At 35.5% G+C, this 54,660-nt stretch overlaps 1 protein-coding gene across 1 annotated transcript; it reads left to right on the top strand.

The window, feature by feature from the left end:
* Window positions 1-8,081: 8,081 nt before the first annotated feature.
* On the top strand, window positions 8,082-47,760 carry LOC135197545 (uncharacterized). The gene is made up of 5 exons (XM_064224605.1): window positions 8,082-8,210; window positions 21,000-21,857; window positions 23,465-23,641; window positions 28,338-28,453; window positions 47,406-47,760. Exons 1-5 carry the CDS (start codon window positions 8,082-8,084, stop codon window positions 47,758-47,760), a joined length of 1,635 nt encoding a protein of 544 aa, XP_064080675.1.
* The last annotated feature ends 6,900 nt before the right edge of the window (window positions 47,761-54,660 follow it).

Below are 54,660 nucleotides of genomic sequence, written 5' to 3'. Positions count from 1 at the left end.
AGGTCTGCACTTAATCCTCATTGCAAATATCCCAGGTATTTAATTTGGTGGATGAAAGCCCACAACTTAATTCGCAAACTAATCCAGACGCTATTTGATGCATTTCTGCACTTCATCCATAAAATGAACTCCAGTTTGCCATTCTGGCTGGAGATTTTGGCATTTTAATCCAAAAAAATATTCCCAGTTGGCAATTGTTGGTGGAGATCTTGCAGCATAGAAAAAATAAAATTATAGTTACCATTTGGTGGAGGTCTGCACTTGATCCATAAACTAACCCAGGTTTGTTATTTAGTGAAACAGGACTTTGCTTATCCATTGATTGTTACGGAACCCTTAATTTTACCGGCCGTAATTTCAAAAGGGTTCTTATCTTTGTACAAAAATAAATAATAATTTTCTAATAATTGAAAAATATTCCCAATAAGCCAAGCCTTTGAATATTAAAAGAAGCTAAATTGGATTAGCGGGGGGGGGGGGGGGGGGGGGGGGGGGGGGGGGGGGGGGGGGGGCCCGGCCTTGGTGACCTGGAAGATTAGGTTTTTATGCCCAAACAGACTTCGGTGACCACGTCCTTACCACAAGGGGTTTAAATCCCATTGGACCATTCAGCTCAAGGATCGTTCAAGAACGACAAAGGGAAGAGGGAATAAGCAAAACTCTCAAGGAAACCAGAACAGCCATCGACATAAATGACAGCCTTCAAAACGAGAAAAGAAGTTCCAAAATACTGCTTGGCCTTGACCCCCACCAGGCTGACAACCTACACATTCTCTTTGAAAATGGGCCACAGTATAGGGCCTGAAACGTAGTAACTCGATTTTATGGAGTAAAATTAAACATGTAAATACTTAGAAGTAAAATCCACGTTACTAAGTGATTTTGTGGGTTTCTTTTTCATTCTTCAGAAGAAAACACTGAAAGAATTTTTGTTTTTGTTTGGTTCACCAATGTTAATATTATTTTCATGTTAAGGCATGATTTTTCCTAACTAAAACCGATTATTTAAAATAAAAAGAAACTTTTCCACTTGGAAGGAAATTTTTTAGCTCCCATAAAAGAAGAGCCCGAAATCTGAAAACCTTCTTGTCCAGATTCCATTGCCAAGGACCAACTGGCGGAAAGGTAACTTGACCTTCAGGGATTGGAATGCACTGCTGCTGTTAGTACAACCTTTAATAATCCACAGCTCGTTAAGTACAACTTCAAGAAAGAATAGCGGCTAGCTACAGCTCTAAGTAAAAAGCTAGATGTTTGTGTTGTACTCCCCTGCCAACGCCATTGCCTTGAGGGAGTTCCAGCCTTCAAAGATAATGATGCACTGACCGGAATGTGGGTGAACCAACCATTGTGGAAGCCCACTTTGCTGTATTTATAGGATTTAACATTGGATTTAATTTGTTCCAGGTACTACGTCAAAGAAAATGGAGCGCGAGTCCGGATCCCACTAACTACCCGCCCGCTGATAAAGCTGGCGAGGCCTGAAATTTTGTCAATGTGCCTCTATCGGCCTCTGTTTGGGTGGACCTAAAGCAAAATTCCAATATGTTTTGTTTTTTTATACTAGTTGGGTTTGGCCGATAGTTGTTAAAAAAAGGCCCCTGAATGAAATCTTTCTTTCTATGAATGGAACTAGTGATTAAGTTCAAAAAGTCAAACGAGTTAAAAAGTGCCTTTCTATTTTACTTGGAGCTTTGCGCTTACTTAATTATAAAAATGAAACCCATTTTATAAATTAACCAATTTTTTTAAATTTGAAGGTGTAAATCGGTAATATTTTATTTTCCTTCTTAAACGGGTAAACGTTTGCCTTTTTCGCTGAATGCGAAGTGCGTCCTTGGAAAGAAGATAGGAACCGTACTTATCGAGCATGACTAAAAAGTAGTGCAGTGCCAATTTTTGTTTAGATAAATATTAAAAAAGCGATTTTTTGTCTTTCTTCCCATTCACACCTATTCCACAGTTGAATTGAGCTAATATTATATTTTTTGAGGAATATAGTTATTCAGTGAAATCTTAACTCAGGATTTGTGATCAGTGAAAATGTAACATCAACTTAGGAACAAAAGAACAAACACCTCCAAAAAAGTTATAATATGTATACAAGAAAAAGGTAATGGTTGGTAAATATAGTAGTCTGAATTAATATATAAATCAAGGGAAAACCAACTTTGATCTTTAAAAGATCACCTACAGCTAAACTAAATGCTAAACCAAGTAATAGGAAATTTTAAATATTATGACTTCGGGTAGGTACCTTCCAATATCACTAGCCAGATAAAACTAACCTAAAAAACTAATAAAGAAGGAATCAAGAGAAAATAAAAGGAGAAACTTAATAATACTCCTATCTAACACATACAAACTAAATTACACTCAAAATTTAATTTAGTAACCAAGATATATGATATTAACAATAATTTTGATTTAGAAACTTTCAGTTAATAAACAATAAAAAAAAATCGAATTGATAATCTTGGAAATTCAAAATATGGAATATCCACGAGAGGCTTGCCAGAACATCTCGTGCAAATCTACAGATATACAGTGATACACGATCGTCTAAATCAGGGGTGTGCAACCTTTTTTCCCAAAGGTCCACTAGTCCCGATTCTGTCGGTATCGAGGGCCACATAACCTTTCTATTTCATGTTATTTACTACGATCGAAGGCATATTATGTGAGATTATACTAATAAAGATAGATAATTAGTGTTACTGATTTTATTTAAATTGGGATCACAAAAATAAGAATTGTCTGATACAAAAGTATTTTCCTTACTATATATGAGCAAATGAAAAACTACCGTACCTTATTATTATAATTTACAAACATAAATAATTACTTATTATTGGTTAACTGGGATCAGTAACATAAGAATGATCACACAGACATTTTCCTAACCATTCATGAGCAAATGAAAGGCTACCCTAGTGAGATGATTGATGTTGCATTTGGGACACCAACTCATCAATATCAGGCTGTATGGAGGATGTGGCTACATGCAGGGTACATTCCTAATGTTCATCAGTAAGTACAGACCTATGCTTGTTTTTAACCAGATTCATTTTTGAAAAGAGCTCCTCATAAACATATGTGCTACCAAACACTGCCATCATTTTTCTTGCATGAGCAGAGTTTTGGATACACTGTTACTGATACATGCTTCTTATAAAATTGGTATACTGAACTATCATCAAACTTCTTTCTTAGTTCATCATTGCATTGTAGTTCAATTATTTCCATCTGTATGTCCTCAGGAATTGCTGTCACATCCACAGAAAAAGGAGAAGCAAAGACTTCAATGGCTTGTGAATGTTTCTTGAGGTCACCAAATCTTTCTGAAAATTCCTCTTGTAAAAGACTGCCAACGTTGTCACCATAATATTCCCCGTTACTGAGGGTTTGCTAAATGTCAGGGTTTTTCAGCGTAGGAAATGTGGGGCTGGGTTTTTGGTTTCCCTGATTTGTGACTCCCACAGACGCAATTTTATCTGGAACCCTTTGATCAGTGAGAACATCTCATTTATTAGTTGATCTTTTCCTTGAAGTTTAACATTCAGTGCACTAAGATGATCAACTATATCTAACAAAAATGCTAAATCACATCTCCATTCCTTATCTCTCAATTCAGGGATAGCATTACCTCTCATATCTAAGAACAGCTCAATTTCTTCCAAAAGGTCATATGCTCTCTTCAACATTCCTGTTTTGCTTAGCCACCTTACCTCACAAAAATACTTCATATCACTGTACTCTGCATCAATGTCTGCCATTAACTTCTGAAACTCGCTGTGATTTAAACCTCTTGACCTAATGAAATTGACAGCTTTCACGAGAATAATAATCACAGGATGAAAGATTATTGTCTTTGCAAATAAAGCTTCCTGGTGTATGACACGATGCAGGACAATAAGAGAACTGAAGTCAATATTTTGAGACCACATTCTAGTCTTCAGTAATCCAACAACCCCATTTCTCTGACCAGACCTCACAGGCGCACCATCTGTTGTAATGGAAACTAAATTAGTGTAGTCCAGTCCAAACCTTGCCAATACTTTTTTCCAAATTTATCAAAAATAGATTGTCCTGTTGTGGTTCCCTTCATGCTTTGCAGTGAAGCCATTTCCTCTGTAATATTATAGTCATTGTCAACTCCCCTAAAATACACAGCCAGCTGTGCAGTGTCTGCGGTGTCACAACTCTCATCAGGAGCAATAGAGTATTAAGAAAAAGCACTAACTCGCTTGGCAATTGTACTTTCAATATTCCCTGAAAGACTGCCTATTCTTCTAGCAACAGTATATCTTGAAGGGCTTATGTTTTCAACTATTTTCTTTTTGTCGGGAAACATATTGTCTGAGGTTACACACAAACATTCTTTAACTACCTCACCATCAGAATAGGGCTTGAGTCTTTTTGCAAGGTTTTGACTAATCAAAAAACTTGTTTTGAGAGATGCATCATATTCCTTAAGTTTTTTTGTAAACACTGACTGTTGTCCTTTCAGAGATTTCTGCAGAAATGATAATTTTTCTTTGCGTGCTTCATCTGTCATATTTTCATATTCTTTGTGCTTTGTGATGTAGTGTCTTTTGATGTTATATTATTTTAAAACTTCACATACCTGTAGATAGTCGCCCTACTTGTCTCCACGAGTTCCAAGAACTCACTGACACTGATGAATGGGTCAACCTGGTCAAGTTGAAATTCTTGTAAGTGACCCAACGTACCACAGGAACCCCAAGGGTGGTAGCCTCCAAGAATCCGGGACGTCGACGGATCTCGCATGCCACAAACTGCACCATTCTATGTAGATACTGGCCAACTAGTTCGGAATCCTTTCGAGAGAACGGGTGTGGCTCCCAAACGCTGTGAGTGACTAAACATCAGCGACCACACATAGAGCAGTGAAGGATTAGATAAGCCGTGATCCACATCTCCTTACAAAAAACTGCAGAAGTGACCTTAAATTCTGTGGTAAAGCATCAGGCTTTACCACAGGAACTCGAACTAACTATAACTTATCAACACCCTTACGAGAAAGATTTCCACTTGAGTCAACGCAGCTCATAAGAGAAAAAAAATGATCATTAATAAGGCACTTCAGTATTTCACTAATACCGAGGGATAAGGTGGTAAACAAAAATACCTAAGAAAAACAAAGCAAAACTGCAAAGTCATAACGAAACTAACAAAGACAGCTTAAATATACGAGAAATGATACTAGCTTAAACTAAAATAAGATCAAAAGGTTGGACAGAACTATTAACAAATTATAACGAAATTACTTTGATCTAACAGCCATAAAATATCCCAGTTCATTTTTGGTATGTTTTCTTATTTTCTTCACTTACTTACCATCTTAATAGAAAACTTTCAGTTTTAAAATTAAACCTGTTGTAGTTTACGCGACGGTGCAAAATTAAGCTAGAATTGCTCAGTTAATGATAAAAGCATGAAATTTGGCACAGTTAAACTTAAATCCATCCTGAATATTTTCCAAGGTTAAGCCATTTGGATGCAGCATGCTTCTTAGCAAGGGTTGATAAGCATCTTATCGACCCCAGCAATGACCCATTTAAGCATATTTAATCTATTACAAAAGGATGATGCTGTGTGTTTTAGCATCACAACTATATGAAGACATCTTTTTAAACCACTATAAGGGACAGAAGAAGAAAACTGCATTTGCTTGTTTCTAGGCAATGGATAAGCCATTCCAATTGCCGATTTATATCTTAATTGCCTATTTGTAACATATGTTTCTGCATAACGCTGCATAAAAGCTTGCAGAGGAGAAATGTTTGGGTATGTTATAATCTCTATAAAGATTATCATAACTAATATTTGACAATAACAAGTAAGTTTAGTTTCCTTAGTAACTATTTAGCACAGCAAAGGCTCATGGAACCATGGAAAATAATCTCTGCACATGGCATGGATATATTAAAATCAAACACTTTTCTTATCAATAGCAGCCAAAGTATTAGTGAATATATCCTAAAGAAAAAATGTTACTCGGCAATACATTCATGAAAGCAATCAGCCATTTTTGGTCACATGGATTGTCTCAACAGTATACATTCTCACCATGAACAGTTTCAAGTCCTTCACATTTTTTCAGGAATTTGTTATAGTCTCCTGCTCATGTGCATTTTAGGTGGGCTCTCAAGCATTTGCAGTTTCTACACCTGCTCCTACATTGACACTTCAGCAGCTCTGGGCAGGATGTGTTTGCTTCCAGTAAGTTTGTCCACAGGGGTCTCCACTGTTCCAGACAAGTCTATCCCTACTCAGAAGGGGAGGGCAAGTGGCAATATGGCATTGTAGTACGTCCCCAATAGTGCCCACCTTGCAATGCTGCCCTCCTGATATGTTGCAATGTCATCAGATATTTGTTCTGCAGCACAGGGCAGTTTTTTTCCCAATTTGGGCAAACTGGGACACAGTGTTACAGCCCATGAAGGCTTAGTGAAAGTTTTTGCCACTTCCAAATGCAATCCAGAGGTCAATGCTTCCTAGCTGCTGTACTGTCGCTACTGCTAGTACAACCACATCGGTATCTACTGTGCAAACAAGGATCTTGTGAAAGCCCTGTCAGAATGCATCAGCAACATGTACCATGGTCCTGGAATCTGCTTCTTCATGGTTGCAGGGAGTAATGCTGGATGTCTCGTGCAGGCATACAGAGCACATTTGCACCATTGGTGACAACAAGAGGTTTTTCTGCTGAAGCACTTGACATCAATTCGTCATTTAGAAGTTTGAACAATTCTATCTTGTTGGCATTCAAGCAAAGAAACTCCTGCCAGTTCTTTGGTATGGGGTTGACACCTCAACACACCTACACTTTTCTCTAGTCTGTGCCTTTAGACTGTTGTCAAAATAATGATCCCTGACAATATCTACTCGTTGAGCATTGTTTTGCTCTCTTTTGATGTGTGGGACACGTTTGTAATGTAGTCACCAAATGTCTTGCATCCACCAGGTTTAAGAATGCTCACGAGAACAGCGCCGTCCATGATGGTCACATCCGTCTCTAGCCCATAATCACGTGCGGACTTCACATGTTGTTCAAGACAGTCCACAAGATCCAACTTTTTTCCCAGACGTAATTGTCCATAGCAAGAAAGGGATGGTGGAAATTAATGATCTTCATGGCTAAAGAAATTGTCCAAATCTCCATCTCTTGTCTGGCATGCAACATACAGCCTAGCAAAGAGAGAGGATTCTCTTTTGAGAACGCTGACCTGTGTCTGTTCATTATTTGACTTGCGTGCTTGTTCGTTGAACAGTATGACTTTGTTCCTGGTGATGGTTGCTGTTACTGGGTTCATGTTGGACCGGAGGCACTCATCCACAAATGTTCCATACTGCTCTTGGCCCTTTGATTGTTTTGTGGTGAGATACTCCACTGATTGCTTGTCCATGGTGCCCTTTGAATGTAGTCGCAGAAGATTTTGGCTGTCTTCCTCAAACAGACTCCCATGCCCTCAATTACTCTGACCAGAGTGACCACCTGTGAAGTAAACTGCTTCTGGTTAGCATCTGTATACTCATGGTGGTTTCTTTGACTGGCACTCTCATTTTTGCCCACCACAGATGACTCAAATTCAGATATGACATGGACAATTTCTGGCCCTGCAACTCCCCATCGTACAAGAGCTTCGGCCTCCTCTGCCAGTCCAATGACTCCCACTACATTTTTCATCACACCATTATTTTGCTTGTGGCCATGATCAATAGCAATGAGGGAGAATTTTCTCTGGGACTTTGTCCAAGCTACACATGTCTCTCACGCGTACTGACATCTAGCGGGCGTAATGGGTGTGGTTGAGACTGGAGTACCAAGGTGTCCATTTATCTTTGTACAAATCTAAGTCACCAGTACGCAATGAGCTCACAAATGTCAAGGCAAACAGTTCCAATTCAAGAGTTGTGTATAGGAATAGTGGATTTTCAGTCTTCCGACACATGCAACATATGTTGAAACTCTCTGCAGGACCTTCTACATTGGTGTCCACATACACATCATATGCATCCTTCATGATAATATATAGTGCTCTTACCGATACTTGATGGGCATGCCAGGTCCATGTGACATGGGATGCCCTGAGGAAGGACTCTGCAATTCCAGGAGTGGCAATTTCTGCCTCTTTAAGAGCGTCAATTCATCCACTCTCTTACAGCCAATGGCTCAGGACTTTGTAGGAAGCCATCTCTGCTGGAGTCTACCAAGAAGGCTTGCAAACTTGTTCTCTCCATATTGAATGTCCTTGTACGATTGCAGTTGTTTCAGTTTTGCGAACAGAGGTTGGTCGAAATAAGTCACTGGAATCTGACCAAGGTTGACATGTTGTATGGCTGCCCGAATGACATCAAAACAGTGACGTAGCATAGAAAGGGAACTAGCCTCCTCGGTAAACAGAGACGATATGGCATTGATCGACGGTAAAAGGTTTGATTCCACCATTCGACTGGCATGATATGCTTCCCAAGATACGTTAGCCGCACAAGATATTCTATATATGATTTGCATTGGCTCCACCTCTGAAAATGTTTAGAATGATGTGACACACACGTGTGCAAAGTTTCATGTTTTTATCATCATCTGAGCAGTTTTTGCATCGATCACCTACATTATTGCTAACTCCCCTTTTCCATTCGGTTTTATCCACGAGTGTCAAACCGCAACACATTTTTTTGAAATTAGGTATTCTCTGGTATCGTCATCGTCCCGTGCTAAATCTAAAAGAATACTTTCAGAAATTTAAGCCAAAGTCTGGTTACTCAAGGGGAAAAATTTTCTAGAATAGAGAATTATAGATAAAATACTTACTTTGTCAATTATATATCCCTGTAATGGATTTTATCTGTATCTATGAAGTGGAAAAGGACATGCCAGATGGAAATAAAAAAATTAAGAAGAAGGTAAATCTAACAAGATTAAGTACACTCTCTGATCGTCATAAAACTCAGTAAGGTTTACAAAAATATAATGCTAGTTTTTGTCTAATGCCATGTTATGTATTGCTTCATTTCCTTGAGTTTATTTTCATTTTTTCTTTCTCTTACCCCCACTTTCCTACCCCTTGTGTCACTTGATGCCAATTAACTGCCTCCTTAGGTGATTTTAATTCATGCGCAACCGTGACTGTCAATTTGCATCGTGTATTTTCATTCTTATTTACCCTGAACATTCAGCTATGGTAATTCAGCATTTTTTCTATCTTTAACGTTTTCTTTTGGTTATCTATGATCAGCTTTTGTAACATACCCAATATCTTCATCTCATGTTTCCAGATCAAGTCATTTTTTATTATTGTTATTTTCGTGAATATTATGAGTTTAGAGTGTTGTGCTTTCAATGATCGTATTTAGCCTTTTGAACCTGACTACTCTAAACACCAAAGATCCTAGGGTAAATAGATGCATTTATGTATACATAAATATATTGTATACATATATTTTATGTATCATATATACATATATATATATGTGTTTGTGTGTGTATGTATATATGTATACATAAAATACATCTATTTACCCTAGGATCTTCGGTGTTTAGAGTAGTCAGGTTCAGAAGGCTAAATACGATCATTGAAAGCAGCAAACACTGTAAACTCATAATATTCACGAAAATAACAATAATAAAAAATGACTTAATCTGGAAACATGAGATGAAGATATTGGGTATTGGGCACAATTTTCAGTGTCGAAAATGATAACAATGATTGCAGGTCCACAATAATATCGCATGTGAAAGTATATAAAAAAAGTTTTTAATAATAAGAGCTTTCTAACCCTGCCACCATGTTTCATCCTCACATGCGATATTATTGTGGACCTGCAATCATCGATATTGGGTATGTTACAAAAGCTGACCATAGATATATTATGATATATATATATATATATATATATATATATATATATATATATATATATATATATATATATTTGTGTGTGTGTGAATATGTTTGTATGCGCGCACGCCTCTGTTTGTTTGAGTGCATGTGTATCAAATGGCTTCAGCACTCTTAAAAATTAGGAAATACAAGCAAAAATTATATAAACATCTACACCACGACAACAAGTAGGAAAAAGAATGATAAAACAAAACGACACGGTTATTTACTCGCCCTATTTCAATCTGACGCAACTTTTAAAATGAAAAATAAACCTTGTATGTCCAGCCATCTGTTTATTGGCGTTGAATCCGTTCACATCACCACTGAACGATCGGCTTTGAGAATATTTCAAACGAAAATGATCTGTGGGGTGAGGTAAAACCAGCCAGCCTTTGAAATACAGTCCATCAGTGTCTATTCTTCCCCTATGTCAGCCAAGTTGTAGCTAATAAATATGAACTGGCTAGTGGGAAAACTGAACTGAGGCAACATACATCAAAATATATACTAACGCTAAAATATAAAACAGACAATAAGAAAAATAAATAAATAAAAGCTAAAGGAATCCGGCTGACCAGCCAATCAAAAATTCATTAACTGTTATTTTTTTTTAATTAAATCGTTTGAGATGAACATAATGAAAATAGCTTTAGTAGACTATATGAGTGGGAGAATAACCTGGACCCTTGGACCAAACCTGTTCATTTTGAATGTACTAGTTGTAAGAGAAGGACTGAATAGCTCCTACTACACTACTAATCTTTTCAGCTTGACTGGTGGGTGTTTTCATCCTATACGTAATTTACTCGGGTAAAATATCTATTAGAGTTTAAATATGAATAAGACTTACTTAAATCCTACTGATAAACCAGGATATTTGGTTACCAATCCATTTCAAATGAAAATTGACTTTCGTGATCCAGAAAAAACAGATAGCCAATGCTGATGGATGTGCAATAGAACAATTTGATCATTTATATAAAATTGGCTATGGCTACTTATCTTTATATAAAAAATTGGCTATGGCTACTTATCATTGCAAAATGATGGCCAAAGAAAGAAGAATAATGAACAGATTTCAAGAAAACTGTGCTGATAGAAAAAGGTTAAATTTCTCTGACTGTTCATAAGGAATTTGTGAAGGTAAATACAGTTATGCAAGATGTGAAACCAAATAAAAAAAATTCCATATACATCAAAAGAGGAAAAATGGATGCCCACCAGATTATGACCACCTTCGTTACAGAGACCCCGAACGAATGCCTGACTCCAAGAAAACTCGCCGACAAATCCAACAAGACGAGAAAAAACAGATTCCACGAAATTGCATTTGTAATGCGTTATTGACCGAATGGTAATGTTTTATCGGATGACGTCACGATACCATGCATGGTATATATATATATATATATATATATATATATATATATATATATATATATATATATATATATATATATATATATATATATATACTAGTATATCTATATATATATATATATATATATATATATATATATTTATGTATATATATATATACAATATATATATATATATATTATATATATATATATATATATATATATATATATATATATCTATTATTTGATATGCTATGGAAATACTAGATAATGAGAGTTCAAAGCCACAAAAGACATTTTACAAGAAGATAGCTCTATCGTTTGACTTTCCTAAGTACATCATAAACTCAGTGGAATCTAGTCTAGACATACTATACTGAATCTATGAAATATCCCAAGTTGCAATTCGGTTGTTCTTTCATATTGCTATGGCTTGACATCTCCATAGAAAGCTTTCAATTTTCTAAAATGTCCTTCACAAACTCCCCATTTCTATTCTGTTGTATCAGCCTTGGATATATTTTTATGATCTTAAGAAGTTAGGGGACGCTTTTGTGAAATTAGATGTTCACTGTTATCAATATTGTTTCTTGCTGCAGTTGTAGGTGCATTCCATATCTTTTAATCTACCTTTCATACTATGTTTTCTAAGATTTAAGGAATGCGTGATTATTTTAGAAGGACCATTTCTGCAGAATAGGACTTATGTGGTTGAATAATAGTTTTTTGGTCTAACACAATCATCAAATCTATATATGCCTTTCGCAGGCTAAGAGAGTTTCTCCTACATACACGAAATGTTTAAAAGTGAACTGTATTAAAAAAGTTGAGCTATACTTTGGCCAAGTATATTTATAACTACATTTGAGGTCAAGAGGGACTCAATCGATCTTTATATTCAAAGAAAGACCCAATTGTTATGGGATTTTTTGGTATTAGTTTAATATTGACTGTACAATAATGTTTTTCCATAATCTGGGTAAAACATTTTCTGAAGGAGTCATCATGTACAAATGGAAATTTTGCATAAATGACTAGCTTTGGTACCCTGATAAATGTTTTCGTATTATTAAAAAACTGCTTATTAAGAAAATTTCCGAAGCCTCTTATAAAATAGCTTTGATGGAAGCAATTATTTTTAAAATATTCCAATAGGTAATTTTATTTCCTATTGAAGGAATGCCAGTTTGATGTAATAATAATGCCCTGTGAATATATATATATATATATATATATCTATATATATATATATATATATATATATATATATATATATATATATATATATATATATATATATATATATATATAGTGTGTGTGTGTGTGTGTGTATATATATATATATATATATACTATATGATATATATATATATATATATAATATATACTATATAGATATATATATATATATATATATATATATATATATATTATATATATATATATATATATATATATATATATATAGCTATCTATATATAAGCTGTTTTTGTATGAGCTATGGAAATGTTGACACAAACTTCTTTGGGTGGCGCGATGTCGAAGGTTGCTGCCTAAGCAGAATAGACCATGTCCTGTTCCCATGTGCGAGCGGAAGCAGATATGCTTTCTGAATCTGGTTTGGGGCAGATTCTTGGGAGTGAACAATGATCTGTTATTACGTCATGAACTTGTGACGAATTAGTGATGACACTTATCTTATGAGTGAATTCGCGCTTGCATACATGCGAGTTATTTCCCCTATATAATGAGAGAGTAAGTTAGCAAAAAGGGAGAATGATACAAAGTTGACAAAGGGCCAAGATGGCTCCTTTGATTGTATTTTTAGTTAAGTGTGTATAATTTGTGTTGAATGGGTAAGCATACTTATTTTTTTAGCCAAAAGTGTGGCTTGACTGTATTTTGAATATTTATTTCAAAGATGTCCTATTCACTTTAACCTTTTGATTTATGACATTTTGATTTATGATCTTTTGCTTATGGATGTATTCTCCTGTCTCCTTATAGGCAGATCTGGACCAAAGGGGAACTGATCTGGGAACTTGACTGATATTCCGTGATGTTATTAGACTGTGCTATGACTTTTCCTGGTTTTATGACTAAATTAATGTTAGTTATTGTAGAGAAAGGGTTAGACAGATTTAGTTCGATCCCCAGGGCTATCTGGGTTATTTGAACTTTTTAATCTAACATTTCAGTGATTCATTTTGGCTAAAGAACCTGATTTATTTAGTTAATGCTATGCTCTTAAATAAATGTAGTTTTGTTGTTCACAAGTCTGATTTAGTTGCCTTGGGTAATTGTGTAAGATTGGTTAAGAGAAGAGCAGAAAAGAGAGTGAGAGAAGGAGTAGAAAAAAGAGAGAGAGAGAGAGAGAGAGAGACAAAACGGTTGTCACCTTCAGTGCCTTGCGGCTACACGGTCATTGCTACCAACATATTTTCCCTTTTAAACTGTACCGAGGTTCCAACCTCGGTAATATATATATATATATACATATATATATATATATATATATATATATATATAATATATATATATATATATATACATATATATATATATATTTATAAATGAGTGTGTGTGTGTGAGTGTGTGTGTGTGTGTAGCACAGTAAAGATTCATAAAGAAGGCAATTCAATCAGACCAATTATAATTATGAGTTCGATAGGCTCAGCTTCTTACCATTCGTCTAAATGTTTAGGCTTTCTGTTAAATCAAAGCACCTATTAAAAATACGGAAGACCTTATAACAAAGGTTGAAAGTTAAAGATACAAATTACAGGTTAATTATAGATAGATAGATTATTTCTTGATATAGTATTCATAATACCCAAAGAAATCGTCACTGCGATTATTAGAAAAATATAGATATTTAGTAAGTTTTTCTGTCATATTAGAGAGAGTGAGAGAGAGAGAGAGAGAGAGAGAGAGAGAGAGAGAGTCTTGATAAGGAAATCTTGTTTCTACCGAAAATTTAACTTTTTTTTTATCTACAGTGTTTTCTAGAATCTTTGCATATTATTTTCTTCGACATCAATTGGAAAAAAGTCAATATATAGAAAAGATCGTACGTTAATGATCAACTTGTTCCCAAGACACCATATAGTACAGACAAAGATGCTCAACTCGAATTTTTCCTTATAAGAGCTTGCGTGCCACAAAAGCCACCTAGCGTTACAATCTATTGCCGTCATCAAGGACGAGGCAGTGACGTCACGAATGTAAAAGCCATCCATTTAATATTTTCTCTTTATACCGGGAGTATAAGATTTTCTCTTTATACCGGGAGTATAAGATTTTCTCTTTATATCATGTATTCAGAATTTTCAATTTTACACCAAGCATTCTGGGCTTGATCTTGATATCTTGCATGCAGGATTTCCTCTTAATGCTATGCATCCAAGATGTTCTCTTTACACTATGAATGCTGGGCCGCACTACAAACACAATGCAGTATATTGCTTATAAATTGCAACTATAATATTAATCTTTTTAACAGGTATGTTTTAGTAAATTCAAAATGCCATCAGCAGAAATAAAAGTTTGGGTACCTAAGCGCAGCTAAATATACCTACCGTGCGCAACTATGTAAACAAATGACGCTATTCGTCAATCATTTTGGAAATCGTGTTCCCATTGGTAGGGATTTATGACGTCACAAATCTTAATTTTCGTTACAACCGCCAGTTGTCTCCACTGACGCCGTGGTACCTATGTCTCATATGGCTGACTCGAGTATCTTTGTCCACTCCATAGTATGTTTGCTTGTTCTTTTAATGAACGCTTGTATATACATAAGTTTTATTATCTGCTAAATGATTCACGAAAATTCATTTTTATTTGAAATGGATATAAAACGAATCATCCTAGACCATCAGTAAGTGGTAAATAAGTCTTATTCTTATCTAAATTCTAATTACGTTAGTGATACATTTTACCATAGTGTATAACGTATGGGACAAAAACACCCACTACGCAAACTGGAAAGTCAAGTAGTGAACTAACTGTAGTAGTAGCAGCTATTCAGTCCAGTTTAATTTAGAAAAACAGGTTATATTCCGGTTCATAGAATCTACGAAAGCTCATTTCAATATTATCATTACAACGCTTTGCTTTATAAAAGAAAGTAACAGCACCCAGTCAGTGAATTTTTGATTGGCTGGTCAGTCATGTTCATTTATCTTTATTTATTTTTTTTAATACCTGTTTTATTTTTAAGGGCTAGTAGGTATATATATTACCATTTTTAACCTCCGTTCAGTTTTACAAGCACCATGATTCTTATTTATTAGCTACAGCTAAGCTGTCATACGGGAAGGCTAGACACTGATGGACTGTATTACAAAAGCTGGCTGGTTTTACATCCCTCTGTTCCACAGATCTTTTTCGTTTAAAATATTCGCAAAGCCGATCATTAAGTGTTGATGTGAACGGATTAAACCCCAATAAACAGAGGGCTGGGTATACAGGGATTATTTTACATGTTAACGTGTGCATCAGATTAAAATAGGACAGATAAATAACCGAATCGTTATATTTTATCATGTTTTTCCTTTCTACCAGTTGTCATGATACGCTCGTAGTAGATGTCTATGTCAGTATTGCTTATTTTTCCTTATTGTTAGGAGTGCTGGTGGCATTTGATAAACATACATTCAAATACACAGTCGCATTCACATACTGATACACGCTCACGTTCACATACACACAGACACACACAGATACACGCACACACACAATATATATATATATATATATATATATATATATACAATACACACATATATATATATATATATATATATATATATATATATATATATATATATATATATATATATATATATATATATATATATATATATATATATATATATATAAGCAACGCAAATAAATCCATGAGCTGGGAGATTAACTGCTTTATCAGTTTTCTTTCAATCTGTCCTTTGGCGGTTTTTAATTTTTTCTCCTGTAATAGCTAATAAATAATTAGTGAGCGACAGTTGAAAGGTTTGTGTCAAAGTGTTCACGTTGAACGACGCGATGCCAATTTCTGACGACAATAGTTGATATCAGTGTTGATGCTACTCTCTTTTGGTGTAACCTTTTTGTTGCAACATGTAAGAAAGACTAGTTACGCTGTAGAATGGCTATTCACGACCCAGTCATTTTAGCACTCGGGCCTCTAATCATCATTCTTCACGTGAACATGGCATTTCATCTCATTATGATCTACTCTCCACGAATTAGGTCATAATTATTTACTATAATGATTTCAGTTTTATGCAAATCGACGTATTTTTATATCACCAGCAGTTAAATCTTATGAAACAAATACCTCCATGTTATTTTCTTTTGGGGGATTCGGTTTTACTTATATTCAGAATTTGATATCCTAACTGTCTGAGATACGGATAATTTCAGACTTTTCGTCATTTTATTTGACAATCTGATAAAGCGCCTCAGAGATGTGTATTTCTGGTGACAGAAGTTCACTCTCGACGTGGTTCGGAAGTCACGTAAAGCCGTTGGTCGCGTTGCTGAATAACCACTGGTTCCATGCAACGTAAAAACACCATACAAACAAACAAATAAACACACAAAACAATCAAAATAAAAGGACAGGGTCTTGAGAATCAGGACACAGAATTAATACCATAGAAATCTAGTACTCTCTAATTAGGAATTTTTTTTTTTTTCATTATTCTACGAAATTGACAAACAAAGTAAATATATCCATACCTTTGTGTTTCATTACACGATGCCTTGTTCCACGCGGGTCTATTTCTTCAAGAGAAGGCAAGAAGTCTGTTCATATCTTCAACTTCCCGGGACAATGTAAAGAAAAAAAAGTAATGTAAAGTAATGTTGTTGCCGACTGACCAGTTGGGAGCGAGTAGCCGGCCTCGTTTCTATCTTGACAAGAGAGTCTAATATGGCCGTTGGTAGCTGGATTCCCTTCATACAAAAAAATGCTATTACATTTCCGCTTTGTAGCTCCGAAAAGCTCGCCCGCAAAAATAAACAGGCTACGTTTAAACAACCAAGTTGGGAAGTTGAGTATGTTAACTATTTGCTACATATCCACAAAATTTATATATATATATATATATTATATATATATATATATATATATATATATATATATATATATATATATATATATATATATATATATATAATAACATTTCTGTGTTTCCTATATTCATTGTTAGTCCAGCTTCTATAAACAAACATTTAAGCATATCAGTGGTCCTTCTAATTCCTTTTTGGTTATATGTTCAAAAAGCAATATCATCTGCAAAAAGCATAATGTCTCCACTGATGTTATTTCTTCTTTAATTCTTCGTCAATGTGAGTAATGGACATCAGCTGTTACACTAAACCATTTATCATATCTGTATCCGGTCCTTAAATTATTTACACCAGATTCTTATGTGCTATTTATTGCAACCGCTGTTGAAATTGAAAATAACAATGTTATCCCTTTCCTGGATGTATTAATGCATAGAGAAGCTTTCCAATGTAAAGTACGTATTACAGGGAACGCACAAATAATTTAACATATGTACATTTTTATTCTGGCCACCATCTTCATATTAAAATTTCAATTTTTTCTTCTATGTTCTTACGTGCTTTGCGTATCTTGAGTCCACAATATCTTCAGCAAGAAATAGAATACATAAAAAAGATAGGAAACGATCGCTGCTACACACCTCATTTAATTGATTTATGTTATCAAAAAGCACACAAAAAGTTTTTATAGTGTTGCTGTAATGAAAACCCCCTAAAAATATACTTAGCTTGTCTTACTTTCGTGGATTTGAAAACATAAAATCAATACTTAAATCGTTTAATGTTAATGTTGTGTTCTTTTATAACTACACAATTAAAGATATGCTAATTAAGAATAGGCCCGTAACAAATAACAACATCATTTACAAAATTCCTTGTAAGGATTGCCCATCGTTTTACGCTGGTCAGTTAATTAAACATTTATGTGTACGTATTAAGCAGCATATGTATTCAGTTAAAACAGCCCAAACTTCAAATGCACTATTTATCCATCTGAGCGAAATATCTCATTGTATAAATTGGGGCGATACCTCTGTAATTGCTAGATCTAATGATTATGTTTCAAGAAATTTACTGGAATCAGCAACTGCACATATCACAAATAAAAACAACCTAAATCTTATTCTGGGATTGTACCGTTTGGACCCATATGTTTGTATAATGTTTATGAAGGACCTTAAAATAAATGAATTACTAATCATTTAGTCCCACATGTATATAGTTATTATCTCTCTCTCTCTCTCTCTCTCTCTCTCTCTCTCTCTCTCTCTCTCGCTATATTTATATCCTATTTTCGTCTTCCTCACACTCATTTTTTTGGAACATTTTTGTAAATTTTACGTTAACTAATACAAAATGTATTGTTTCCGATTAAAATTTGCCTTGATAGGGCACAGTGCCTCAATCCTTAATCTATTTTTTCAGGATTTGACCAAGTCGTATATGCCTCCTTGTTTTTCAAAATGTTTTGTTTTCTGACTGAATCATCTGTTGACTACGGGTGTGCTCCTCCAAGGTGTGGCTGCCTTAAATCTCTAATCTTGGCCTCGGGCGTTTTTTCGTTTCTGTAGAGTGAATTGGACCTTGTGCTAATCTTGTAATGTCAGTTTGGATACTAAGCCTACTTGTACTTTGTTTTAGCTCTGTTATGATCAGTTGTGCCTATAAGGTAAAGGGTCGTGTTAGACCGAAAGTTCTTGGCCTTCTCGCCTTTCCATTTTCCCCCGTGGCATCACCTGTGATAAAGTAGATTGAGAAGGACAGGAGAGATGACTGGGACATCTAATGAGAGTGGTAATATTGAGATAGAGAGAGAGAGAGAGAGAGAGAGAGTAGAGAGAGAGAGAGAGACCAGAGAGAGAGATTTCTGAGGACAGTATTCCACCGGTAATTAACGATGTTGATGTTGGCTGAAAAATTGCTGAATCGAAGTCATTATTTTAGTCTAAGTTTCAACAGTAAGAGTGTTCTTTTTATTTTGTGATATTCATTTATTCGTAATTCTAAGAGATAAACAGGAAGCAGAGCCATCGACATGAAACAGCTTTATTAAATGCAATGTCAAAAATTGCCATTTATTCCCCTTGAATAAAAATCCCCAGTTTCTATGAAAATACGTTGATATATGATTATTTTGCTCCACAGAAGTAGTTTTATTATATTAAAACTATAGCAATGAGTTTGTATAAATTAGTACATTGATATTCAAAGTAATAAACCACTTTTTTTTGCATATTTTGTCCATCTCTATATAATTAGATGACGTATAATTACAGTGTTGTCAAACTTCTTCCTGTGGAGACTTATGTATATATTATTTTCTTATTGTAAGGGCACATGCCAGTAATTTATGCTTGCCTTCTGGACGAAACCCCCTTTTTTTGTATGTTGGGTTACGATTAAAGCACTTTATATTTGTTTTTAAATTGATGTTGTTACGTAACCCTGTAATTTTGTAGATGTGACAACTATGTTATGCAATATACTCCTCCCGAGTTTTCTTCCAGGGTGGAAAGGTGAAGCTCTCTGATTCTAGCATCTGACTCCACGAAGCAAGTAAAGAAGATATTCTTGTAAGATCCAGCCACATCACCTCGTGAATCGTCGTCGCCATTGCAGAACTTCTTCATTAGGATATTCTGAGATCCTGTTTGCCATTTAAGTTTTATTTCTATCGAAGTAACGTAACGTTTTGTTAATAATTTTTTGCAGTAATGTGTTAGTTTTCTTGCTTCTTAACGTAATTTGAATAATTGTTCTGTTCTTTAAATATTAATTATATGTATTAAACCTTTAAATGCGTCTTTGTGAACCCTGTGGCATCACCCAAAAAGAATTGGTGCAGGAAATACAGTTGATTGTTTCTTAACTGCACTTTTGTTGAATAAAATGCAAGGTTTCTTGACTTTAAGTAAGTTACTAAACTCCTCAGCACTGTAACTTGGTCTCATTCAAAGCTAGTGCAGGAGGGCTTAAGGTTGAATGAAATCATACCGAATGTGGCCCTAAAATTCAGTTTAGTTTCACCACATTCTAAGCTGGTCCTTCGACCCGGAAGCCATAAACGATTCACAAACGATTTTTTTGGATGTTTTAGAAAAAAAAATAATTTGCGATAATGTTCACGTTGGTGATGGTTGGCTTTAAAGTCATTTGGTGAGCAGGGTAAGGTATTGAATTACTTGGAGTGTTTGCCAAGTAATCTGTTGTTTATGGAACATTATTGTTCGTATTTAGTGATTACTCTGTGAAGAAATTCTTGTTGAATTTCGTAGCCATTTTTTGAACTTAGGTTTTTTCGTGACCAGATGTGTTTTGTGAAATGATGAAGAGCACTTGGTCAAATTTATCTAGCATTCAGTGGATGATATATTTCAATCAGGTTTAGATAATTTGCCATACATTTTTTTTATTTTTGTGCAAGTTTGTTATTGATCCATTAACAAGATAATGGATTCTAAGATTAGGGTAGGGTAGTTATTGAAGGGGAAATTATTTCCTTACAAGATTTGCTTGATGAGGCAGGTAGCTTCATTGGTGATACGATACACCAAAATCGACCCTCGTAATGTATGAACGTTGTCTTACTGAGGGTCTATGACGTTTTGAAGATAGTTGGTCACAGAAGGTGACGATTATTTCACAGGATAGTGAATATGAGAGGTTATGTAGAAGTTATAGAGCAATAACTAGATGTGTAAGGAAAGCTATTGCTACTACACAGAAAACTATGAGCGAGATTGACACGGGAGATATAAATCAACGGCCCGCTTTGCCTCCTTCGGCTCCCACTAACCCTCTCCCTCCCCCTAAACTCCCAGCAATTAAGATACCTGAATTTAGCGGTGGGGAGGAAGAATGGCTTGCATTTTGGGATATATTTAACAGTTTAGTTCACGATCGTAGGGATATTTCCGATGTGATTAAGTTTTCTATACTCAGAGCTAGTTTAAGGGATAACGCCTTTAAAGCCATAGAAGGTTTGCTTGTCACTAATGCCAATTATTCAGTAGCTATTCAGACCCTTAAGGAGAAGTATGATAATAAGGAAAAATTGAAACGTAGGCTTATGTCCAAATTAACACATTTAGTCCCTCCCAGTCATACAATAGAGGATTTGAACACGTTCAAATTGGAATATGAGATTATTTTACAAATGAGCACATTGAATTTAGATGTAGAGGCCATGAACCCCATTTTCTCTAGTATTATATGCGAGAAATTGTCACCTAAAACACGTAAGGCTATAGCTAATAAACATAATAGTATGTCTCTTGATTTAAAGCAAATTTCCTCAGGTTTGAAATATGTTTGTGAATTAATGGAATTTTGTTACGAAGGTGAGAATTCTAATAAGAGAAGACGAGATCAGGGCAACTATTCTAAAGTGATTCCCTCAAATGTGCAAAACGTGCAGAGAGCACAACCAAGTAACAGTAAACCTAGTAATAGTAGTCCTTACAATAATTGTGTGTTTTGCTCTTCGAACATGCCTCTCACGATTGTAAGACTTTCAAATCCATTGATAGTAGAAGGGACAGAGTTAAATATTTAAAGATTGTGCTTTGCTTGCCTCAAAGGAGGTCATTTAATCTCCGAATGTAGAAATAAGCCGAAATGTAATAGATGTGATGGGCCTCATTACCCGATGATTTGTAAGAAAACAGAAAAAACCCTGTTATTCCTGCTCCACCAAAGTTGAGTGTAAATAGTACTAATGTTAGTAAAATCAAATGTTAATTTTGGGAAACCTCATAATGAGTTCTAAAGGTGCTGTTAGTAAAGGTGATTCCCCAGTAGTTATGGCTGCTTCTTTGGGAATTGATAATTCTCAGACTAATAGATTTCTGTTCAGACTGGCTCTTCCTACTGCTAATGTAATTGTGTCAGGGAATGGACATCGTTCCTTTGAGAGAGCATTCTTTGATTCTGGTGCGCAAAGAACGTTTATTGCAAACGGAATTAGCCAATAAGGTTAGTCTATCGTCCATAGCAACAGTAGCTTAAAGGTAAAACCATTTGCCAGTGATGCCATGGAAGTAAATTGTAATATAGTAAGAGTTGTGGTGAGACTAGGTAAGATTCTAACTGTCATTAATGCCATTGCATTCGACAGAGTTAATTCCAGAATTTATTCTCCAGGATTAAGTAAGTCAGCTGCGTTCTTGAAGAGTAAAGGCATAAAAATTAGCAGATAATGATTTAAATTCAGATGAAGTAAATGGTATAGAATTAGTCATTGGAGCTGATTACTATGGAAAATTCATTCAGAACAGTCAAATTTGCTCTGGAATACAGATATTGAATAGTTCTGGTGGTGCACTAATTTTTGGACCTCTTCCTAGTTGGTCTTATGACAATGTAGAATCTAATGAGATTACTACATCAAATGTATGTTATTCAAGAATAGAAGTAGAGAAATCCCTATTAATTCTTGTTGTAAGTTAGAAAATTATGGGATTTAGAAAGTGTTGGTATTTGTCAATCTGAAATTAGTCCTGAAGAAAGAGAATCAGTTAAATCTTTTAAGGATAAAGTAAAAAGGGTTGACAATAAATACGAAGTGTCCTTACCATTTAAGATGAAAGTAGACCGCCTGTTAACTATAGAATAGCCATTGGTCAATTAAATTCCTTGTTACATAGATTCGAATCTGACCCCTCCTTGTATGCTCATTATGATAAGATTATCAAAGATTACGTTCAGTTTGGTTTTTATAGAATTAATTCCTTCAGGCTCCCCTATTATAGGGCATTATTTACCCCATCATGCTGTACTGATAGGATTCAGAAACAACTCCCATTCGAATAGTTTTTAAAGCTTCTTCAAAGGCTAAGGAGAACTTTCCTTAATTAAATGATTGTTTTATTAACTGGTCCCTCATTAACTACTAAACTTTTCGAGCCCTGTTGAGTTTCCGTACAAACCCAGTAGCTGTGATTTCAGATATCAGTAAAGCCCTTTTACTTTTAGGACAGGCATTTCACCTGACTGCCGTGATTATTTTGCAGATTTCTATGGATAACTGATCCCTCCGATTTGAAGTCTACTGTAACTTACCAGTTTTGTGTAGTTTGTTTTGGAGCTACATGCTCCCCCTTTCTCTTGCAGCAAACCCTCTTGCATCATTTATCTTTACATAATAATCCCCTTGCATCATCTCTGATGAAGAATTTCTATGTAGATAATTTTAGTAAAAAACTTACAAGGATGTGTCCGTTCTTGATGGATGAGTATCCAGTAATAAATGCGATTCTTGAAGACGCTAATATGCCTCTACAAGAATGGGTTAGTAATGATTCAGAATTTAACAGAACCATAGATGTTATCAAAGAAAGAGTAAACGTTTTGGGTAGAGTGGTATCTAGCACAAGATGAGATGTCACTGAAGGAAGTAAATTGTGAGTATAAAGGACCTTTAACCAAACGAAAAGTTTTGTCAGTAGTAGCTCGGTGTTTGATCCTCTAGGATTATTGTCACCAATACAGGTGAGAGGTAAATATTTTCTTAAATGTTTGTGGAGTAACTACGGTGGGATGACCCTTGCCAGAATCATTATGTTTTTTTTCAAGGTTTGATGAAATTTGCAAGTGTTTTTAGAAATGTAGAAAGTTTAAGTTTCCTAGGTTTGTTGTACATCCTGAATGTTCCCACTTACATGTATTTTTGTGATGCCTCTAACAAGGCATATGGAGCTGCTGCCTATGTGATTGATTTCAAGAGAAGTGTAAGCAATTTACTGGTCAGTAAGTGTAAAGTGGCACCAAACCCTAAACAGACTATTCCTTGTCATTGGGTATGGAAAAACATTTGCTGGAAGATTAATGCAGAATGATGATTTAAGAGTGAGTTCTTGCACTCTCTGGAGTTGACTCCCATGGTTTCTATTTGTTGGGTGAAGACAATATAGTAAAATTTCATTTTCCCCCCGTATGTATGAAACAGCAGTCACTGAAATTAATGAATTCAAGTTTCCTCTATGGTATACCCCCTCTAAGGGATAATCCAGCTGATATTCTATCCAGAGGTATTAATAGTAAAGATTTAGCACAAAAATTCCTTATGGTGGAATGGCCCTAAATGGCTTTTAACTGGGTGATTATCCCAATCTTTAGCTACAGAAACTGTGCATGGTTAATGAAATTCTTTCAGAACCTAAGTTTGTTCACCCTCCAACCCCATTAATTGACATCCCCCACGTTATAGTAATTTTAAGTAAGCTTAAACGTATCATTGATGGGTCAGTATTGCTTTTCCTTAATGAAGTGCAGTAAAGGTTCTAAGTTTTTTTTGTTAACGAAATGAAAGCACTTGTCCTCCTTGAACAGAAGCAACATTTTTCTACTACCAGAATGTACCTCTGATAAGAATTCACATGGAGTGTCCATGGATGTTAAGAACTTGTTGTACTCAGTTAAACTTATTTGTTGATGAAGAAAATCTAGTTAGGTCTCAGGGTCGCATGAAAACGCTTCCATGTCTTATGATACTCAGTGCCCAAGTGTTATTGCATTCCAGAAGTTATTTAACAGTGTTGATAGTTGACATTTGCATAGACATCATCACCATTGTGGTGTCAATTCTGTATTGGTATTGTTGAGGAGAAACCTTTTGGGTACCTAAAGCACGACAAGTTATCAAATCAATTCTGTCCAAGTGTGTTTTGTGTCAGAAGTTAACCAAGAAATGGTTGTGTTTGCCCCTCCCCCGCCGTTACCCACAGAAAGAGAGAGACATAATAATCCTAGTAATAATCTCTCTGCAAATGTGAAAGTTGGGGACATAGTGGATGTAGACTTAGAAGATCATCTGGGTAAAGGCTATAGATACCTCTCTCATTGGGTAAGGTTACCCAGCTGTTTTCCCGTCGTTCTGATGGTGTGATAGGTCTGTAGAAGTGAGAGTGAATAATAAACTATATGAGATCAATCACAAAGCTCGTACTTCTGGAATTACCCGAGATGGAAGTTTGATAGTGCTGTAACTCAGGAGCCAGATAGTGTGCCTCTGAATGGTACTAGACCTCGGCGTGCAGCAGCAATCCGCCGTGATCAAGAGAGAAAGGATTTAATTTGTATGGATGTACTCTAAATGTATATTTGATATAAATTTTGGGTGCAGTTGTCATTACTTCTGATTATGATTCTTCTTGGGGAGAATGTCAAAAAATTGCCATTTATTCCCCTTTGAATAAAAATTTCCCAGTTTCTATGAAAATACGTTGATATGATTATTTTGCTCCACAAGAAGTAGTTTTATTATATGTTAACTATAGCAATGAGTTTGTATAAATTAGTACATTGATTATTCAAAGTAATAAACCACTTTTTTTTTTGCATATTTTTGTCCATCTCTATATAATTAGATGACGTATAATTACAGTTGTTGTCAAACTTCTTCCTGTGGAGACTTATGTATATATTATTTTCCTTATTGTAAGGGCGACATGCCAGTAATTTATGCTTGCCTTCTGGACGAAACCCCCTTTTTTTTGTATGTTGGGTTACGATTAAAGCACTTTATATTTGTTTTTAAATTGATGTTTGTTACGTAACCCTGTAATTTTGTAGAATGTGACAACTATGTTATGCAATTATACTCCTCCCGAGTTTTCTTCCAGGGTGGAAAGGTGAAGCTCTCGGATTCTAGCATCTGACTCCACGAAGGCAAGTAAAAGAAGATATTCTTGTAAGATCCAGCCACATCACCTCGTGAATCGTCGTCGCCATTGCAGTAACTTCTTCATTAGGATATCTGAGATCCTGTTTGCCATTTAAGTTTTATTTCTATCGAAGTAACGTAACGTTTGTTAATAATTTTGCAGTAATGTGTTAGTTTTCTTGCTTCTTAACGTAATTTGAATAATTGTTCTGTTCTTTAAATATTAATTATATGTATTAAACCTTTAAATACGTCTTTGTGAACCCGTGTGGCATCACCCAAAAAGAATTGGTGCAGGAAATATAGTTGATTGTTTCTTAACTGCACTTTTGTTGAATAAAATGCAAGGTTTCTTGACTTTAAGTAAGTTACTAAACTCCTCAGCACTGTAACTTGGTCTCATTCAAAGCTAGTGCAGGAGGGCTTAAGGTTGAATGAAATCATACCGAATGTGGCCCTAAAATTCAGTTTAGTTTCACCACATTCTAAGCTGGTCCTTCGACCCGGAAGCCATAACGATTCACAAACGATTTTTTTTGGATGTTAGAAAAAAAAATAATTGCGATAATGTTCACGTTGGTGATGGTTGGCTTAAAGTCATTTGGTGAGCAGGGTAAGGTATTGAATTACTTGGAGTGTTTGCCAAGTAATCTGTTGTTTATGGAACATTATTGTTCGTATTTAGTGATTACTCTGTGAAGAAATTCTTGTTGAATTTCGTAGCCATTTTTGAACTTAGGTTTTTTCGTGACCAGATGTGTTTTGTGAATGATGAAGAGCACTTGGTCAAATTATCTAGCATTCAGTGGATGATATATTTCAATCAGGTTTAGATAATTTGCCATACATTTTTTTATTTTTGTGCAAGTTTGTTATTGATCCATTAACAAGATAATGGATTCTAAGATTAGGGTAGTTATTGAAGGGGAAATTATTTCCTTACAAGATTTGCTTGATGAGGCAGGTAGCTTCATTGGTGATACCGATACACCAAAATCGACCCTCGTAATGTATGAACGTTTTGTCTTACCTGAGGGTCTATTGACGTTTTGAAGATAGTTGGTCCACAGAAGGTGACGATTATTTTCACAGATAGTGAATATGAAGGAGGTTATTGGTAGAAGTTTATAGAGGCGATAACTGAATGTTGGTAAGGAAAGCTATTGCTACTACCATAAAGAAAACTCTGGAGCTAGATTGGACCACGGGCGATTATAAATCAACGGCCCGCTTTTGCCTCCTTCGGCTCCCACTAACCCATCTCCCTCCCCCCCCCTCCAACTCCCATCAATTAAGATACCTGAATTTAGCGGTGGGAGGAAGAATGGCTTGCGATTTTGGGATGGGATTATTTAACAGTTTAGTTCACGATCGTAGGGATATTTCCGATGTGATTAAGTTTTCTATACTAGAGCTAGTTTAAAGGGATAACGCCTTTAAAGCCATAGAAGGTTTGCTTGTCCACTAATGCCAATTATTCAGTAGCTATTCAGACCCTTAAGGAGAAGTATGATAATAAGGAAAAATTGAAACGTAGGATCTTATGTCCAAATTAACACATTTAGTCCTCCCAGTCATACAATAGAGGATTTTGAACACGTTCAAATTGGGAATATGAGAAGATTATTTTACAAATGAGCACATTGAATTTTAGACGTAGAGGCCATGAACCCCATTTTCTCTAGTATAATATGCGAGAAATTGTCACCTAAACACGTAATGGCTATAGCTAATTACATAATAGTATGTCTCTTGATTTAAAGCAAATTTCCTCAGTTTGAAATATGTTTGTGAATTAATGGAATTTTTTGTTACGAAGTGAGAATTCTAATAAGAGAAGACGAGATCAGGGCAACTATTCTAAGTGATTCCCTCAAATGTGCAAACGTGCAGAGAGCACAACCAAGTAACAGTAAACTAGTAATAGTAGTCCTTACAATAATTGTGTGTTTTGCTCATCGAACCATGCCTCTCACGATTGTAAGACTTTCAAATCCATTGATAGTAGAAGGGACAGAGTTAAAATTTAAGATTGTGCTTTGCTTGCCTCAAAGGAGGTCATTTAATCTCCGAATGTAGAAATAAGCCGAAATGTAATAGATGTGATGGCCTCATTACCCGATGATTTGTAAGAAAACAGAAAACCCTGTTATCCTGCTCCACCAAAGTTGAGTGTAAATAGTACTAATGTTAGTAAATCAAATGTTAATTTTGGGAAACCTCATAAATGATTCTAAAGTGCTGTTAGTAAAGGTGATTCCCAGTAGTTATGGCGCTTCTTTGGGAATTGATAATTCTCAGACTAATAAGATTTCTGTTCAGACTGCTCTTCCTACTGCTAATGTAATTGTGTCAGGGAATGGACATCGTTCCTTTGAGAGAGCATTCTTTGATTCTGGTGCGCAAAGAACGTTTATTGCAACGGAATTACCAATAAGGTTAGTCTATCGTCCATAGCAACAGTAGCCTTAAAGGTAAACCATTTGCCAGTGATGCCATGGAAGTAAATTGTATATAGTAAGAGTTGTGGTGAGACTAGGTAAGATTGTCTAACTGTCCATTAATGCCATTGCATTCGACAGAGTTAATTCTCCAGAATTTATTCTCCAGGATTAAGTTAAGTTCAGCTGCGTTCTTGAAGAGTAAATAGGCATAAAATTAGCAGATAATGATTTCAAATTCAGATGAAGTAAATGGGTATATGATTAGTCCATTGGAGTCTGATTACTATGGCAAAACTTCATTCCAGAACAGTCAAATTTGCTCTGGAACTACAGATATTGAATAGTTCCTGTTGGTGGCCACTTAATTTTTGGACCTGCTTCTTCCGTTATTTGGTCTTATGACAATGTAGAATCTAATGTGATTTACTACATCAAATGTATGTTTATTCAAGAATAGAAGTAGAGGAAATCCCTATTAACTTCTTGTTGGTAAAGTTAGAAAATTATGGGTATTTAGAAAGTGTTGGTATTTGTCCAATCTGAAACATTAGGTCCTGAAAGAAAGAGAACTCCAGTTTAAAAATCTTTTAAGTTAAGGATAAACGGTTAAAAACGGGGTTGACCAATCAAATACGAAGTGGTCCCCTTACCATTTAATAAATGAAAAGTAAGACCGCCTGTTAAACTATAGAAATAGCCATTGGTTCAATTAAATTACCCTTGTTACCATCGATTCGAATCGTGAACCCCTTCCTTGTAATGCTCATATTGGATAAGGATTATCAAAGATTAACGTTTCAGTTTGGTTTTATTAAAATAGAATTAATTCCTTCAGGCTCCCCTATTATAGGGCATTATTTACCCCCTTCATGCTGTACTGAAGGATTCAGAAAACAACTCCCATTCGAATAGTTTTTAAAGCTTCTTCAAAGGCTAAAGGAGAACTTTCCTTAATTAAAATGATTGTTTATTAAACTGGTCCCTCATTAACTACTAAACTTTTCGATTGCCCTGTTGAGTTTTTCCGTACAAACCCAAGTAGCTGTGATTTCAGATACAGTAAAGGCCCTTTTAAGGACAGGCATTTCACCTGGACTGCCGTGATTATTGCAGATTTCTATGGATAACTGATCCCTCCGATTTTAAAGTCTACTGTAAACTTACCAGTTTTGTGTAGTTTGTTTTGGAGCTACAAATGCTCCCCCTTTCTCTTGCAGCAAAAAAACCCCCTCTTGCATCAATTTATCTTTACATATAATCCCCTTGCATCATCTCTGATGAAGATTTCTATGTAATATAATTTTAGTAAAACTTACAAGGATGTGTCCCGTCTTGATGGATGAGTATCCAGTAATAAATGCGATTCTTGAAGACGCTAATATGCCTCTACAAGAATGGGTTAGTAATGATTCAGAATTAACAAAGAAACCAGATGTTATCAAAGAAAGAGTAAACGTTTTGGGTTTAGAGTGGTATCTAGCACAAGATGAGATGTCACTGAAGGAAGTAATTGTGAGTATAAAGGACCTTTAACCAAACGAAAAGTTTTTTTGTCAGTAGTAGCTCGGATGTTTGATCCTCTAGGATTATTGTCACCAATACAGGTGAATAGTAAATATTTTTTCTTAAATGTTTTTGTGGAGTAACTACGGGTGGGATGACCCTTTTGCCAGAATCATTATGTTTCAAGGTTTGATGAAAATTTGCAAGTGTTTTAGAAAATGTAGAAAGTTTAAAGTTTCCTAGGTTTGTTGTTTACATCCTGAATGTTCCCATTACAGGTATTTTTTGTGATGCCTCTAACAAGGCATATGGAGCTGCTGCCTATGTGATTGATTTCAAGAGAAGTGTAAGCAATTTACTGGTCAGTAAGTGTAAAGTGGCACCAAACCCTAAAACAGAGACTATTCCTTGTCATTGGGTATGGAACTTGCTGGAAGATTAATGCAGAATGATGATTTAAGAGTGTTCTTGCACTCTCTGGAGTGACTCCATGGTTTTCTATTTTGTTTGGGTGAAGAACAATAATAGTAAAATTCCCTATGTATGAAACAGAGTCACTGAAATTAATGATTCAAGTTTCCTCTATGGTACCCTACCCCCTCTAAGGATAATCCAGCTGATATTCTATCCAGAGGTATTAATAGTAAAAGATTTAGCACAAATTCCTTATGGTGGGAATGGCCCTAAATGGCTTTTAACTGGTGATTATCCCCAATCTTTAGCTACAGAAACTGTGCATGTTAATGAAATTTTTCTTTCAGAACCTAATTTGTTGTTCAACCCCTCCAAACCCCATTAATTGACATCCCACGTTATAGTAATTTTAAGTAAGCTTAAACGTATCATGAGGTCAGTATTGCGTTTTCCTTAATAAGTGCAGTAAAGTCTAAGTTTTTTTGTTAACGAAATGAAAGCACTTGTCCTCTTGAACAGAAGCAACATTTTTCTACTACAGAATGTACCTCTGTGATAAGAATTCACATGGAGTGTCCATGGATGTTAAGAACTTGTGTACTCAGTTAAACTTATTTGTTGATGAGAAAATCTAGTTAGGTCTCAGGGTCGCATGAAAAACGCTTCCATGTCTTATGATACTCAGTGCCCAATGTTATTGCATTCCAGAAGTTTATTTAACAGTGTTGATAGTTGAACATTTGCATAGACATCATCACCATTGTGGTGTCAATTCTGTATTGGTATTGTTGAGGAGAAACCTTTGGGTACCTAAAGCACGACAAGTTATCAATCATTCTGTCCAAGTGTGTTTTGTGTCAGAAGTTAACCAAGAAATGGTTGTGTTTGCCCCCTCCCCCGCCGCGTACCCACAGAAAGAGAGAGACATAATAATCCTAGTAATAATCTCTCTGCAAATGTGAAAGTTGGGGACATAGTGATGGTAGACTTAGAAGATCATCTGGGTAAAGGCTATAGATCCCTCCTCTCATTGGGTAAGGTTACCCAGCTGTTCCCGTCGTCTGATGGTGTGATTAGGTCTGTAGAAGTGAGAGTGAATAATAAACTATACATGAGATCAATCACAAAGCTCGTACTTCTGGAATTACCCGAGATGGAATGTGATAGTGTTGTAACTCAGGAGCCAGATAGTGTGCCTCTGAATGGTACTAGACCTCGGCGTGCAGCAGCAATCCGCCGTGATCAAGAGAGAAAGGATTTAATTTGTATGGATGTACTCTAAATGTATATTTTGATATAAATTTTTGGGTGCAGTTGTCATTACTTCTAATTATGATTCTTCTTGGGGGAGAATGTCAAAAATTGCCATTTATTCCCCTTGAATAAAATTTCCCAGTTTCTATGAAAATACGTTGATATATGATTATTTTGCTCCACAGAAGTAGTTTTATTATATTAACTATAGCAATGAGTTTGTATACATTAGTACATTGATATTCAAAGTAATAAACCACTTTTTTTTTGCATATTTTGTCCATCTCTATATAATTAGATGACGTATATTACAGTGTTGTCAAACTTCTTCCTGTGGAGACTTATGTATATATTATTTTCTTATTGTAAGGGCACATGCCAGTAATTTATGCTTGCCTTTCTGGACGAAACCCCTTTTTTTTTGTATGTTGGGTTACGTTATTAAAGCACTTTATATTTGTTTTTTAAATTGATGTTTGTTTACGTAACCCTGTAATTTTGTAGATGTGACAACTATGTTATGCAATATACTCCTCCCGAGTTTTCTTCCAGGGTTGGAAAGGTGAAGCTCTCTGATTCTAGCATCTGACTCCACGAAGGCAAGTAAAAGAAGATATTCTTGTAAGATCCAGCCACATCACCTCGTGAATCGTCCGTCGCCATTGCAGTAACTTCTTCATTAGGATATTCTGAGATCCTGTTTGCCATTTAAGTTTTTATTTCTATCGAAGTAACGTAAACGTTTTGTTAATAATTTTTGCAGTAATGATGTTAGTTTTTCTTGCTTCTTAACGTAATTTGAATAAATTGTTCTGTTCTTTAAATATTATTATATGTTATTAAACCTTTAAATACGTCTTTGTGAACCCGTGGGCATCACCCAAAAAGAATTGGTGCAGGAAATATAGTTGATTGTTTCTACTGCACTTTTGTTTGAATAAATGCAAGGTTTCTTGACTTTAAGTAATTACTAACTCCTCAGCACCTGTACTTGGTCTCATTCAAAGCTAGTGCAGGAGGGCTTAAGGTTTGAATGAATCATACCGAATGTGGCCCTAAAATTCAGTTTAGTTTCACCACATTCTAAGCTGGTCCCTTCGACCCGAACCATAACGATTCACAAACGATTTTTTGGATGTTTAGAAAAAAAATAAAAAAAATAATTTGCGATAATGTTCACGTTGGTGATGGTTGCTTAAAGTCATTTGGTGAGCAGGGTAAGGTATTGAATTACTTGGAGTGTTTGCCAAGTAAATCTGTTGTTTATGGAACATTATTGTTAGTATTTAGTGATTACTCTGTGAAGAAATTCTTGTTGAATTTCGTAGCCATTTTTTGAACTTAGGTTTTTTTCGTTGACCAATGTGTTTTGTGAAATGATGAAGAGCACTTGGTCAAATTATCTAGCTTCATTGTGGGATGATATTTTCAATCAGGTTTAGATAATTTGCCATACATTTTTTTATTTTTTTGTGCAGTTTGTTATTGATCCATTAACAAGATATGGATTCTAAGATAGGGTAGTTTATGAAGGGGAAATTATTTCCTTACAAGATTTGCTTGATGAGGCAGGTAGCTTCATTGGTGATACCGATACACCAAAATCGACCCTCGTAATGTATGAACGTTGTCTTACTGAGGGTCCTATGACGTTTTGAAGATAGTTGGTCACAGAAGGGGGTGACGATTATTTCACAGGATAGTGAATATGAGAGGTTATGTAGAAGTTATAGAGCAATAACCTAGATGTGTAAGGAAAGCTATTGCTACTACACAGAAAACTATGAGCTAGATTGACACGGGAGATATAAATCAACGGCCCTGCTTTGCCTCCTTCGGCTCCCACTAACCCTCGTCCCTCCCCATCAACTCCCAGCAATTAAGATACCTGAATTTAGCGGTGGGGAGGAAGAATGGCTTGCATTTTTGGGATATATTTAACAGTTTACGTTGTTCACGATCGTAGGGATATTTCCGTGTATTGATTTAAGTTTTCTATACTCAGAGCTAGTTAAAGGGATAACGCCTTTAAAGCCATAGAAGGTTGGTTCTTGTCACTAATGGCCAATTATTCAGTTAGCTATTCAGACCCTTAAGGAGAAGTATGATAATAAGGAAAAATTGAAACGTAGGCTTATGTCCAAATTAACACATTTAGTCCTCCCAGTCATACAATAGAGGATTTGAACACGTTCAAATTGGAATATGAGAAGATTATTTTACAAATGAGCACATTGAATTTAGACGTAGAGGGCCATGACCCCGTTTTCTCTAGTATATATGCGAGAAATTGTCACCTAAAAAGAAAACACGTAAGGCTATAGCTAATAAACATAATAGTATGTCTCTGATTTGGAAGCAAATTTCCTCAGGTTTGAAATATGTTTGTGAATTAATGGAATTTTGTTACGAAGGTGAAGAATTGCTAATAAGAGAAGACGAGATCAGGGCAAACTATTCTAAAGTGATTGTTCCCGCAAATGCTGCAAAAACGTGCAGAGTAGAGCCCTAAAAACCAAGTAACAAGTAAACTAGTCAATAGTAGTCCCTTACAATAATAATTGTGTGTTTTGGCTCATTCGAACATGCCTTCTCACGATTTGTAAGACTTTCCAAAATTCCAGTGACTAAGTAGAATAGGGACAGAGTTAAATATTTAAGATTGGTGCTTTGCTTAGCCTCAAAGGAGGTCATTTAATCTCCGAAGTGTTAGCAAATAAGCCGAAATGTAAATATATGTGATGGGCCTCAATTACCGATGATTTGTAAGGAAAAACAGAAAAACCCTGTTATTCCTGACTCCCACCGAAAGAAAGTTGAGTGTAAATAGTACTAATGTTAAGTAAATCAAATGGTTAACTTTTGGGAAACCTCAATAATGGATTTCAAAGGTGCTGTTAGTAAAGGTGATTCCCCTCCCGTAGTTATGGCCTTTGCTTCTTTGGGAATTGATAATTCTCAGACTAATAAGATTTTCTGTTCAGACTGCTCTTCCTCCACTGCTAATGTATTGTGTCAGGGAATGGACATCGTTCCTTTGAGAGAGCATTCTTTGATTCTGGTGCGCAAAGAACGTTTATTGCAACGGAATTAGCCAATAAGGTTAGTCTATCGTCCATAGCAACAGTAGCCTTAAAGGTAAAACCATTTGCCGAGTGATGCCATGGAAGTAAATTGTAATATAGTAAGAGTTGTGGTGAGACTAGGTAAGATTCTAACTGTCATTAATGCCATTGCATTCGACAGAGTTAATTCCAGAATTTATTCTCCAGGATTAAGTAAGTCATCTGCGTTCTTGAAGAGTAAAGGCATAAAATTAGCAGATAATGGATTTAAATTCAGATGAAGTAAATGGTATAGAATTAGTCATTGGAGCTGATTACTATGGAAAATTCATTCAGACAAAAATCAAATTTTGCAAATCTGAATACAGATATTGAATAGTTCTGTTGGTGCACTAATTTTTGGACCTCTTCCTAGTTGGTCTTATGACAATGTAGAATCTAATGAGATTACTACATCAAATGTATTTGTTATTCAAGAATAGAAGTAGAGGAAATCCCTATTAATTCTTTTGTGTAAAGTTTAGAAAAATATGGGATTTTAGAAAGTGTTGGGATTTGTCAATCTGAATTAGTCCCTGAAGAAAGAGATCAGTAAATCTTTTAAGGATAAAGTAAAAAGGGTTGACAATAAATACGAAGTGTCCTTACCATTTTAAGATGAAAGTAGACCCCGCCTGTTAACTATAGAATAGCCATTGGTCAATTAAAGTTCCTTGTTACATAGATTCGAATCTGACCCCTCCTTGTATGTCATATGATAAGATTATCAAAGATTACGTTCAGTTTGGTTTTATAGAATTAATTCCTTCAGGCTCCCCTATTATAGGGCATTATTTACCCCATCATGCTGTACTGAAGGATTCAGAAACAACTCCCATTCGAATAGTTTTTAAAGCTTCTTCAAAGGCTAAAGGAGAACTTTCCTTAATTAATGATTGTTTATTAACTGGTCCCTCATTAACTACTAAACTTTTCGATGCCCTGTTGAGTTTCCGTACAAACCCAGTAGCTGTGATTTCAGATATCAGTAAAGCCCTTTTAAGGACAGGCATTTCACCTGACTGCCGTGATTATTGCAGATTTCTATGGATAACTGATCCCTCCGATTTGAAGTCTACTGTAACTTACCAGTTTTGTGTAGTTTGTTTTGGAGCTACATGCTCCCCCTTTCTCTTGCTTTGCGCACAAACCCTCTTGCATCATTTATCTTTACATAATAATCCCCTTTGCATCAGCTCTTGATGAAGAATTTCCTATGTAGATAATTTTAGTAAAACTTACAAGGAATGTGTCCGTCTTGATGGATGAAGTATCCAGTAATAAATGCGATTTCTTGAAGATCGGCCTAATATGCCTTTCTAACAAAAGAATGGGTTAGTAATGATTCAGAATTTAACAGAAACCAAATAGATGGTTATCAAAGAAAGAGTAAACGTTTTGGGTTTAGAGTGGTATCTAGCACAAGATGGTAGATGTCCATGAAGGAAGTAAATTGTGAGTTAAAAGGACCGTTTAACCAAACGAAAAGTTTTTTGTCCCAGTAGTAGCTCGGATGTTTGATCCTCTAGGATTATTGTCACCAATACAGGTGCAGAGGTAAATATTTTCTTAAATTGTTTGGGTGGAGTAAAACTAGGGTGGGGGGATGACCCTTTGCCAAAGAATCATTATGTTTCCAAAAGGTTTGGATGAAATTTGGCAAGTGTTTTAGAAATGTAAAAGAAAGTTTAAAGTTTCCATAGGTTTGTTGTACATCCTGAATGTTCCCACACTTACATGTATTTTGTGATGCCTTCTAACAGGCATATGGAAGCTGCTGCCTATGTGATTGATTTCAACGAGAACAGTGTAAGCAATTTACTGGGTCAGTAAGTGTAAAGTTGGCCACCAAACCCTAAACAGGACTATTCCTTGTCATTGGGTATGGAACTTGCTGGAAGATTAATGCAGAATGCATGATTTAAGAGAGTGAGTTCTTGCACTCTTTCTGGAGCTGACTCCATGGTTTCTATTTGTTGGGTTGAAGAACAATAATAGTAAAATTCCGCTCCCTTGTATGCAAACAGAGTCACTGAAATTAATGAAATTCAAGTTTCCTCTAATGGTATACCCCCTTCTAAGGATAATCCAGCATGATATTCTTATCCAGAGGTTCATTAATAGTAAAGAAGATTTAGCACAAAATTCCTTTATGGTGGAAATGGCCCGCTAAATGGCTTTTAACTGGTGATTATCCCCAATCCTTTAGCTACCAGGAAAACGTTTGATGTTTAATGAAATTCTTTTCAGACCCTAAGTTTTGTTCACCCTCCTCCCCAAATTAATTGACATTTGACATCCCACGTTATAGTAATTTAAGTAAGCTTAAACGTATCATGGAGGTTCAGTATTGGCTTTTTTCCTTAATAAGTGCAGTAAAGGTTCTAAAGTTTTTTTGTTAAACGAAATGAAAATAGCACTTGTCCCCTTCCTTGAAACAGAAAGCAAACCATTTTTCTACTACCAGAATGTACCTCTGGGTGATAAGAAATTCCACATGGAGTGTCCATGGATGTTAAAAGGAACTTTGTGTACTTCAGTTTGAAAACTTTTTATTTGTTGAATGAAAGAAAATCTAGTTTAGGTTCTCGGGTCGCTATGAAAAAACGCTTCCATGTTCTTATGATACTCCAGTGCCCAAATGTTATTGCATTCCCCAGAAGTTTATTTAACAGTGTTTGATAAAAAAAAAGTTAAATTGAAGATTGCATAGACATCATCACCATTGTGGTTGTCAATTTCTGTATTGGTCATTGGTGGAGAGAAACCTTTTGGGTACCTAAAGCACGGACAAGTTATCAAATCATTCTGTCCAAGTGTTGTTTTGTGTCAGAAGTTTAACCAAGAAATGGTTGTGTTTGCCCCCTCCCCCGCCGTTCCGCCCACAGAAAGAGAGAGAACATAATTTAATCCTAGTAATAATCCTCTCTAGCAAATGTGGAAGTTGGGGACATAAGTGATGGGTAGACTTAGAAGATTCATCTGGGTAAAGGTCTATAGATACCTCCTCTTCATTGGGTAAGGTTACCCGAGGCTGGTTACCCGTTCGTCTGATGGTGTGATTAGGTCTGTAGAAGGTGACGGGTGGAATAATAAACTAATACATTGAAGATCAATCACAAAGCTCGTTACTTCTGGAATTACCCTAGATGGAATTTGGATAGGTGCTGTAACTCAGGAGCCAAGAATTAGTGTGCCTCTGAATGGTACTATACCTCGGCGGTGCCAGCAGCAATCCGGCCCGTGATCAAGAGAGAAAGGATTTAATTTGTATGGACCCTGTACTCCTAAATGTATATTTCATGAATATAAATTTTGGGTGGGGTGCAGTTGTCATTACTTCTGTTATTGATTCTTCTTGGGGGGAAGGAATGTCAAAAATTATGCCATTTTTATTCCCCTTGAATAAAATTTTCCCAGTTTCTATGAAAAATACGTTGAATATATGATTTATTTTGCTCCACAGAAGTAGTTTTATTATAATTAACTATAGCAATGAGTTTGTAAAATTAAATTAGGTACATTGATATTCAAAGTAATAAACCACTTTTTTTTTGCATATTTTGTCCATCTCTATATAATTTAGATGACGTAATAATTGTACAGTGTTGTTCAAAGTTCTTCCTGTGGAGGGACTTATGTATATATTATTTTTTCTTATTGTAAGGGCCACATGCCAAGTAATTTAATGCTTGCCTTCTGGACGAAACCCCTTTTTTTTTGTGTATGTTGGGTTAACGCTTTCAAAGCACTTTATATTTTTTTTTGTTTTTAAATTGATGTTTGTTACGTAACCCTGTAATTTTGTAGAATGTGACAACTTATGTTTATGCAATATACTTCCTCCCCCGAGTTTTTTCCTTCCCAGGGTGGAAAGGTGAGCTCACATCTGATTTCTAGCATCTGACTCCCACGAAGGCAAGTAAAAGAAGATATTCTTGTAAGATCCAGCCACCATCACCTCGTGGAATCGTCGGTCGCCAATTGGCAGTAACTTCTTCATTAGGATATTCTGAAGATCCTGTTTGCCAAATTTCAAGTTTTTTTATTCTTATCGAAGTAACGTAACGTTTGTTGTTAATAATTTTTGCAGTAATGTGTTAGTTTTGCTTTGCTTCTTTCCTTTAAACGTAATTTGAATAATTTGTTATCTGTTCTTTTAAATATTAAGTTATATGTTCTTAAACCTTTAAATACGTCTTTTGGTGAACCCGTGTGGCATCACCCAAAAAGAATTTGGGTGCAGGAAATATAAGTTTGATTTGTTTATCATTAACTGCACTTTTGTTGAATAAAATGCAAGGTTTCTTGAACTTTAAGTAAGTTACTAAAAACATCCTCAGCACTGTAATCTTGGTCTCATTCCAAAGGCTAGTGGCAGGAGGGTGCTTAAGGTTGAATGGAAAATCCATACACACGAATGTGGCCCTAAAAATTTTTTTCCAGGTTTAGGGTTTCACCACCACATTTCTAAGCTTGGTCCTTCGACCCGGAAGCCATAACGATTCACAAACGATTTTTTTGGATGTTAGAAAAAAAAATAAGTTTGCCGATAATTGTTCACGTTGGTGATGGTTTGGCTTTAAAAGTCATTTGGTGGTGGGGCAGGGTAATGTATTGAATTTACTTGGCAGGTGTTTGCCAAGTAATTCGTTGTTTTATGGAACATTGATTGGTTCGTATTTAGTGATTACCTCTGTGAAGAAAATTCTTGTTGAATTTGTTCGTAGCCATTTTTTTGAACTTAGGGTTTTTTCGTGACCAGATGTGTTTTGGTGAAATGATGAATAGCCACTTGGTCAAATTATTCTAGGCATTCAGTGGATGATAATATTTCCAATCATGGGTTTAGATAATTTGCCATACATTTTTTTTATTTTTGGTTGTGCAAGTTTGGTTATTGGTCCAATTAACAAGATAATGGATTTCTAATCTTAGGGTAGGTTATTGAAAGGGGAAATTATTTCCTTACAAAGATTTGCTTGATGAGGCAGGTAGCTTCATTGGTGATACCGATACACCAAAAATCGACCCGCCTCGTAATGTAATATGAAACGTTGTCTTACTGATGGGTCTATGGACGTTTTGAAGGATAGTTTGGTCACAGAGGTGAACGATTAATTTTCACAGGATAGTGAATATTGAGAGGTTATGGTAGAAGTTATAGAGCAATTAACTAGATGGTTGTAACGGTAAATGCTATTGGCTAACTACACAGAAAAACTAATGAGCTAGATTGGACACGGGGAGATCTAAATCAACGGCCCGCTTTGGGCCTCCTTCGGCCTTTCCCACCAACCCTAATCCCTCCCTCCCTCCCCCTCAACTCCCAGCAAATTAAAGATACCTGAATTTGTTTATCGGTGGGGAGGGAAGGAAGAATGGTCTTGCATTTTGGGATATATTTAACAGTTTTAGCTTCACGATCGTAGGGGGATATTTCCCGATGTGATTAAGTTTTCTATACTCGAGAAGCTAGTTTTAAAGGGATAAACGCCGTTTAAAGCCAATAGAAGGTTTGCTTGTCACTAATGCCAATTTTATTCAGTAGCTTATTCCAGACCCCTTAAGGAGAAGTATGATAAATAAAGGAAAAATTGAAACGTAGGCTTATGGTGAAACATTAAAACACATTTAGTCCCCCTTCCCAGTCATACAATAGGAGGATTTTGGGGGAACACGTTCAAACATTGGAATATTGAGAAGATTATTTTACAAATGAGACACATTGAATTTAGACGTAAGGAGGCCATGAACCCCACATTTTCCTCTAGTATAATTATGCGAGAAATTGTCACCGTAAAACACGTAAGGTGCTAATAGCTAATAAACATAAATAGTATGGTCTCTTGATTTAAAGGCAAATTTTCCTCAGGTTTGAAATATGTTTGTGAATTAATGGAATTTTTGTTGGTTACGAAGGTGAGAATTCTAATAAGAGAAGACGAGATCAGGGCAACTATTCTAAAGTGATTCCCTCAAATGTGCAAAACGTGCAGAGAGCACAACAAGTAACAGTAAACCTAGTAATAGTAGTCCTTACAATAATTGTGTGTTTTGCTCATCGAACCATGCCTCTCACGATTGTAAGACTTTCAAATCCATTGATAGTAGAAGGGACAGAGTTAAATATTTAAAGATTGTGCTTTGCTTGCCTCAAAGGAGGTCATTTTAATCTCCGATGTAGAAATAAGCCGAATGTTAATAGATGTGATGGGCCTCATTACCCGATGATTTGTAAGAAAACAGAAAAACCCTTTTTGTTCCTTCCTGCTCCACCAAAGTTGAGTGTAAATAGTACTATGTTAGTAAATCAAATGTTAATTTTGGGAAACCTCATAATGATTCTAAAGGTGCTGTTAGTAAAGGTGATTCCCCGTAGTTTATGGCTGCTTCTTTGGGAATTGATAATTCTCAGACTAATAAGATTTCTGTTCAGACTGCTCTTCCTACTGCTAATGTAATTGTGTCAGGGAATGGACATCGTTCCTTTTGAGAGAGCATTCTTTGATTCTGGTCGCAAAGAACGTTTATTGCAACGGAATTAGCCCCAATAAGGTTAGTCCTATCGTCCATAGCCAACAGTAGCCTTAAAGGTAAACCATTTGCCAGTGATGCCATGGAAGTAAATTGTAATATAGTAAGAGTTTTTGTGAGACTAGGTAAGATTTCTAACTGTCATTAATGCCATTGCATTCGACAGAGTTAATTCCAGAATTTATTCTCCAGGATTAAGTAAGTCAGCTGCGTTCTTGAAGAGTAAAGGCATAAAAATTAGCAGATAAGATTTAAATTCAGATTGAAGTAAATGTATAGAATTAGTCATTGGAGATGATTACTATGGAAAATTCATCAGAACAGTCAAATTTGCTCTGGAATACAGATAGAATAAAAGTTCTGTTGGTGCACTAATTTTTGGACCTCTTCCTAGTTGGTCTTATGACAATGTAGAATCTAATGAGATTCACTACATCAAATGTATGTTATTCAAGAATAGAAGTAGAGGAAATCCCTATTAATTCTTGTTGTAAAGTTAGAAAATTATGGGATTTAGAAAGTGTTGGTATTTGTTCAATCTGAAATTAGTCCTGAAGAAAGAGAATCAGTTAAATCTTTTAAGGATAAAGTAAAAAGGGTTGACAATAAAATACGAAGTGTCCTTACCATTTAAGATGAAAGTAGACCGCCTGAGTAACTATAGAATAGCCCATTGGTCAATTTAAATTCCTTGTTACCATAGATTCGAATCTGACCCCTCCTTGTATGCTCATTATGATAATATTATCAAAGATTATACGTCAGTTTGGTTTTATAGAATTAATTCCTTCAGGCTCCCCTATTATAGGGCATTATTTACCCCATCATGCTGTACTGAAGGATTCAGAAACAACTCCCATTCGAATAGTTTTTAAAGCTTCTTCAAAGGCTAAAGGAGAACTTTCCTTAATTAAATGATTGTTTATTAACTGGTCCCTCATTAACTACTAAACTTTTCGATGCCTGTTGAGTTTTCCGTACAAACCCGTAGCTGTGATTTCAGATATCCAGTAAAGCCTTTAAGGACAGGCATTTCACCTGACTGCCGTGATTATTGCAGATTTTTCTATGGATAACTGATCCCTCCGATTTGAAGTCTACTGTAACTTACCAGTTTTGTGTAGTTTGTTTTGGAGCTACATGCTCCCCCTTTCTCTTGCAGCAAAACCCTCTTGCATCATTTATCTTTACATAATAATCCCCTTGCATCATCTCTGATGAAGAATTTCTATGTAGATAATTTTAGTAAAACTTACAAGGATGTGTCCGTCTTGATGGATGAGTATCCAGTAATAAATAAAGCGATTCTTGAAGACGCTAATATGCCTCTACAAGAATGGGTTTAGTAATGATTCGAATTTAACAGAACCATAGTATGTTATCAAAAGAAAGAGTAAACGTTTTGGGTTTAGAGTGGTATCTAGCACAAGATGAGATGTCACTGAAGGAAGTAAATTGTGAGTATAAAGGACCTTTAACCAAACGAAAGGTTTTATCAGTAGTAGCTCGGATGTTTGATCCTCTAGGATTATTGTCACCAATACAGGTGAGAGGTAAATATTTTCTTAAATGTTTGTGGAGTAACTACGGGTGGGATGACCCTTTGCCAGAATCATTATGTTCAAGGTTTGATGAAATTTGCAAGTGTTTTAGAAATGTAGAAAGTTTAAAGTTTCCTAGGTTTGTTGTACATCCTGAATGTTCCCACTTACATGTATTTTGTGATGCCTCTAACAAGGCATATGGAGCTGCTGCCTATGTGATTGATTTCAAGAGAAGTGTAAGCAATTTACTGTCAGTAAGCTGTAAAGTGGCACCAAACCCTAAACAGACTATTCCTTGTCATTGGGTATGGAACTTGCTGGAAGATTAATGCAGAATGATGATTTAAGAGTGAGTTCTTGCTGGCACTCTCTGGAGTGACTCCATGGTTTTCTATTTGTTGGGTGTAAGAACAATAATAGTAAAATTCCCTATGTATGAAACAGAGTCACTGAAATTAATGAATCAAGTTTCCTCTATGGTATACCCCCTCTAAGGATAATCCAGCTGATATTCTATCCAAGAGGTATTAATAGTAAAGATTTAGCACAAAACCATTCCTTATGGTGGAATGGCCTAAATGGCTTTTAAAACTGGTGATTATCCCCAATCTTTAGCTACAGAAACTGTTGGCATGTTAATGAAAATTCTTTCAGAACCTAAGTTTGTTCACCCTCCAACCCCATTATGACATCCCACGTTATGTAATTTAAGTAAGCTTAAACGTATCATGAGGTCAGTATTGCTTTTCCTTATAAGTGCAGTAAAGGTTTCTAAAGTTTTTTTTTGTTAACGAAATGAAAGCACTTGTCCCTCCTTGAACAGAAGCAACATTTTTCTACTACCAGAATGTACCTCGTGATAAAAGAATTCACATGGAGTGTCCATGGATGTTAAGAACTTGTGTACTCAGTTAAACTTATTTGTTGATGAAGAAAATCTAGTTAGGTCTCAGGGTCGCATGAAAAAACGCTTCCATGTCTTATGATACTCAGTGCCCAAGTATTGCATTCCAGAAGTTATTTAACAGTGTTGATAGTTGAACATTTGCATAGACATCATCACCATTGTGGTGTCAATTCTGTATTGGTATTGTTGAGAGAAACCTTTTGGGTACCTAAAGCACGACAAGTTATCAAATCAATTCTGTCCAAGTGTGTTTTGTGTCAGAAAGTTAACCAAGAAATGGTTGTGTTTGCCCCCTCCCCGCCGTTACCTACAGAAAGAGAGAGACATAATAATCCTAGTAATAATCTCTCTGCAAATGTGAAAGTTGGGGACATAGTGATGGTAGACTTAGAAGATCATCTGGGTAAAGGCTATAGATACCTCCTCTCATTGGTAAGGTTACCCAGCTGTTCCCGTCGTCTGATGGTGTGATTAGGTCTGTAGAAGTGAGAGTGAATAATAAACTATACATGAGATCAATCACAAAGCTCGTACTTCTGGAATTACCGAGATGGAATTTGATAGTGCTGTAACTCAGGAGCCAGATAGTGTGCCTCTGAATGGTACTAGACCTCGGCGTGCAGCAGCAATCCGCCGTGATCAAGAGAGAAAGGATTTAATTTGTATTGGATGTACTCTAAATGTATATTTGATATAAATTTTGGGTGCAGTTGTCATTACTTCTGATTATGATTCTTCTTGGGGGAGAATGTCAAAAATTGCCATTTATTCCCTTGAATAAAATTTCCCAGTTTCTATGAAAATACGTTGATATATGATTATTTTGCTCCACAGAAGTAGTTTTATTATATTAATATAGCAATGAGTTTGTATAAATTAGTACATTGATATTCAAAGTAATAAACCACTTTTTTGTTTTTTTTGCATATTTTGTCCATCTCTATATAATTAGATGACGTATAAATTACAGTGTTGTCAAACTTCTTCCTGTGGAGACTTATGTATATATTATTTTCTTATTGTAAGGGCACATGCCAGTAATTTATGCTTGCCTTCTGGACGAAAACCCCCTTTTTTTTTGTATGTTGGGTTACGATTAAAGCACTTTATATTTGTTTTTAAATTGATGTTTGTTACGTAACCCTGTAATTTTGTAGATGTGACAACTATGTTATGCAATATACTCCTCCCGAGTTTTCTTCCAGGTGGAAAGGTGAAGCTCTCTGATTCTAGCATACTGACTCCACGAAGGCAAGGTAAAAGAAGATATTCTTGTAAGATCCAGCCACAATCACCTCGGGTGATCGTCGTCGCCATTGCAGTAACTTCTTCATTAGGATATTCTGAGATCCTGTTTTGCCATTTAAGTTTTATTTCTATCGAAGTAACGTAACGTTTTTGTTAATAATTTTGCAGTAATGTGTTAGTTTTCTTGCTTCTTAACGTAATTTGAATATTGTTCTGTTCTTTAAATATTAATTATATGTATTAAACCTTTAAATGCGTCTTTGTGAACCCCTGTGGCATCACCCAAAAAGAATTGGTGCAGGAAATATAGTTGATTGTTTCTTAACTGCACTTTTGTTGAATAAAATGCAAGGTTTCTTGACTTTAAGTAAGTTACTAAACTCCTCAGCACTGTAACTTGGTCTCATTCAAAGCTAGTGCAGGAGGGCTTAAGGTTGATTGAAATCTTACCGAATGTGGCCCTAAAATTCAGTTTAGTTTCACCACATGCAACAAACAAGCTTGTAAAAATAACGAGTGAATGCCAACCAGCAGCTGTTAACGCAGACAGAAAATTTGTGCACCAGGAAGTCTTGTACTCCATTTAAACATTGCCAGGGCAGGGAGAAATCCTTTGGTGTAAAACAATCTAAGAAACAGGACTAATTTTATTTAATTATATATCCTCCGAAGACCCTATGACGGTTCTGTAGGAAACGAAAATTCCATTTTTGACAGTCATTTCATTTTGAAAGGGATTTTTCCTGTGGCAGGGTAAAGAAAGACTTCGTTTAATATGTGAAGAAAAAGGAAAATAGAGGACTTAGATTCCTTACACCGGTCTATTGCAGATAGTGATTGAGAAGAGAGGTCCCCTGTGTTGTTGTTAATCACATATAAGTATCGTTATGGTTGTTGTTGCTCTCTCAGGAAACTAGAAAGCAGTTTGCAGTAAAAATACCACGATTACATTATTTCCTTTCAAATTGTGAAAGCTATTAGAACGCATCTTTCATCTTTTCTCCCGAACCAAATGTGGTGGTTGTTTTTTTTAAAAACCTGAATGACATAATAAAAAAGAGACAGTGGCACTCATAATTCATTCAGTCTTAATGACGGGTTGGCAGCCCTGGAGTATTGTAAACACACATCCAAGTTTGAGACTCCGCTGTTATCGACGGGTTTCGAAGGATAAAGATGGATGTAACGTACCCAGGCAGAAGAAAACCGTAACTATAACGTTTCTAGATTAAATTGAAAGAGAAAAACTGTGCTAAAGGTGTAGGATTAGTGAAATTGGCCGTTTTTTTCGCCAGGAGGGTCCCTGGTGGCGCCGGCCAAAGTTACACCATACCCTCAGGCTATTTGGTGACGTCAGTGAAGTGTCATTGGTGACGCAATGAGCTTTAAAAAAAAACCAACCCGGAGACAGGACTCTGTAGGGTTGTCGTTTTCGTTCAACCCTGAAATTTGTGAAGTAAGTGAGGTCATTTTTTATTTGTTGAAAGTAAATCCTGAGGATATCACCGGATACCAGGTTTATAATGGCAATAGGGTTGTCATTAATGGTTGTGATAAGATAGCCTATAAGTCATTTTGTGATCTCTATGATCGAAAAAAAGACGTAAACATTAGTGATAAGAAATCATTTCGAATATTAAACTTCAGTAGAGCATACCATACGTGTCAATAAGGTATGCGCCATTCGAAATGGAAAATGGTTGTTGGAATACATTCTCGGAAGGTATGGGAAAGTATATGGAATTAGGCTAAACAGATTTACGCATGGGACGGAAGCGGCTTCTGAATGGAATACGAACAGCAAGAATGGAACTGAAAAGTAATATACCGTCATCAATGAATATTCATGGCTTTAATATTTTGTTTTTCTACAATGGACAAAACAAAACTTGTTACAAGTGTGGAAGAAGCGATCATATGGCAGTTAAATGCTCATATGAGAAAGAGGATAGAATAAACATATTCAGCAATGAAGATTTTTCCTGCTATGATTCCACGTGATAAAGGGAATCCTGGGGGAAAAATAAATGAAGAGGTACAGGTAGTTGGGAATAGTCAGAACAGGTTAATGTGTACGAAGACAAAAATGAAAAGGAAGATGAGAAAAATGGAAAGGTGAAATTAATGTGAATGAAGACAGCAATGTAAAGGAAGACGAGAATAATGGATTTTTCTTTTTTATAATGAAATGGATGTGAATGAAGAAGACAGTGCAAAGGAAGGCGAGAATAATGGAAATGAAATGGATATAAATATGAAGACATGAGATTGGAAATGAAATGTATGTAAATAAAAAGAAACAATTCAAAGGAAGATGAGAAAAATGGAAATAGAAAGGAAATTGAAGTGAATGACAAAGATTTAGGAAATAATCATTTCGGCGACAATAAGAACGGATAAAGGGCAAAGCCCAGATGATATAACTGGTATAATAGAAGCAGAAGTACACAAGATACGGGAGGACCAGAGGACAGTAACACCCAAATAGAATCAAGGTTGAGAGAGCGAAGTCCTTTGCATGACGAGCAGTCGTTAGATTTCCTTGATTTAAAGTTCCTTAGTAGTGAAGATAAAACTGATCATGATATCACAGTAAAGGCAGGTCCAGTTGTACATTTAGCACTACCGGAAGCGTTTTCACAAGACTTGTTTGCTGAAGGTATATCAGAGGATGCCGGGGAAGAAGCTGCCAATATTGATGACGACTCAAGTAGCAATTTAGAAGATGGTAGTGAAGTGGGAGGAGTAACTGACATCGATGATGGAAAAGACTCTGAGAAAGAAAAGTGAATGGTCTGTTAAAGTGAAGTCAGGGGGAAATTAAAATTGAGAAAGAACAAGAATAAAAAGAATATTGCGAAAAAGAGGAAAATAGTTTAGGAACTTATAGATTTACTGCTTTATTAATCCTTTATATAATTCATTATGGCATTTAATATTGCCACAATCAATATAAATGGCTTGAATGAGGAAAACAAACAAATTAAGTTTATATCAATGGCTAAATATCATAAATTGGACATTGTAATGTTGCAGGAACATAATATAAAGTGTATCAGTAAATTAAGCTATGTTAGTAAATATTATGAAATATTCATTAACTATACACGTGCTTTTGAAAGGAGGTGTAGCCATATTGATAAGTAAGCTTTGTCACCTTGTATATGTCATAAGCAAGGAATCAGATGTGGAGGGCCGTGTAATAAGTTTACGAGTTCGTATTGGTGAACAAGTGTTATTCTTGTTAAATGTGTATGCACCATCAGGTACTGGTGAGAAAAGGAGAGGGAAGATTTTTTTGATGAATTGTGTTATTATTTGAGGCATAATGTTGATGATATCATTTTTGGTGGGGACTTTAACTCTGTAACTAACGCTAGAGATGTAAGTAATGGAGATGATAAATTGATCTCTAAGAAATTTACTCTGTTATCAAAGGCAATTGGTTTGAGAGATGTTGCCAATACGAATATTTCAAAGGACCATACTTATATAAGAGGAAACTATGCTTCTCGCATTGACAGGATATATGTGACTAAACTGTATTCAAATATCAATGTATGTGAAACGATTCCTGTATCATTTTCAGATCATAATATGGTTGTAACCAGTATCAAAGTTAAATCACCGTCTATTGGAAGAGGTGTATGGAAATTAAATGTAAGTCTGTTAGCTCAGGATGAGGTGAAAGAAAAATTTAAAGTTCTATGGGTGAGTCTTAAAAAGGGAAAAGGTAATTTCAGAGATATACTAGAATGGTGGGATCATTGTAAAATTCAAATAAAACGATTCTTTATAAAGGAGTCTAAACAGATAGCATCAGAAAAATATGGTTTGATCAATCTCTTGCAACAAAGGCTTAAAGATTTATACATGAAAGCAGGGGATGATGATACAGAATTTACAATGATAACTTCAATAAAAGAGAGGGTAGAAAAACTGAAAAATGATATTTGTGAAGGGGTAAAGGTAAGAACAAAGATTAAAGACAAAATAGAAGGAGAAAGGTTATCATGTCACTTATTAAGGAAGAGAAAAAAACAAGGTAATCGGTGTATTACGTAATATATGGGGCCTGAAGGACAAGTATTGGAAAAACAGATGCCATTTTATACTATTCTACAGAATTGTATAAAGAATTATATAGGAAAGTTGATGTTGAACTTCACGTGCAGGAGAAGTTCATAGCATTATGTAACAATAGACTGGAAGAAGAGGACTGTGAAATGTTGGTTGATGATATTACAGAAAATGAGTTAAGTGCTGTAATTAAGAATTTGAATAATGGGAAAGCACCAGGTATGGACGGGTTACCGACAGAATTCTATAAGGAATTTTTACCCATAATAAAAAGATGAGCTATTAATGGTCATTAAGAAAGTACTTGAATGCAAATATTTGACTTCTTCACAAAATATAGGATCGATCAAACTCCTTAGCAAAAGGGACTAAGGGTGGCAATACCCTTAAATGACTGGTCGGCCTATTTCACTTTTAAATGTCGATTATAAAACATAATGGCGAAAATATTAGCAAACAGGTTAAAGATTGTCATGCCAAAATTAATCTCTGAAGAACAATATTGTAATGTAAAAGGAAAATCTATCATAAACTGTAATAATAACATTAGAGATATCATCCACTATGTCAATGAGAATAGATTAAGTGGAGCTGTTTTAAAACTAGATTGGGCAAAGGCCTTTAATACTGTCGATCATGACTTCTTGTTTAAAATAATGCAAAAACTGGTAATACCATGCATATTTGTCGAATGGATAAAAATCCTTTATAAGAATTGTATGAGTCGGTTATGTATTAATGGGTATTTAGGGGTAACTCCCTTTCCCATTGAAAGATCAGTAAGACAAGGATGCCCTCTCTCTGCTACTGTATGGTTTATATCAGGAGTCATTATATTTGGAAATTAAGCAAAATGAGGTATAAAGCCAATTCAACTTCCAAATAACACTAATGTATGTGTTCAAGGATATGCTGATGATTCATCCATTTTTTCTAGTTAATGATCAGTCTTTGGTGGAGGTATGTAGGTATAAATGAATTTGAAGAAGCATCGGGGGCTAAACTGAATAAAAATAAAAGTAGTATTACTGGTATAGGAAACTGGAAGGTAAAACAGACTGGCCTACACCTTGGTTGGAAACCAAGATTGAACTGAAGATCTTAGGGAGTTTTTTTGTTTTTTATTGTCAGACAGAAGTCGAGACTATGGCAAAGAAACTGGGATAGCACTGTGAGCAAGGTAGAAAGAGCAATAAATATGTTATCTGATAGATATCTTACCATTTTCAGAAAGCCATAATTATAAATTCTATGTTGCTGTTAAAAGTCTGGTATCTAGCTCATACAATACCATTAAGCAAAATATATGCTCAGAAAAAAAATAAATAGCATAATTTTTAGGTATTTGTGGAAAGGGAAATATCAACCTGTAGGTAGAGTACTTTGTTTTTGCCTATGAATGAAGGTGAATTAAACATAGTAAGTGTATACCACAAAGCTGCGGCTATTCTTGCTGCACAAGCCTTAAGGAAGCTCTGAATGGTAGGGAAATGACTATATATTACTGTAAGATAAGATTAAGCCATTTGGTAGAGACTGCTCCCTGCACAGATGTGTCATTTGTTACTCCTGCATTCTATACCAAAGCAATTGAGGGTATAAGAGCAGTGTGTAAGCATAAAATATTTCACCATTGTTAAAAGTAAACATATTTACGTTGAGCTTTTTTCCAAGGTTCCAAAGAAAACAAAAGTTAAAGCAATTACCCTCTGTTGTGTTGGGGAGAATATGGCAAAACATAAATAACAAATTAATTGGTATTCGGGTGAGAGAAGAATTTTTTGTTTCCAAATATTGTACATGAGGTATTGCCCACAAATGTAAGGCTAAAAAACTGAAACTAAGAGACAATGGAATTGTAACCTTTGTAATGAACAAGAATACACAATGCATGTATTTTATTTTTGCATTAAGATAAAAAGGTTTTTCGATTGGTTTTAGTGTGAAATTATCATAATGTGTTCTATTAATAAGAGAAATGGTTCCAACCTTTTGTACTTTGATTTTGATTACAAAACAACCAGGGACAAAAATACAGCAATTATTTTAGTGTGTATTATCTGTATGTTGTTTGGATCAGCAGAGTTAAAAAGCTAGATGAAAGAGATATGATTCATTATTTCAAAGGTAGGGCTTAATTATTGTAAATGGATGTAAAGTCCCCCCCAGTTTATGGGCAAAAGATTAATAAGTTAGTCACGGAAGACTTCTTGGAGACGGTGTTATGAGCAAAAAGGGCTTCGTTGAGAATAGCAAAAACAATGTAACTTGAATTTGTGCTTCCTATATGTAAGGGTTTCTTTCTCTTAGGGGCCGGTGAGCACTCCATAAGAGCCCTCCTCGGAGGGGGAGGCTGATAGCCATAAGATCCTCCTCTGGCGAGGGTAGGAGCAATACCCGGTCCCACACACTGATGTATTTTTTATGTTGTGGGTTAACCACATATTGTAGTCTTTTATAGAGCATACTTATACTGTGCAAAGACTATATTGTACATGAGATTACTATGTAAAAATATGTATATATATGGATGTAAAATTTAAATTTACAATAAAAAAAAGTCTTTATGACAGCTACACTATTTTTCTAACATATTTATTTTAAAATTATAACATGCTAAACAGCACAGTTTTATCATTGCAGATGGCTAGAATCCTCCGTAACACAATGTCATGAGACTATTAGATAAAGCTATGTAGTTCACTCATTGTCAGAAAATATGCCACTTTAAATATACAGAATTTGGGTCACTATTTGGTTACCTAGCAATGCTACTTATTCTAGTTTACCTCTATGTAACTGGACCATTTCAATAGTTTTCAAATACGGTTCCCATACGGTGCACCTCAAGCGGTGCACCGTAGGAATTACTTTAGGTTATTTGCAACGTCCCTTCGGCCCCTAACTACAACCTGTCATTCTTTTTATTGTACCTCTATTCGAGATCCCTTTCTGCCATCTTACTTTCCACCCTCTGAATTGTTTCATAGTGCAACTGCCAGGCTGTCCTCCTGTTACACCTTTAAAGCCTTCCTTACTCTTAGTTTCTCTGTCAGCGCTTCGCCTTTGGCCTAAATTCTATATTCAATTCCATTCCTCATCCATTTCTCGTCACCATCGCCACAACCATCTGTAACTTGGCCTCCAGAGTACTTTGGGGTTGCTATTATTTTAAGGTACACATATGCAGAAAATTTTATAATTTTCTCACATTTTTAGAAGACAAAAGAGCCATCTTGAGATCTGCAGCCTTTTTCTAGAAAAACGGAGGGAGATTTATCTTTGCCTTTGACAAGTCTTTTTTTTCTCGAATGTTTCCCTTTTTCATCGGGTCTGGGCCACTATGGGGCAGTTGCTTCCCACAGCCTCAGCCTCTGACTTACAAGACGTTGACGTGGTTTAGCAGTAATGTTGAATAACTAAGAAAATTACATGGAATGTCTGTATGAGTTCATTTAGGCTGTGCTACTGAAATAGATGGAAAGAAAATATAAGTAAAGTGAGTTGTTGGCGAGAGATTTAAGGGAAACTAACTTGGATTCTTTGGATTCTGCCTATGGCATCACTTTTTGTAAATCGCGCTTTCCTCTCTCCTTTGGACTTTCTGTTGCCAATTTGGCTTTGCTGAGGAATGTGGGAACGAATCATCCCTTATAATCATATTTTCATTGTGCATGCCTTGAAAAGACAGACAGACAGACAGACAGAGTAGTAGTTGTAGTAGTAGTAGTAGGGAAAACAATATAATGCTGACTCAATAAGACACATTGATAACATTGATCTAAGGTTATTAGTAATCAGTTTTTTCCATTTTATTGAACAAATCAATCTTACTTTAGAGAGAGAGAGAGAGAGTTTTGAGGACTGGGATGTCTCAGAGACTTATTAGTCTATCCACAAAGAGACATCATGTGCTCACTTATCTCTAGGAGCAGGTTTTACAATTCATTAACAGTATTCTAATGATTTTGTCTAGCTTTCTTTTAAACTCCTCCACACTATTGCTGTTTACAACTTCTGGTGGCAGTTTATTCCTTGTGTCGCATATCTTGTATATGAAGACGTTCCCACAATGAGACGTGTTGTATCTCTTCATTTCTACTTTCCATATATTATTTCTTGTTACTATCACCTTTTCTTATGGCTTTCAATATTTTGAATGTTTCTATTAGTTGTCCTCGCAATCGTCGTGTTTCAAAGCCATAGATGTTCAGTCTCTCTAGGTTGTCTTTAGTAACCTATTTGCCTAATGGATAGAATTAACTTTGCGGGTCTTGCTTGTACCCTTTCTAGTCTATGTATGTCCTTTCTTAGTGTTGTGACCAAAACTGTACTGCATACTGAAGACGTGGTCTAACTGCTGATGTGTAGAGCTGCAGCACCGTTTCCTTGTTTCTGTATTTGAATGGCCTCTTTAGGTATTCCAAAAACAAGTGACTGGAAGAACACAGTCCTCACTACCATACAAATTCAGTCATCATTTTCCCTTTTACTATTTTCATTGTACAATTTTACGATGACTATAAGAATACATAACAATTATAACGTAATTTCTATTTACCATTTTCATTTTCTATCAGTTATGCAAAACCTTTCGAATTGTAAAATACAGTAAAATTTAAATGAAAATACGATCATTTAGATGTGTTAGGTGCGATATATTGCTGCAATATAACTAACTGGTAACCTTGCTTAATAGTAAACATCACCGACGACAGGGCGAGAGCAGGTTACACCTGAATTTTTGCAGCTGCACCTACGGCAAGCCTAGCAAATTGTGCTTGTGGCTGCAAGATTACTTTTGTGTTGCGTGTTTTTGCAATATGCAACAAAGAAAAGAACGGTATGCATTATATGCTAAATATCAACAAGTAAGTGGTTAATACACAAGCACCAATCGATTTAGATACGAGGACAAAGTCGATCTTTATATGGGTAATACTTGAATGACAAGTATGAAAAAGAGATATACAAACATTTTGTTTATTCCAAGGCCTTACTAACTTTTCAGACCAAAAATAAACAATGGCCGAATTTTCCTGGATGATAAACTATTTCATAGACCAAATGCAACGACCATTTTTAATAAATTACCTATTCTACTGACATATGCACACATACCCCCCCCCCCCCACACACACACACACACACACACACATATATATATATATTATATATATATATAATATATATATAGATAATATATATATATATATATATATAATATATATATACATACATAACATTTCATTTGTGTTTTATGTGTATATGTATATATACACACACACACACACACACATATATATATATATATATATATATATATATATATATATATATATATATATATATATATATATATATATATATATATATGTCAATATATTCTATCTTCTCTGATGTCGAAGCATGACTAACAATAATGATGGTTACGATATTAATAACAAGAATAATGATAATAACTGTAATGAACATTAAATTGATTATCATCATTATGATTAATAATATCATCAATACTTTACACTGGCTAAATACTGGTCGTTATCCACACAGGCCTACGACCGTGTGGCAAATTTCGCGGGTATCTGAACGATACTTTACGTATCCCTG

Source organism: Macrobrachium nipponense, chromosome 21, assembly GCF_015104395.2.
Source record: "Macrobrachium nipponense isolate FS-2020 chromosome 21, ASM1510439v2, whole genome shotgun sequence".
In the NCBI taxonomy this organism is placed as follows: Eukaryota; Metazoa; Arthropoda; class Malacostraca; order Decapoda; family Palaemonidae; genus Macrobrachium; species Macrobrachium nipponense.
The sequence above is the reverse complement of the archived record's forward strand: the minus strand, read 5'-3'. Positions and strand labels throughout refer to the sequence as shown.

Excerpts from the sequence above, each read along its gene's own strand:
- LOC135197545 (XM_064224605.1), top strand. The coding sequence starts at position 8,082 with ATGGGCATGCCAGGTCCATGTGACATGGGATGCCCTGAGGAAGGACTC. Across the intron at positions 21,858-23,464 it reads CGAACATGCCTCTCACGATT|CAAACCCTCTTGCATCATTT; the intron begins GTAAGACTTTCA and ends TTTCTCTTGCAG. Across the intron at positions 28,454-47,405 it reads GCAACGGAATTACCAATAAG|AAGCAGAAGTACACAAGATA; the intron begins GTTAGTCTATCG and ends CTGGTATAATAG.